Source organism: Phyllostomus hastatus, unplaced genomic scaffold (assembly GCF_019186645.2).
Source record: "Phyllostomus hastatus isolate PE091 unplaced genomic scaffold, TTU_PhHast_1.1 phas_scaffold_142, whole genome shotgun sequence".
NCBI lineage: Eukaryota > Metazoa > Chordata > Mammalia > Chiroptera > Phyllostomidae > Phyllostomus > Phyllostomus hastatus.
This window is the reverse complement of record NW_025334010.1, coordinates 1,094,749-1,166,837: the sequence shown is the minus strand read 5'-3', so window position 1 is coordinate 1,166,837 and position 72,089 is coordinate 1,094,749. Positions and strand designations below refer to the sequence as shown.

The window sequence follows — 72,089 nt, the reverse complement described above, 5'->3', positions numbered from 1 at the left end:
AGCCTACACCACACTCAATGGGCAAAATTTAAGGCTTTCTTACTAAGATCAAGAAGAAGACAAAGGTGTCCACTTTCACCACTTTCATTCAACATAGTATCAGAAGTTCAAGATTCAGTAATCAGACAAGAAAAAAAAAAGACATCCAAATTGGAAAGGAAGAATTAAAACTTTCATTGTTTGCAGATGACATGATAGTGTACATAGAATATCATATACTGTCCACCAAAAAACTATTGAACCCAGTAAGCAAAATAGCAGGATGCAAACTCAATATTCAGATTGAAAGCATTTTTGTACACCAACAATGAAATGTCAGAAACAGAAACTAGCAAAATAAATCCTCTTTACTATAGCAACAAGAAAAACAAAGTACCTAGGAATAAACTGAACCAAGGAGGTAAAGGACCTGTTCTCAGATAACTAGACAACACTGAAGAAAGAAACTAAGGAAGATACAAATAAATGGAAGCATATATGGTGTTCATGGATTGGAAGAATTACCATCAATAAAATGTCCACACTACCGAAAGCAAGCCATAGATCCAATGCAATCTCTATTAACATACCAATGACGTATTTCACAGATTTAGAACAAATATTTCAAAAATATATATGGAAACAAAAACAACCCAAAATAGTCTCAGCAATCTTGAGAAAGAAGAACGAAGTAGGAGGGATCAAAATACCTTATATCAAATTGTATTATAAGGCTACTGAAATCAGTCTGGCATTGGCATAAGAACAGATACATACATCAACGAAACAGAAGAAAGAGCCCACAAATAAACCCATGTTTCTTTGGTCAACAATATTTGACAAAGAGGGCAGGAGCATAAAATGGAGGCAAAATAGCATCTTCAACAAATAATGTTGGGAGAACTGAAACATTACATGCAAAAAAAAAATGAAATTAGACCACCTAGTAAACCATACATCAGAATTAACTCAAAATGGACCTAAGACTTAAACATAAGCTGTGACATCATAAAAGTCTTTGAGGAAAATGCAGGCAGTAAAATTTCAGATATCCATGTAGCAAAATTTTTGCTGATATATCCTTCTACCCAAGGGAAATAAAGGAAAGAATAAACAAAAGGGAATACATCAAATTAAAAAGCTCTGTGTGGCTAAACAAAACATCATCAAAATGAAAAGGAAATCAACCATATGGAAAAACATATTTGCCAGCCCTGGCTGGTGTAGCTCAGTGGATTGAGCACAGGCTGTGAACCAAAGTGTCGCAGGTTCGATTCCCAGTCAGGGTACATGCCTGTGTTGCAGGCCATGACCCCCAGCAACCACACATTGATGTTTCTCTCTCTCTCTCTATCTCCCTCCCTTCCCTCTCTAAAAATAAATAAACAAAATCTTTAAAAAAACATATTTGCCAATGATACTTCAGACAAGGCTTTGATCTCCAAAATATATAAAGAACTCACCACCAGGTAGGCAAACAATTCAATGAAAATATGGGCAAAGGACCTGAACAGATACTTGTCCAGGGAGAACAAACAGAGGGCCTATAGGCATATGAAAAGATGCTCAACATCAGTAGCCATCAGAAAGATTCACATTATAACCACAAGGAGATACCACCTCACACCATTCAGAATGGCCACCATTAACAAATCAACAAATAGAAAGTGCTGGTGAGGATGTGGTGAAAAGGGACCCTAGTGCACTGATGGTTAGAATGCAAACTTGTGCAGCTCCTGTGGAAAACAGTGTGGAATTTTGTCAAAAAATTAAAAATGGAACTGTATTTTGATCCAGTGATTCCGTTGCTGGGATTACACCCTAAGAACCAAGAAACACCAATTCAAAAGAACCCATGCACCCCAATGTTCACAGCAGTGTTATTTGCAATAGCTGAGTGCTAGAAACAGCCTATTGCCTATCAGTAATTGAGTGGATCAAAAAACTGTGCATCATTTACACAACAGAACACTATGCAACAGAAAGAAAGAACAAACTACTACATTTTATGACAACATGGATGGAACTGAAGAGTATCATGCTAAGTGAAATAAGCCAGGCAGTAAAGGGTAGATCCCATAGATGTCACCTACAAGGGGAACCTAATGAACAAAACAAACAAACAAACAAATAGAACCACAGGCATGGAAATGAGGAACAGACTGACAGTGACAAGAGGGAAAGTGGGAGGGTGATAAGTAGGGAAGGAGAAAGAAGGTTAAGGAACAGGTATAAATGACCCATGGATATGGACACCAGGGTGGGGATTGACTGTGGGAGCAACAAGAGAAAACTGGGACAAATGAAATAGAACACCAGTAAAAAAAAGACTTCAGATAACTGTAATTTATGTCAAAAAGGGAAACAAAGTCATAAAAAATGAAAAATAAAATATTTCAATGAAGTTTTACAATCTGCAAGAAAACAATTATTCATTCTTAAACAGCAATATGTAATGACTTCAATTAAGAAAACATCAAATACAACAGAGGGCTATCCCCAAGAAACAGCAGGACCAATGAACTCAAATGAAAATTAAGAGAAAATTATCATATACAGGCATAAAATAAAAAACTGAAGTTGAGTCAGAAAGATGTCTTAAAAGTTCTAAAAAGTGTTCTAACAGATACTCAAGAAGAAACATTAAATGGGGAAACAGATAATACTGAGGATGTTATTTGTGAGAATGTCCCAACTGTGATGAAGGATATGCTCCCATGAGCACAGAAATCTCAGCAAATCACAAGTAGATACATTTACATAAACACCACGATCCTGCAATACTATATTGACATTTCTGAAAACCAACGATAAAGTAAATATTCCTAAAACTCAGAAAAAATACTTATTTATTAACCATTATCAACAGGAATTGTTGCTTTAGGTGGAAAAAAGATGACACCCTTCAGTGTCATTTGCATGCAATCCTGCCGACCATAAAGACTTGGGTTGGTTGCTTGGGTTTGTTTGCTTGTTTTATTTTTGACTTGTGTTTCTGTTTGAAAACATGCTCATTTCATCTTAATGTTGGAAGCATATTTTCCTGTATATAAACTTTTGAATTGACAATTATTTTTTCACCACTTTGCGGATACTGTTCATTGACCTCTGACCTCAAAGATTCCCACTGAGCAGTCAGAAATTATTATTATTATTATTGCTGTATCCCTCATGGCAGTGGAGGGAAGACTCAATTCCATGAAGGCACCTGCACTCTAGTTCCCCGCCCTGCATAAGGGAAGGCCTGGTCTCATAGGCCATTGCCATCATTTCAACCTGGGGCCTTAGGGACTGAAAGGGACTTGAAGCCAGGTGCTGGCTGCAGATCTCCCCATTCAGTTGCTGATTCTGCCTCATTTTTGTCCTTTGAGAGTTTTCCTTACTCTCTTTCAAGCCCAGTTATACATTTAAGATTTATGATTTTTAAAATGTTCTGTCCAGTAGTTTTGGATGCTATCTCCTAACATGGTTTTCAGGATGGCCACTCTGCTGTATTGCCATGGTTTCTATTCCAGAAATCCCAGAGGTAACCTACCCGGGGAGGGAGTCAGATGCCTGCTGTTTCCCCTCACAAATGAGCACTTGATGCAAACACAGCTGCACTGCAAGGATGCCAGCTCCCGTCTCAGTCCCTGCCCACAGACACGTGTTATTGCTGTGACGCACGTCCCTTACCCTTGCCCCTCCCTCCCGCTCCACTTTCCGGCTTGTGTTCTGTCATGGGATGCTTATCACCCCCTGCCCTTTTCCAAATGTCTTGCCTTCTTCTTTAATGCATGCATTCATGCCTATTTTCTTGGATTCTCCCTTATTCCAGTCCATAGTCTTTTCTTGTCCATAAATGCTCAGATTTATAAACCTCTACTTGTTTCATAGATTTTCTGCTTTTAGAACTATAATTTTCAAAATTTTTATACAAGTTAAATAGACAATACATTATATATGTATATTTGTTATAGAGACAATTCATCATATTTGGATTTGAAAAGTGAAATATGCACATAGAAGAAAAACATTTTCTTTATTATTGCTGTGAGTTTTCTCTCAATTATTGCATATTATACATGTGGTATGAGTAATCTTTTTTCATTTAATATGAATTGTAAATTTATTGCAAGCCAATAAATATACAACAAAAACTGAATTTGAAGAAGATATTATTTAATATGCACATTGTGTATAAATATGTATTTTACCTGTCTCCTAGTATTGGAAAACTTGGATGTTTTCAATATTTAGCTACAACAAACTAACACTACAAAGAGGAATCCTTGCTCACCTAATTATTTCCTGGAATAAATTGTTTAAATAGGAATTACTGGATCAAAATAAACTTCTGGTGTTCATCTCTGCTCTTATGAACCAAATTGTCCTTGGCAAGATAAGCACTGTGTGGTATTACCTATTTTCTCAAAGCTTTAGTACAAAGTAGAAAGAAGACTCACAGATAGAGAACAGTCTGACAGGGGTCAGAGGAGAGGGGGTTAGGGGGCTGGGTGAAAAAGTTGAAGGGATTAAGCAAAAACAAATAAATAGATGAAAGCCACAGCCACCTACAACAGTACAGTGATTACCAGAGGGAGAGGGGAGAGGGGGGAGGGAGAAGAGGGTAACGGGGGAATAAATGGTGATGGAAGGAGACTGGGCTCACCGTGGTGAACACACATTACAATGTACAGATAACATACTACAGAGATGTACAGCAGAAACCTATATAATTTAATTTTTTTTAAAATGTATTTATTTATTTTTAGACAGAGGGGAAGGGAGGGAGAAAGAGAGGGAGAGAAATATCAATGTATGGTTCCCTCTCGTGTGCCCCCTATCTGGAACCTAACCTGCAACCCAAGCATGTTCCCTGACTAGGAATTGAACTTGTGACCCTTTGGTTCTCAGGCCAGCACTCAATCCATTTAGCCACATCAGCCAGGGCTGAAATCTATATAATTTTATTAACCAATTGTATCTTTTTAATTTTAATATTTACTATTATATTTGTCCTGATTATTTGGGAAATTATTTTTAAAGTGTCTGAGAATGTTTACAAAGATACTTAAATGTTGTGTTCTGCTCATGCTTGGTCCTTTTTTTTTTTCTTTAAACTCTTAAAACACTTTGGGGAAGAAACTATGTTGTTAAGATACTTCATTCACAGGAGAAATCCAGTTAGAAACTGGGAGGACTTAATAAGGATTACAGAAAGGTGACTGGGCCAGCAGTCTTCTGTCTCAGAAAGGTCTCTTTCCTGTTCACCACTGTGAGCACATCCCCAGGTGGTCTCACAGAGCTGCTCTGCTGCTGGCTCTGTAAGTATTTTACAAATTTTATAATTTATAGTCTTGTATCATTGGTCAAACACTCATCACAGCAATTACACAGTCTGCCCTTATTTGTGAGAATGTTCTAAGTTTTGGTCATTTCCCAAAGGAGACAAGTGACTGAACCAATGAGACAAAATGTAAATTCTGCCAAGGACTCTCAGCTACTTCCATTACACCTGCTTACACTAACATGGGCCAACATGCACAGTGCAGCAATAAGTGAATGACCTAACCTGCATGACAGCATCTACTGTGGCCCCCGAATCACCATACTCACAGCTTTGAGTGATCCCCTCCTCATGACTAGACAACTGTTTTTGCAGCTGATTTGGAAAATGAACATGAATTCCTCTAAACATTTCTTTTTAAAAAACACTTTTTTATTGTTCAAGTACAGTTTTCTGCCTTTTCCCCCAACTCCCTCCCACCACCCCAGCCCTCCCCACCTCTTTCCCATGTTTCCACCTACCCTTGTTGTTTTCCATGTGTCCTTTACAATTGTTCCTGTAAACCCTCCACCCTTTCCCCCCATTATCCCCTCCCCTCTTCCCTCTGGTCATTGTCAGCCTGCTCTCAATTTCAATGTCTTTGGTTGTATTTTGCTTGCTTGTTCATATGTTGATTTGGTTCCAGTTTAAGGTGAGATCATACAGTATTTGTCTTTTAGCACCTGGTTTATTTCATTTAGCATAAGGCTCTCTAGTTCCATCCATGCTGTCACAGGGGGTAGGAGCTCCTTCTTTCTTTCTGCTGCATCAAATTCCATTGTGTAAATGTACCATAGTTTTGTGATCTATTCATTTACACATGGGCACTTAGGTTGCTTCTAGCACTTGGCTTTGGTAAATTGTGCTGAAATCAATCAACAAAGTTCATATGGAGTCATTTCAATTTCACATCTAAATACTAAAGCACGTTCTATTAAAAAATACTGACCAGCTTGCAGCAGACTCCCTCAGTCACTCTGTGTCTGCTTCTCACGGCCAACATGGAGTTTCTGATCCACACCTACATACAAGTGGCAACACTCAGGCTTTGTCTAAAGAAAGATCTCTACATTCACCATGTTTCATGAATGCATCAAGACCTATTACTCTGAGGCTTAACCCTTAAGGCAGACACCTTAAATGAATTTATTTTATATATAGTAAATGTAAATCCCAATCAATTTAAGTATAATGCTTCAGTTTGGACATCTAGCAACTAGCAGAACTTGGTAAAAATCCCAGCTTTTCTTAAGTTCAAAATCATTGCTTTTAACCTCTTTATTTATTTTTAGGTAGTAATGTCTATCTACAAAGCAGACTTTCTTACAAAACAAATGCAGTGTAAGAAAGAAATCCTTATTTTTCCTCTTTAAAAACTCTTCACACACACACACACACAAACATTATTTTAAAACTAAATATTTTCCTTTGTCCCATATTAAATGTTCAGGTTGAATTTAATATATTATTTGAGGAAAGTTTTGAAAAAATCTCTTTATACATCATTTCCCACTACCTCTTAAACTGTGTTCTATCACTTCATAATTTTGTTGGATTTGATTTTTGACTAATATGGTTATTTTTGAAAAGATTTTATTTATTTATTTTTAGAGAGGGAAGAAAGGGAGAAAGAAAGAGAGAGAGAAACATCAATGTGCGGTTGCTGGGGGCCGTGGCCTGCAACCCAAGCATGTGCCTGGACTGGGAATCAAACCTGCCATGCTTTGGTTTGTAGCCTGCACTCAATCCACTGAGCTATGCCAGCCAGGGCATGATGTTTGACTAATATGGTTATTTAACTCATCTCATATCTCTTACTTGAAAAAACACAGTATTACTGATAATTTATAGTCTTGTATCATTGTTCAAACACTCATCACAGCAATTACACAGTCTGCCCTTATTTGTGAGAATGTTCTAAGTTTTGGTTATTTCCCAAAGGAGACAAGTGACTGAACCAATGAGACAAAATGTAAATTCTGCCAAGGACTCTCAGCTACTTCCATTCTGCCTTCTTCCTGTCATCTCCAGCATCCCAAATCTCCACCTACACTACAAAAGCATAGAAACACAACAGCAGAGAAATTTCCAATGGGTCTGTGTGTTTCAGTCTGACATCCTTGCGAGTTCTCTTTTCCTTGTTAGTTCCATCAGAGTTTTACTCTTAATCCTCTTTCCCTTGAAGTCCTGGCTCATGTTCTTCCTAATTTATGTTCTTGATGCCTCAGAAAGCATCACTGCCATAGACATATGCAGGAAAACAACCAAATATTTTAAATGTAGACCAATTTTTGAAGATGACAGTTGTTAAATTTAAAATATTTCAATTATTATGTAATCAGTCTCAAGTCCTACATTTTAAATAGTCTGCAAATACCTTGGTTTATTTAATAAAATTTTATCTACAAATCCTGATAGTGGAATATATAAATTTATTTCATCTTATTCAGAATATCCTGCATGACAATATTACAAGTGCATGCACCAAGCAGAGAGCTGGAAGAGGGGCTCATTTCCTTGTGCAGCATCCTCGGGGGCAGGAACCAGAATGGGCTTTCTCTGGAGGCAGTAATAGGAGAAGTTCAAGAACACGTAAAGGATGCCCTGGAACTAGAATATCTCTATGTATCCTGTGTAAGTCACAGCTGAGGTGACTTCTCAGGTCCCTGTCAGCTCAGTTACTTTCTATCTGTGAGGCTCTCATGAAGGTCTCCCCTTTCCCAGCCTCCTTCTCAGAGCAGCCTTGACTTCTCTGTTCCTCAGACTGTAGATCAGGGGATTCAGCATGGGATTGAAAAGGCTGTGAAACAGGAGGAGGTATTTCTTCTGCTCCTGGGGGTCCCCATGTTGGGGTCCAACATACATGATCATGGCTGTGCCATAAAAGAGTCCCACCACACCGAGGTGGGAGGAGCAGGTGGAGAAAGCTTTCCGGCGCCCCTCTGCTGACTGGATCTGCAGGACTGCATGTAGAATGTGACCATAGGAGACCACAATTGCTGACACTGATCCGACCAGCACCAACACTCCCGCACTCACAATCACAACCTGGTTAAAGTGCGTATCTGCACAGGCCAGTTTGAGAACAGCTACAATTTCACAGAAAAAGTGGTTCACTTTCTGGGGACCACAGAAAGGCAACAGTAGGAGTAACAACATATCTACTAGGGTCATGAGGAATCCTGAAGCCCAGGAGGCCACTGCCAGGGTGATGCAGACTCTCCAGCTCATGAGGGTAGAATACCGAAGGGGCAGGCAGACGGCCACATACCGATCATAGGACATAACCATCAGGAGAAGACATTCAGTGTAACCAAAAGTCAAGGAGAGAAAGGTCTGTGTCAGGCAGCCAGCAAAGGAGATGGGCTGGGCTGGGCTCAGGAGGTTGACCAGCATCTGGGGCACTGTGTTGCAGGCATAGGCTATGTCGACAGTGGCCAGGTAGGAGAGGAAGAAGTACATGGGGGTGTGCAGTTTGGAGTCCAGTGAGATGAGCCCCAGGATGACCCCGTTGCCCAGCAGGGTGCAGGCGAACAACAGGGAGAAGAGCCCAAACAGGAGCAGCTGCATCCTTGGGCTCAGTGGGAATCCCACCAGGAGGAACTCTGTGACAGAAGTCTGGTTGCCCCCTATTTTGCTGGGAAAGGATAAGGGAGAGAGCTGTTCAACCATGAGTGCCTGAGGAATGTGTTTAACATGGTAGACCTCTGTGTGTCATCATTTCTTCCCTCAGAAAACAACTTCAGTGACACTTCTATCCTATTCATCAGGTACTAAGTGAATACTGTGCATGGAAAATGACACAGAAGGAATTTTTTCACCCTGAAAAATCAAATGCCAGTGTTCTATTACAGTGTTCAGTAAATCTTAAGTTTGTTTCCAAACTTCCACCACAGTTCCTAACACATTAACATGTTTACTGGCTCCCTAACAGTGGACACTTCCTCAGTCAGCACAATTGCTTCTGAGACCTGCCTGGGAGAGTCCCAACCCGCAGTGCACACACAGCCACCGTGGGGAGGGGGCTGTGGGCCTGGGTGTGCACCCACACATGAGGGTGGGAATGAGGACCAGGAACCTGTGGGAGATCCTCCTATCAGGGGATCTCACAGATTCATGCCTTCATTAGATGCCTTATGTGTTAGCCTTGTAATTTTTACTGGCAGCAACGTCTTGAATTAAGTTAAGAGCATGGCAGACAGACTGCCACAACTTTAGCTTGATTTAAGGGAGAGAACTTGGCTTTTTGACTTTTGTACCCACAGACGTTCTACTCTGATCATGCTGTTTCATGATTGGATATTACCCCTCACACACTCATCCCTATATGAATATTCATATCTATGCTTGTGTGGATAAAGTATATGGTATGTATATAGTTACATACACACATCATGCACACATAGGCACTTGAACTATTATTATGTGCTTTTTTGTAAGGTAATTGCTACTTTCTGTATTATTTTCTACTCTACTTCACTAGTAAAATGCTGCTTGGATGATTTCTTGACAGGTCATGGCATTGGATTTAAAACTACTGATCAATATCCAAGGCTAGAGCTAAAGCTCTAACTAGATACTCATATTCTTAGAACCTTTAACGCATTTTATAGCTTAACTCTAATATAAAAACATTATTCATCACGAATCTTTACTTTCTTGGGGTTTTCAACCTTTACAAAAGGACTTGTCCAAGGTTGGGAATTCTGAGGTTTGGCTTATTACAATCAAACCCCTGCTTCTGTTTCCTTGTCTGTCTGGCTCCATATCCTTCTACCGTCCAGCATCCATCTGAATTTCACTAAAATAACAATCTCACAAAAACTCATAATTGTGGTCATATATCAATTCTCCATTCAAATTTCCTCATAAGTTAATATTTTCCAGGTATGATAAACAAAAGTGTGAAGGCTTCACCCTGCTTCAAAGGAAAATCAGAGTTCACAGCAGAAACACTGGGAGATGATATTGTCTTAGTCCAAGCAATAATGTCATAACAGTTGGAATCAACTTTGTGAAGAAAACTGGTTGTTTTAGTAGGACTGAACTTCATGTCAGTGAATGCTTTAGCTCAGAGAGTTGGATTCCCATGTTATGGGAGAAGCTAAACAAGAAAAATGCTCAGGTCTCTTCTAACTATAAGACTCATTGGCCCTAAATGTACAAAAAGGGTTAGCCATTTTCATTTCAGGTTTGTTGCCACACTTGGGGTGAGAGAAGAGAGGAGTGGTACTTCTAAAATGTCCTATGATGAAGGACACAATAAACTAAAGCAGAAGGACCAGTGACTGTCATCTCATCTCCCTCCTATCTGCTGCACATAGCTAAAACACAAAGCAAAAATCCACAGATTTTTACTAAACATATTCCATGTTCATCCACATGTCTTGGCTGAGACATAGAAGACAATTCCTATCTGCTGGTGTATAAAACCTGCTTAGAGTGACAAGACTGTTAAAAAGACTGAAAACATAATAATTATCATGTTCAATTAACTCACCAAGTGTAAATTAACTTTCAAAAATAAGACTTTCCGGACACTCCACTGTAACAAGCTACTTTTTTTGTCAATTTGGTCCAATATTTCATGAAAAAATGACTGATTTTCACAGGACAATGGAAATACTTTAAAGCATGTCTCTCACACAACTAATATATCTTATCATTTAAACAAGGAATTTTACACTAAATGTATGAAATTAAATGATCCACATGAGGTTTCTCTAAACGAGATGGGGACTTAAATGATCCTATTAGCGAAGTCTGTAAATAGCAGCACCTGGCACTGACACACAATAACAATTCCCTTCTGCCCTCTGATTTTTCATCACAGCCTGTCTGAAAGAGCATAGTGAACAAAGACTGGACCACACACAAAACTTACCACAGACTTAGAGCTAAAAATGAGAACCAGCTGAATGTGACTTTGGTTGAGCAAAAACACACTAATAAGGAGAATAGTATCTGTGACTTAGTGTTGCCTTCTCATAAGCATCTCTTAGGAGAAAAGGTGCCCACACAAGAAGAGATGATTTATTCTCTGCTCAGCGGCACCACCTCCCAATATACTTCTGAGCATTTGTTGTAGGGAGGGAGAAGGACCCACCAGGCACACTGCCATAGCTCCCTTCCAGGGGAAAGGGGCTCTCTAGGGATTCATCTCTGGTTTTCTCCACAGGGACATTTGTGGCAAGACAGTGGCATTGGGGATTCCTTCACTCACTGTGGGGTGTATGTTCATCCATTTAGAAGTTCTAGAATGGTTTCTGTCTTGACACATTACAATGACAACACCTTGCATTCACTGTGGTGCAAGAACTGAATTTCCCCACCTACTAAACTTCCAAATAGAGCAGGTGGTACACAGGGCAGATGGGCCCACAGGTTTTTCCCAATCTCTAGTCTTGGCTGAGTTTTGTCTCACACCCGACTGGAACATGTATCCTCTAATACTCTCTTTGAATCAGATGGGAACCCAACAGGGAGAAGAAACCTTGCTGGTGTTGTACGATAGTAGAGAGACTCTCATACGACACAATGGTTACAAGGATACTGGGGAACTACAACACTAAACACAGAGCTCTCAGATGAACAAGCAGAACTGGGTGAGGCTGACATCCCCAGGGTTCAAGGGCACAGAGCAGAGGTTGGGTGATTAGAATCCAGAAGAGCAGAAGAGTCAAGGTTTAGACTTGATCCTATGAGGAGAAGGGGTGCCCCAGCAGCACTGTGGCTCCAGTAGGGAATGAGGAGGCTGGTTCTGGGATGCTGAGTGACTAAGGCTGGGCAGGGGACCTCTGCTGCCACTGCCAGGAGCTGTTGGGACAAGGCTGACAAGAGCAGCGGGCAGACAGGAAGGAACAAGGTCCTTTTCCCTGCTCCAGGCTCCCAGTCTATTTAGAACTCCCTGCCTACACAACGTAAGCCATTGGAAACCACTAAAATCAATAATCCTCCCTGGCTGGTGTGGTTCACTAAGTTGCAGCAGCGTCCCATAAACAGGAAGTTCCCAGGTCTGGTTCCCAGTCAGAGCCCATATTGTATTTACATTGAGGGTTTGGTCCCCGTTGGCACACATACATGCTTTTCTGCTTCTCTCCCTCCCACCCTCTCTCTGAAGATTCAGAAAGCATGCCCTTCCGTGAAGATTAAAAATAACAATCAACAGTCCAGATGTCCGAATTTGGTTAAGAAAAATTGTAAGCTGGATACCAGATGCTGGGGTCTCAAGTTTATCAATAAAAAACAACCTCTACATGCTTCATACTGAGAGTTCATTCAGGGACAGACACAAGAATTACTTTAAAAACACTAACGGGAAGATGAGGTTTAGATGTGAAACCACAGAGAGGTTTGCTGATTCCTTACCATGAAGCAAACATGCCAGCTAGTCACAGGCAGCCCTGTGAGCCACAGGCCCTCCCTCTAAGGTCCAGTCTGCGTCACACTGACAGTGCACAGGGGCAGAGGAGAACCTGTGCTGCTCCATAAGGGTTGACGACCAGAGGGAAGGAGGGCTGGGCAGTGACAGCGACTCAGTAAAAGTCGGACATGTGCTACTTTCTGGTACGTGCACGCCTAACACAGACTGATAATGGGACGTTCTTCCTGGACGGGTTACGATGGCTGGAGGAGATGTTGTGTGTTAGGTGCTATCGATGTGTAGTGCACAGCACTGGGTGAGGCATCGACAAACACGTTAGCTGTTATGATAAGAGCCCATCTGCTCTTCATATTCAGTGAGCTCTGCTGAATACAGGAGGTAAGTAAGAGTTGGGTGGCTTCTGCATGTGATTCCTTATGCTACAGTATTTAAAATAAAGGCAGTGATAAAATTTAAGAGTTTTTTTACATGTTATGAACTTCAGTAGCTGAATTTGTTTCCATTTTTTAAATTTTCACATATGTTGATTCCAGCACAGTTGGTGTACAAGCTCTTACTGGTTAGATCATTGCAGGTGTAAACGTAGTGATCTGACATCTCCAGACCTTCCTACAGCATGAAACTTAATTTTTAAAAGTTGTAAACATTCATCATCCTACCACTCTACAACCAGTACTATACTACTGTATGTGTATATTTTTCTATTTACTATGTATAGGTACCATAGTTGCAGTTACATAACATTTGCAATTATTGGTTCACCATTTCCCTTTAAGTCTTATAATAACACTTTCCTATGTATCTGTAAAATCTCTCTATCATTTTAATGTCTGTTTAACAGTTCATTGAGTTAATGTGGAATCATTTGACCAATTTATCATTGTGTTAAAATATTGTTTACAACTTTCATATTAAAAATAGTTTCAGAGGGGGAAAAAGTGCTACTGAGTAATCACTACTCCCCAAGCGAAGGGCACACACTTACGCTTCTGATCAAGTCCCCTGTGCACTCTCAGTGTGAGATGGGGAAAGACTCTGGAAGCAAGACTCACCTCAAAGCGGGTTAGAAGGTACAGATTATGGTAACACCCTCAGAGGCCGCCTAAAGTCTGTGGGACGCATCCCCGACCACTGTGTTTGAAAAGGAAAAGGAATCAGTAAAACTCAATCTGCCAACAAGGGACGGGAGCCAGCCACACTCTACTAGTCACCTACAGCGTCTGGTAAAATGTCCTGTGTCAGGATAAGCCTTCTCATGAGGGAAATGACACAGACCTGGACTAACCAGGTGAAAGTGCTGCTGAAAGACACTGGAGAACATGGAAACAGTCTGCACATCTACATCATTCACAGCTCAACACTCAAAAGTTCCTGGGGACCACACACAGCCCAAACTGTTTCTCTGAGACCCAATGCCCAGCTCTGCCCTTTGTCAGCTACTGGCTCAGCAGCTTGCCCCCAAGGTTGTGAAGAGTGAGCACGGCTCCCACACTGTCTGCAGGTTTCTCCTTCTCCCCTTCCCCCTACACGCCCTGCATTAATTTTGTTCCTTCACTCAGCCTGCTCGTTCACTCCACAATAGGACTCTGTAATTTTCATATGAAATATCGCTGCATCATGCAACTAGAGCTCCCTGAGATGGTCTTTTAGTGGGGAGTGCAATCTGGGAGAATGGACAAGCGGCCCTTCAGGTTTGCAGGATGAGTTCCTTCCACTGCAGCTTTTTCTTCCTTCCCAAATCCTATGATACATGGGGTTATCGAGTTTACACAGGTAGGGTATAGATAGAAAAAGACTGTATTCAACCTTTGGGACCCAGAATAAGAATTAATATAATTTTTAAGTTTACATATATTCAATTCAGTGAGCAATAAAAGAAAAAATTATATCTGATTAAAAAATGAATGATTGTAACCTTTGGAAAGCTTCCTTCAGAGGATGAGGGAAGGCCTGATCTCACATCATGAGGAACCACGGCAGAAGAGGGCAGCAGTGACCTTCTCAGGTTTGAGGTGGTAGTTGAGGACTTAGAGTGGGGATTCAAATGTCACTGCAATTAGAAATGACTGTCCTCCCACAGTGCTCTATGCAGGACACCCTTGACATCTGTGTTCCTCAGGCTGTAGATCACTTGGGTTCAACATGGGCTTGAAAAGGCTGTAAAACAGGGAATTGATCTCCTGCTGCTTGTTGAACAAGCGATTTGGGGGTCATGCACATGACCATGGTGCTGTGAAAGCAGAGCCAGACCACACAGAGGTGGGAGGGGCAGGTGGAGAGTGACTTCCTGCAGCCCTCCCCAGACTGGATCCTCAGGATGGCAAAGGCAATGCACATGGAGGACACCAGCACCAAGCACAGGGGCCTCACTAAGTAAAAGCACAGGACACTGACCAGTTGGCCCAAGGGTGCTAGTCACCTGGATGTCTTCAGTCTAGAGGATGGCGCAGTGACCAGTAATCCAGAGCCCTGGTCAGGAGGACCTTTGATTAGCTCCAGTATCACCAGTAAAAAAAAAAAAAGTTCAATAACTGTAACTTATGTGAAAAAGGGAAACAAAGTTATAAACAATAAAAATAAAATATTTTAATGATTAGAATCACCATATTTACACCTTTGAGTGATCACAGGACTAGAGAACTGTTTCTGCAACTGATTTGGAAAATGAACATGAATTCCTCTAAACACTTTTTATTTTTTAACATTTTTTATTGTTGTTGAAGAAGAGTTTTCTGCCTTCCCCCTACCCCTTCACATCACCCCTGCCCTCCCTACTTCCTTCTCCTGTTTCCAAACCCTTGTTATTGTCCATGTGTCCTTTATAATTGTTCCCGTAAATCGTTTACCCTCTTCCTCCATTCTCCCCTTCCCTCTCCCCTCTGGTCATTGTCAGCCTGTTCTCAATTTCAATGTCTTTGGTTATATTTGGCTTGCTTCTCTTCATTTTGTTGATTACTTTCCAGTTAAAGGTGAGATCATATGGTATTTGTCTTTCACTGCCTGACTTATTTCACTTAGCATAATGCTCTCCAGTTACATCCATGCTGTCACAGAGGGTAGAAGCTCCTTCTTTCTGCTGTATAAACTTCCATTATGTAAATGTACCATAGTTTTTGATTCATTTATTTACATATGAGCCCTTAGTTTGCTTCCAACACTTGGTTATTGTAAATTGTGCTGAAATCAATCAACAAAGTTCATAGGGAGTCATTTCAATTTCATATGTAAATGCTAAAGCATGTTCTATTAAAAATACTGACCAGCTTGCAGCAGACTCCCTCAGTCACTCTGTGTCTGCTTCTCACGGTCAACATGGAGTTTCGGATCCACACCTACATACAAAAGATAACATTGAGGCTTTGTCTAAAGATCTCCATATTCATCACATTTCATGAATGCATCAAGACCTACTTCTCTGTGACTTAACCCTTAGGGCAGATGTCTCTCCCTCACCTTCTCAGGCCTCTCCGGCTCTGGGACCTCTCTGGGGCCCTCAGTTGATTATTCCATCTTAGCCTCCTCACTCACGTCACTTCACAGGCCTCTTGCTTCCTGACCCAAGGTTTCCTTTCACCCCTGGGGAAAGTATCACTGGATTACTTGGTGGCCACAGTGTACACACAATTGTCCTGTGGGATAATCAACACCCTGTAGAGTGAGACACACCATTTACTGATGAAAAGTAGCAGTAAGCTATTAAGTTCCTCACATTATTTTCTAGACAGGGGCAAGGTGGGAGAAAAAGAGGGAGAGAAACACTGATGTGAGAGAGAAACACTGATTAGTCACCTCTTGTACACAGCCCAACAGGGATGGAACCTACAACCCAGGCACCTGCCCAGACTGGAAATTGGACTGGTACCTTCTGCTTTGTGGGAAAAAGCACTGAGCCAACTGCACCACACCAGCCAGGGCTTAAGTTCTTCCCTTTACTCTCCCTGGTAGTAGCTGCCTTAGGTGCATGCTGCTTAAGGCCTCTCATAAGGGATTCCTATGAGCTAGAACAGTTCGCTGTTTCTAACATCACACAGTGAGCAGCCTAAGTCACCCTTGAACATGTTATCTCTACTCTTTTGTCACTCTGCTTTTTCCTCATTTATAATTAATTGTTGGTACATGAGCTTTTATTCGGCCTTTATTTTGGGAGAACCCAGGCAAATGAAGCCACTGACCTTGTCAAAAGCAACTGGTAGAGAGAACCTAGCCTGAGATGTAAGGGCAGTCTCTGCCAATATGGAAAGTTAAAAATTCTGTTTGTCTGGTCCCGATGAAATGTAAGGAAAAAACAAGACAGGTAAGAAAGGTAGGTGGACAGAGGCATGAACACACTGGCTTTCCCGCTGTGGTCTGAAAGGACAGAGATAGGTTTGTTAGGTCTCACAAGAATGAATCTGAAAAGCATATGAATATTTCTGCACATCTCCCATTAGTGCCTCTGGGTGGAGGCCAACGTGCAGGTCAAGTGCAAAACACATCACGGCCCAGGGAGCAAGGAGAGAAAAGTGTTGCAGAACTAAGTTGTCTAGACATACACGTCTGAGGCAGCTCTCCTGGTTCCTTGCTGCCTCCATGTTTTCTGGAAGGAATCCAGATGATTCTACACATCCCCAGTGGTGGTGGTGAGTGCAAATATTGGAGAAGTAGGGCGACTACTTGCACAGGGAATCGCCATGATGCCAGGGAAATAGCCTGCTACCTGAGGGTGTCAGGGTGGTCCAATAAGGCCTGAGATCAAAAGGAAAGGCCTGGGAAAATTTCCCAGAGGTTCACAGCACCAGGGAAGGCGTAATTAAGGTGGGGGTGACACACCAAGGACGTCTAACTGACACTGACTCAATATACTACAGAACTGACTTCCCACAGTCCCGTGCTCCAGGGTCAGAGACAACACAGGTCCTGGGACACTTGCCAAGGGGCCAGATCTCAGCAGGTCACAGCTGCCCTCATCAAGGAACTCAAGTCCACAGAGAGACAGACACATGGACCTGATGACATGCCGTGGGAAAGAGGCTCTTTAAACCAGGCAAGCAAGACTGAGAGAGCTTCAATAGAAATGTCTACAAATTCACGTAGTCCTGACACACATACAGAGCTTCCTTTTCCCCAATCCCAAACCTTCAGTGCTGCTAATTAAGATTATAAGGTCATGATATAGAATAAATAAGTTGCTTATTCATGACTCAACTATTCAGAACAAAAGAAAAATAGACTTGTGATCCTATAACATCCTTATGTATATGCTACATTAGCGTAATCCCAATCTCTCTTATTAGACTCTAAACCTACCTATATGTAGGCAGAAATTTCATACACAGATGACCACTATATAATGAAGGGGTTAGGAGAACCCACCTACATGCAAGGGGTAGGGGAATTGATCCCCCTTGAATTCAAAACTATGTGACTTCCTGAAAACTCAATTACTAATAACCTAATGTTGACCCAAAGGCTCACCCATAACTTAGTCAAATAATACCCACAAGGATAAAAAAGCAAACAAACAAGCAAACCTGAAATTATCTTCTAGAGGGCGGGCCCATTGTAGTACAGGCTTCCCCCACTAGGTGATTGTTTTAGGAACTCATCTGTATCAGTGTACCAGCTGACATTGTTGTGAGTGGCTGCATTTGGCAGACATGAAATTTTTTTGGAGACTATTTCAACACATTTGCCCATTGCATGATGGGTGATTTCTGAGTGCACCTGCCCACACCACACTGAGTGTTCAGCTGCTTTTGACCCACCCTCCACATTCACCCAATCTTGTCCCAAGTGAGTGTTTATTTCTTCCCTCAATGAAAAAGTCCTCAAAGGGAAACGTTTTGCCAATGTGGAAGAGATGAAACCAAAGAGGCAGAAGCACTAAAAGGGATCAAAATAGATGAATTCAAAATTTTGAGCATGGAAAAAAATATCTCCATTAGTGTACTGCATCAAATAGAGAGCACTTTAAAGGTGATGACATTTAAAATCATAAGAATAAATACACAATTTTCATAAATAATTTTGGAGGATTTGAGGGTCCCTTTCATATTTCTTATATGTACTATACACTGTTCTCTTACAATAAAGTATGCAATAGACAAATGTTAAGAAAATCATGGGGAAGACAAAATACATCAATAGTATTTATTGAAAAAAATCTGCATAAAAGTGAATCCACACAATTCCACCTCGTGTTGTTCAAGGGTCACCTGTATTTACTCATCACTGTCTCACCAATGTCCAGCTCAGTGTGAGGAATGGTGAAAATGATGAGTAAAAGGTAATAATCATGATACCGACAGCCTATCAGATGTTTAAGCCAAAGTAGATCCAAGCCCAGGACATTCATGACCCAGAATTCCCCTGAGGACGTCTTCAACAGCAATGACTGCATATGGCCCCCAAAGCAGGTGCGTAATAACATCCATGGACTAATTCTGTGTTACAGCCAGAATTGGAGACAACCAGATATGTACTAGTAGAAGTATCATACATAAATTGTGATAGATTTTTAGAATGTAATGCTATGAAACAATTATGTTAATGAAAAATAGGTACCTTTAGCAACCTAATGAATCTCACAAACAGTACTGAGTGAAAAAAGGAAAGTAACAAAGAATGCACATTTTGTGTATAGACACATACAGATATAAATTTTTGCAATTCTGAATTGTATTTATCCGTGTACTTTTAAATATTATTTCTTTAGAGAACAGAGATTGCTAGGAAAGACTCTATGACTCATGTACTTCATACATTAGTTGAAATCTTTGCATTTTGCACTACATAAGGGGCTACAATGTGTAACATTCCTGCTTTTCTCCAGTATAAGAGCAAATTTTATTTTACATTCTCTTATTTTTAAGTCATAGTCTTTGATATTTAAAAATGATCAATGTATCTAGGCTATGATATTAAATTACAGTTTATCTTTTGTTAGAATTTGTGGATTCTGCTAAACATTTTGTGCACAGTATTTCCTCTCTACAAACCTTTGAATTAGTTAATGAACTTATTTTACACATAATAAATGTAAATTCCAAATAATTTAAGCATAATGTATAAGTTTGCACATCTAGCAACCAGCAGAACTTGGTAAAATTCCCAAGTTTACCTACATTCAAAGTCATTGATTTTAATCTTTTTTTTGGTAGTAATGTCTTTCTATATAGCAGAACTTACAAAACAAATGCTTTGTAAGAAAGAAATCCATATATTCTCCTGTTTAAAAACTCTTCACACACACACACACAAACATTATTTTAGAAGTAAATATTTCCCTTTGATGCATTTTAAATATTCAGGTTTAATTTAGTATATAATTTGAGGACAGTTTTTTTTATATATGTTATAGATAATGCTATTACAGTTGTCCAATTACCCCTTTTCATTTCCCTACACCCTGCACACTCTCTCCCACCCACATTTCCCCCTTTAGTTTATGTCCATGTGTCATAAGTTCTTTAGCTTCTACATTTCCCATACTATTCTTGCCCTTCCCCTGTCCATTTTCTACCTACCATCTACACTACTTATTCTCCGTACCTTTTCCTCCTCTCTCCTCCTCCCACTCCCCTGTTGCTAGCCCTTGATGTGATCTCCAATTCTGTGGTTCTGTTCCTATTCTAGTTGTTTGCTTAGTTTGTTTTCTTTTTGTTTTAGGTGTGGTTGTTAATAATTGTGACTTTGCTCTCATGACAGTTTTGAAAAAATCTCTTTATACATGCTTTCTCACTACCTCTTCAATTGTGTTCTATCACTTCCTAATTGTGCTGGAGTTTCATGTTGCACCAAAGTGGTTGTTTAACTCACTTCATATATCTTACTTTAAAGAGCAAATTATTACTGATAATTTATACCTCTTGCATCATTGATAAAACAGTCATCACAGCAATTACACAGTCTGTTCTTATTTTTGAGAATGTTCTAAGTTTTGGTCATTTCCCACAGGAGACAAGTGACTGAAGCAATGAGACAAAATGTAAATTCTGGCAGGGACTCTCAGCTACATCCATTCTGCCTTCTTCCTGTCATCTCCAGCATCCCGGATCTCCAGCAGTACTGCAAAGGCAGAGAAACACAGCGGCAGAGAAAGCTCCAATGTGTCTGTGTGTTTCAGCCTGACATCCTTCAGGGTTCTCTTCTTGTTGTTAGTTCCATCAGAGTGACACCCTTCATCCTCTTTCCCTTGAAGCCCTGGTTCATGCTCTTCCTAACTTATGTTCTTGATGCCTCAGAAAACATCACTGTCATAGACATATGCAGGGAAACAACCAAATATTTTAAATATACACCCATTTTTTGAAGATGAGAGTTGCTAAATTTGAAATATTTTAATAATTGCTATGTAATTAGTCTCAACTACTATATTCTAAATATTCTCCAATACATTGGTTTCTATAATAAAATTTTGTCTACAAGTCCTGATTATGGAAACTGTACATTTATTTTATCTTATTCAGAATATCCCTCATGACCATATTGCAAATGCATGCACCACGCAGAGACCTGGAAGAGGGTTCATTTTTTTGTGGGGTATTCTCAGAGTAGAGAGCAGAATGGGCTTTCTCTGGAGGTAGTCACAGGAGAAGTTCAAGACATGCAAAGGATGCTCCAGGCTTAGAGCATGCCTTTGGATCCTGTGCACATATCAGGTGAGGTAACACTTCCTGTCTCTTTACAATCATTGCTTTTTAACTGTGAGGCTCTTATGAAGGTCTCTCCTTTTTCAGCCTCCTTCTCAGAGCAGCTTTGACTTCTCTGTTCCTCAGACTGTAGATCAAGGAATTCAGCATGGGATTGAAAAGGCTGTGAAACAGGAGGAGGTATTTATTCTGCTCCTGGGGGTCCCCATGTTGGGGTCCAACATACATGATAATGGCTGTGCCATAAAAGAGCCCCACCACACAGAGATGGGAGGAGCAGGTGGAGAAAGCTTTCTGGCGCCCCTCTGCTGACTGGATCTTCAGGGCCGCCCACACAATGTGACCATAGGAGACCACAATTGCCAACATTGGTCCCACAAGCACTAACACTCCTGCAACTACAAGCACAACCTCGTTAGGGAGGGTATCTGCACAGGCCAGTTTGAGAACAGCTAGAATTTCACAGAAAAAGTGGTTCACTTTCTGGGGACCACAGAAGGGCAATGGTAAGAGTAACACCAGATGTACTAGGGCGAGGAGGACTCCTGAAGTCCAGGAAGCCACCACCAGGGTGATGCAGACTCTCCAGCTCATGATGGTAGAATACCGAAGGGGGAAGCAGACGGCCACGTACCGATCATAGGACATCACCACGAGGAGAAAACATTCAGTGAGAGCAAAAGTCAAGAAGAGAAAGGTCTGTGTCAGGCAGCCAGCAAAGGAGATGGGCTGGGCTGGGCTCAGGAGGTTGACCAGCATCTGGGGCACTGTGTTGCAGGCATAGGCTATGTCGACAGTGGCCAGTTGGGAGAGGAAGAAGTACATGGGGGTGTGCAGTTGAGAGTCCAGTGAGATGAGCCCCAGGATGATCCCGTTGCCCAGCAGGGTGAAGGCATAGAACACAGAGAAGAGCCCAAACAGAAGCACCTTCATCCTTGGGCTGAGCGGGAATCCCAGTAGGAGGAACTCTGTGACAGAAGTCTGGTTGCCCCCCATTTTCCTGGGAAAGAGAAAAGGGAGCTCACCAGGTCTGAGTGCCAGAGGGACATGCTTAACTTGGTAGATGTGTGTGTGTCATCATTTCTTCCCTTAGAAAACATCTTCAGTGACACTTTTGTCCTGTTAGTAAGTTACTAAGTAACTTACTAGCAGTGAATACTATGCATGGCAAATGACAGAGAAGGATTTTTTTTTACCCTGATAAATTGAATGCCAGTGTTCTATTACACTGTTCAGTAACTCTGACCTTTATTTCCAAGCTTCCACCATAGTTCCTAAGATGTTAACACAACTACTGCCTCCCTAACAGTGGACACTTTCCGCAGTCAGCAGCACTGCTTCTGAGACCTGCCTGGGAGAGTCCCGACCCGCAGTGCACACACAGAACCACTGTGGGGAGGGGGCTGTGGGCCTGGGTCTGCACCCACACGTGAGGCTGGGAAGGAGGACAAGGAGCCTGTGGGAGATCCTCCTATCAGGGGCTCTCACAGATTTGTGCCTTCATTAGATGACTTATTGGTTAGTCTTATAATTTTTTCTGGCTGTACAATCTTGAAATAAGTTGAGAGCATGGCAGGCAGACTGCCACAACTTTAGTTGGATTTAAGGGAGAGAACTTTGTCTTTTGACTTTTGTACCCACAGACGTTCTACTCTGATCATGCTGTTTATTGACTGGATATTACCCATCACACACTTATCCCTATATAGATATTCGTACTCTATGCCTGTATGTGTGGATGAAGTATACGTTATGTATATAGTTACATACACACATATAAGCACACACATGCACTTGAATCCTTATTGCCATATATGTGTATAGCATGTGAGTATCATGCATATAGGTGCATATTATGTGAATATAATTCTTATCACATTCTTATCCCTATGTGAGCACTCATATTCTATGCCTGCGTAGATGTGGAGAGCATGCATGTTATGTATACAGTTACATATACACACATATATGCATACACATGCACTTGAATCCTTGTTATGTGGAAGACTAGTTGCTATTTTCTATATTATTTTCTGCTCTACTTCACTAGTAAAATGCTGGTGGAATGATTTTTTGATGGGTCATGGCCTGGGATTTGAAACTACTGATCAATATCCAAGGCTAGAGCTAAAGCTCTAACTATATACTCACATCCTTAGAACCTTTAATATATTTTACAGCTTAACTCTAAATGAAAATATTATTCATCACAAATCTTTACTTTCTGGGGTTTATCAATCTTTACAGAAGGACTTGTCCCAGGGAGTGAATTCTGAGGTTTGACTTGTAACAATTAAACCCCTGCTTCTGTTTCCTTGTCTCTCTGACTCCATGTCCTTCTTCAGTCCAGCATCCATCTGAATTTCACTAAAGTAAGAATCTCACAAGACTTCATAATTGCCATCCCATATCAATTCTCCATTCAAATTTCCCCATAAGTTAATATTTGCAAGGTTTGATAAGCAAAAGTGTGAAGGTTTCACCTGCTTCAAAGGAAGAATCAGGATTCACTGCAGAAACACTGGGAGATGAGTTTATCTCAGTCTAAGAAATAATGCCATATCAGTAGAATCAGCTTCGAAAAGAAAGCGGGTTGTTTTAGTAGGATCTAGCTTTATGTGAGAGAATGCTTTAAATCAGAGATTTGACTCCCATGTTCTGGGAGAAGTCAAGCAAGAAAAATGCTCAAGTCTCTTCCAATTATAGGACTCATTAGCCCTAAATGTAAAGAAAAGTGTTGGCCATTTTTGGTTCAGCTTTGTTGCCACACGGGGTGAATGAAGACAGCAGTGGTAATTCTAAAATGTCCTATGATGAAGGACACAATAAACTAAAGCAGAAGGACCAGTCACTGTCATCTATTCTTCCTCCTATCTGCTGCACGCAGCTAACACACAAGAAAAACCCACAGATATTTACTAAACATGTTCCATGTTCGTCCACATGTCTTGGCTGAGGACAGAAAGACAATCCCTATCTGCTGGTGCATGGAACCTGCTTGGAGCCACCAGTCTGTTAAAAAGACTCAAAAGATGATAATTTTCACATTCAAATAATTCACCAAGTAGAAGTTTATGTTCAAAAATAAAACATTCAGGACACTCTCTATAACAAACTCCTTTTGTGGTCAATTTGGTCCATTATTTCATGAAAATGACTGAATTTCATTGGACAATGGAAACACTTTGAAGCAAATCTCTCAAACAGCTAATGTATCTTATCATTTAAACAAGGAATTTTCCACTAAATGTATCAAAGTAAATGATCCACATTAGCTGTCTCTAAATGACCTGCTGACTTAAATGATCCTATTAGCTAAGTCTATAATTTGCAAACACCTGGCACTGACAGGCAATAACAATTCCCTTCTGCACTGTGATTTTTCATCACAGCCTGTCTGAAATTGAGTAGTGAACAAAGACTGGATAACATACGAAACTTACCACAGATTTACAGCTAAAAACGAGAACCAGCTGAATGTCACTTGGGTTGAGCAAAAACATTCTAATAAAGAGAAAAGTATCTGTGACTTAGTGTGGAAATTGCCATCTCATAATGATGTCTTAGGAGAACAGGTGCCCAAACAAGAAGAGATGATTTATTCTCTGCTCAGCTCCACCACCTCTCAATATACTGCTGAGCGTTTGGTGTAGGGAGGGAGAAGGACCCACCTGGCACACTGCCATCAGCTCCCGTCCAGGGGAAAGGGGCTCCACAGGGACTCATCTCTGCTGTTCTCCACAGGGACATTTGTGGCAAGACGGTGGTACTAATGATTCCTTTACTCATTTTGGGGTGCACATTAATGCATTCAGAAGCTCTAGAATGATTTCTGGTACTCTTTCACACATTATAATGACCACACCTTGCATTCACTATGGCTCAAGAACTGAATTTCCTCACCTACTAACCCTCCAAACAGAGTAGGTGGTATTCAGGGCAGCTGGGGCCCATAAGTTTTTCCCAACCTCAGTCTTGGCTGAGTTTTATCTCACACCTGACTGGAACAGGTATCCTCTGTATTTTTTCTCTCTGAATCAAAAGGGAATCCAACAGAAAAGAGAAACCATGCTGGTGTGGTATGATAGTAGAGAGACTTTCATACAATACAATGGTTACAAGGATACTGGGGAATTGCAACAGTAAAGACAGAGCTCTCAGATGAACAAGCAGAACTGTTTAAAGCTGCCATCCCTAGGGTTCAAGGGTACAGAACAAAGGTTGGGTAATTAGAATCCAGAAGGTCAGAGGAGTTGGTGTTCAGACTTAACACTATGAGCAAAATGGGTAATTCAGGGGCATTGTGGCACCAGTAGGAAATGAGGAGGCTGTTTCTGGCATGCTGAGTACCTAAGACTGGGCATGGGTCTCTGCTTCTACTGCCAAGGTCTGTTGGGCAAGGGTGACAAGAGAAATGGGCAGAAGGAAAGAAGCAAGGTCCTTTTCCCTGCTCCAGGCTCCCAGTCTGCTTTAGAGCTCCCTACCTACACAACACAAGCAATTAGAAGCTACTAAAATAAATAATTTTCCCTGGCTGGTTGGCTCAGTAGGTTGAAGGATTGTCCCATAAACAGAAAGTTCCCAGGTTTGATCTTGGTCAGGGCCCATATATACCTAGGCTAGGGGTTTGTTCCCAGTCAGTGCACAACCAGGAGGCACTCAATGGATGTTTCTTACATTTATGTTTCTCTGCCCCTCTCCCTCCCCTCCTCTCTCTCTAAAATTTCAGTAAGGATGTTGCTGGGTGAGGATTAAAAATAAAAATCAATAGTCCAAATGTCCCAATTTGGTGTAGAAAAGTTGTAAGCTGGATACCAGATGCTGGGGTCTCACTCAAGTTTATCAATCAAGAACAACCTTCTCATCACTCAGACTGAGAGTTCATTCAGGGACAGACACAAGAATTACTTAAAAACACTAACGGGAAGATGAGGTTCAGATGTGATGCACAGAGAGGTTTGCTGATTCCTTACCTTGAAGCGAACGTGCTACCTAGTCACAGGCAGCCCTGTGAGCCCCAGGCCCTCCCTCTAAGGTCCAGTCTGCGTCACACTGACAGTGCAGATGCAGAGGAGAAAGTCTGCTTCTCTATAAGGACCAGAGGGAAGGAGGGCTGGGCAGTGACAGCAACTCAGTAAAAGTCAGACATTTGCTACTTTCTGTTACGTGCACGCATAAAACAGACTGATAATGGGACGTTCTTCCTGGACTGGTTAAGATGGCTGGAGAAGATGTTGTGTGTTAGGTGCTATCGATGTGTATGTAGTGCACAGCACTGGGTGAGGGACTTACAAATACGTTAGTTGTTATGATAAGAGCCCAACTGATCTTTATATTCAGTGAGCTCTGCTGCCCACAGCAGGTAAGAGTTGGGTGGCTTTTGCACGTGATCTTTTATCCTAGTATGTAAAATAAAGACAGAGATGAAATAGGAGAGTTTTTCTTATATCTTAGAAACTTTAGTAGTTGAATTTACTTCTATTTTTTAAATTTTTCACATATATGTTAATTTCAGCATAATTGGTGTACAAGCTCTTACTGGTGAGATTATTTCAGGTGTAAAAATAGTGATCTAACATCTCCAAACCTTCCTACAGCATGAAACATAATTTTTAAAAGTTATAAACAGTCATCATCCTGTCACTCTACAACGAATACTATAATATTGTATGTCGTAGATGTCTCTATTTAGTGCATATATGTGCACCTAATTGTAATTACAGGGCATTTGCAATTATTGGTTCATGTTTTCCTTTCAATTTTATAATAACTCTTTCCTATCTATCTGTAAAATCTCTCCGAGTATCATTTTAATGACTGTGTATAAAGCTCATTGAATTAAAGTGGAATAATTGACCAATTTATCATTTTCTTAAGTATGACTGTTCAACTTTCATATTAAAGATAATTTTAGTGGAGAAAAGAGTTGCACTGAGTAATCATTGCTCCCCAATTGAAGGGCACACATTAACTTTTCCGATTAAGTATCCTGTTCACTCTCAGTGTGAGATTGAGAAGGACTCTGAAAGCAAGTTGCCAAGCTCGCCTCAAAATGGGTTAAAAGGTAAAGTTTATGGTAACACCCTGAAAGGCCACCTAAAATCTGTGGGCATATCCCCAACCACTGTGTTTGAGAAGTAGAAGGAATCAGTGAAAGTCAATTTGCCACCAAGGCAGAAGAGCCAGCCACACTATGCTAGTCACCTACAGCATCCGATAAAATGTCCTGTGTCAGGATAGGCATTCTCATGAGGGAAATGACACAGACCTGGACTAACCAGGTGACAATGCTGGTGAAAGACACTGGAGAACATGGAAACAGTCTGTATATCTACATCATTCACAACTCAACACTCAAAAGTTCCTGGGGAACATACACAGCTGAAATTGTTTCTCTGGGACCCAATGCCCAGCTCTGCCCTTGGCTAGCTACTGGCTCAGTAGCTTGCCCCCAAGGTTGTAAACAATGAAGTAGGCTCTCACACCAAGGAGGTAAAGTAAAAGAAGTCAACCTATTTAGCACCTGCATTTGTCCCCACCGACCTCAGAAGGGAAAGCACCTGAAGTGTGGGCAGGTTCCTGCCTTCTGGGAGCTCTTGTGGGAACTGCAGACCCTCTCCTTTGTTTCTGATTGAAAATGGGGCAGAATCCTCAGAAAAGGGGGTTTTAGTCTTTAATGGGCCTGACCTAGGTGGCAGCCCTTGGGTCTCACTGGAGGGCGGGCCCTGACATGCAGTGCATGCCCCCCACCACTAGGAAGGAGACAGAGCAACTCTCTTCTCCTGTTTCTGCTCTCAAGCCCACAGAACAGCACAGCCACAAACAGCCACAGAGCACTGCTCTGAGATGACAGCACTCATTACCCAACCTGGATACTCAGTGCTATTTGGATTTTGCTCATCCCAGTACTTTCCTGGTCCCCAAACCTGGTCCAGGTGAACCCCTAAGGAAGCAGAACCAGTGTGACAAGGAGTAAGCTCCTGGCATTAACCTTGGTGTTAAGCTGGGTCCCATGAGTTGCAGCAGAGGTGGCATGAAAGGACCCAGAAAGACCAGCAGAGTCCAAGTAACAACTCAAGGTGTGGAGATGCTGTAGACAGCTGGTTATGGAGGCAGCAGGGGTGGCCTGGGGACTCCAAAGTATGGCCATGGTTTCCCCATGGGGCTTATCAGAATTTACCTGAGGGAGGGTTTCCCAGGGCACAAAGTATTGGAGGTACCCTCTAACCTCTATCCTGAAGTGGGGAGATTGGGAGTCCAGCCCTTCCAGGGAGGGGAGAAAAGGACCCTCTCCAAGGTGGCTTCCCCTCAAAGCTTCATGCCTCTTCTGGGGCCTGGAGAGGATCTGCTACCTAAGACTTTGTCATATTCATTTGTACTCTGCTGCACTCTGCTGTACTCTGCTGTACTCTGCTGCACATACTGAATGTGATGGAGTCAAAACGCTATTTTGGAAATCTCATATCAATAAAGCATGCAGTTGACAAACTAGTTCATTCATTACAGTGTGATTCCTGACTTTCTGGGATCAGAACCTCAACTTGGGAAGACTGAGCAGTTAATCAAGTTTGGGAACAAGTCCACCTGTGCTGTGACTCTACATTTCCACGGTGACAAGAAACACCAAAAATGGCTTGCAATCATGTGAAAACCCTGGTGCCTACTGGGCAATCCATAAATATTGGCATATTTCTTCTTCCATTTTTGTTTGATGTTACAGGTGATCTTCAGAAAATCAGAAAATCTGAAAATTGACATATAGGTGACAAAATTAGTAGCCAACTGATTCTGTGAAAACAGTAGTTTAGGACATAGTTTTCCAAGTTTGTCATCATCTGACCATCAATTATAAGAATAAAAAATTAGAAGACAATAAATAATAAAATGTTAATGATTATGATACCAAACAAACTATAACTTTGGGAAATGCATCATCTCAAAATGACATGTTTTTATTGCATTATCAAGGCGACATTCCTCTAATGTCTAAATGTGATCACAGCAAAAAATACACATACACAAAACACAAATATCCACAAAGGACAAGGACACAGACAACACAGCCAGCTGTTAACCACAATAAACATGTTCTTAGGTATTTACTTTATCTGTCAGCATTGGGCACTTCCTGTGATCACAGCTCTCATTTCCACCTGCATTGATAGCTCCTGTGGGTCTAGCGAGGTCCTGTAGCATTTGATTATACTTTCTATTTGAAAGGAGAATGAGTAAAAATCAACATACTGATCATTTAAACCACTCCCAAACTAAATTACCTGAAAATCCGTTTTCAAGTTGTTGGTGTTTCACTGATGTGGGAAATACCCAACTCAAGAATGAATGGATATTCAGGAAGTCGCAATAGGTGTATAATTGATGGAAATAATTATAAATTGTTGGTAAGTGTATTTATAGAGTCCTTTACGTTGAAAAGTGAAAAGTTTGATGTTTTCCTTTGCATTTTGAAAAATGAGAGAATAAAGAATTGACTGCAGTGTATCAAGCACAGCCGGAGATACAGACACTTCAGTTGGTAGCTGCCTGGGTTCTGACTATGAGAGTTGTGACTGAGTGAGGGGAATGTATTTCTACAGTTTTGAGAAATACCCTTCAAAATCGTTCAATTCCATTTTCTCTCACACTGGCTTCCTTGAATCATATTTTTATTTTTATACATTTCTCAGATTTTTTATCCTCTCCTGAGGATATGTTTATTGATTTTAGAGGGAAGAGGGTGACAGAGAGAGGGAGAGAAACATCAATGGGAGAGAGAAACATAGATTGGTTGCCTCTCACATGCACCCCAACTTGTGACTGAACCTGCAATCTTTGTGTGTGCCTTGGGTGAGAACTGAATCCATGACCTTTTGGTTCCTGGGATGATGCGCCAGCCAACTGAGCCACCTGGACAGAGCTTCTCAGATTATCGAAAAGAGAACTGGGGCATTTAAATGGAAGACCTGAAACCATAAAAATCCTAGAAGAAAACAGGCAGTAAAATCTTGGATATTTATTCTAGAAATATTTTTGCTGGTACATCTCTTCAGGCAAGGGAAACAAAAGAAAGAGTAAACAAATGGAACTCCATCAACCTGAAAAGTGTTTGCACAGAAAGAGAAACCATCAAGAAAACAAAAAGACCACCCACTGAATGGGAGAAGATATTCATCAATGATATATCTGATAAGGTGTTAACAATGTCCAAAACCTATAAAGAACTCAGACAACTCAACACCAATAGACAAGCAATCCAGCTAAAAAATGGGCAAAGGACCTGAGTAGACACTTCTCTAAGAGGACTGACAGATGGCCAACAGACATAAGAAAAGATGCTCAATGTCACTAACCATTAGAGAGATGCAAATGAAAACCACAAGGTAGATCACCTCACACCTGTCAGAATGGCTGTCATCAATAAATCCACAAGCAACAAGTGCTGGCGAGGATGTGGAGAAAAGGAACCCTCCTGCACTGTTGGTGGGAATGCAGACTGGGAATGCAGCCACTGTGGAAAACAGTATGGAGTTTCCTCAAAAAATTAAAAGTGGAACTGCCTTATGACCTAGCCAACTCACTTCTGGGAATATATCCAAGGAAGCCTACAACAATAATTTGAGAGAATATAGGGTCGTGCACAAATAGTATTACAAAATTTTTATTACAAAAGCTCTTATTACAAAATCATAAGCATGTAATTCTGTAACATAACAATATCACACTCAAGCACACCACATGACAATTTAGGTGAAATGTTCACATTAAAACTATAGATTATTACACCCATATTACACCCTCGCAACCACACTCAAGCAGGTGTTACCTTTGCCGGACCCTGCACATGCACCCCTATGTTCATTACAGTGTTGTTTACAGTAGGCAAAAACTGGAAGCAGCCCAAGTGTCCATCAGTAGATGAGACGATAAAAAAGCTGTGGAACATTTACACCATGGAATACTACACTGCCACAGAAAAGGAAATCTTACCCTTTGGGACAGCATGAATGGACCTGGAGAGCATTATGCTAAGGGAAGTAAGCCAGTCAGAGAAAGACAAGTACCACTGGATCTCATCTACATGTGGAATCTAATGAACACAATCAGCTAACACACACAATAGAAACACACTCATAGATACAGAGAACAGATGACAGCTGTCAGAGGGAGGGGGTGGGGGCTGGGTGAAAAGGTGAAGGGATTAACTTCCCCAGCATCCTCTCCCACCACATCCCTTCCCCCTTGCCTACTCAGCTCTGTCCCAGTTGTCTTGTGCTGCTTGCTGCCACCTCAAGCCACCTTCAGCTGAGGGGTTCAGACACTGAGAAAATATGGTGGGAAAAATTTCAAGAACTTCAACAGGGGATTTAATCTTGCTGTGTTAGAAATTTTCACAACCCAGGAATAAATGTAAAGTTTGAGTAGTGCTCAAAACGTTTACCTCTAGAACCACTTAAACATTTACTGATACATTTCCTTCATTTGACTTTTAAGACATTTTAGAATTTTTTACATAGTTTCTTGTTGTACTACACATTTCCCTAACTTTTCCCCTTTGCTACTAAATTATTTCACTAAGGAATTTAGAGTTTCTTTAAACTTTCATTTCATTCACCACACAACTGGTGAGGCACATTCATATAACTCTGCAGTAAATTCTGTAGTAAAATTTCAGTCCACTTTGGAGGTTGTCTCATAGGGCATTACTTTTACTGTGCTGATTCCAGCTACCACAAGCTGATAAGAAGTTAAATATCTAAGCCGGAGAGGTGTGTTGATATAATTTTCTCACATTTAATTTCTTCTCCATATAATATTCCTGGCTTGAGAAAATGAGAATTCACTAATTTTTTAAAAGAAAGACTAAAAATTCTAATAATTTAGTTGTCCCATTTCAACTTTAAAAGCTATGCTGTTCCATGGAAGTTTACCCTATTTTCAGAGCTAGAATTTGAACAATTACTATTTGTATATGAAACTTCTAATTGGGAAAACTTTCTGAGTTTTCCCTTCACCTGGCCCTCACCTGCAGGGCCCTACACAAGGCGTCCTTCACCTGGGCGTTCCTCAGGCTGTAGATGAGGGGGTTCAGCATCGGGTTAAAGAGACTGTGAAACAAGGACAGTATTTTCTCCTTCTCCTCTCGTTGACTGGAGTCAGGGACCATATAAACCACCATGGCTATGCCAAAGAAGAGCCCGACCACACAGAGGTGGGAGGAGCAGGTGGAGAAGGCCTTCCTGCGGCCCTCCCCAGACTGGATCTTCAGGATGGCCCAGAGGATGTGTATGTAGGAGACCAGCATTAAGCAGAGGGGCCCGACTAAGACCAAGACAGCAGCAGCGAAGATGACCACTTTGTTGAGCCAGGTGTCAGCACAGGCCAGCTTGAGGACAGACAGGATCTCACAGAACAGGTGGTTTACTTCCCGGGGCCCGCAGAACGGCAGCCTTAGAAGGAGAATCGCATGTATCAGAGCCAGGACAAACCCGAATGACCAGGAAGTGGTGGCCAGGACCGTGCACACACTCCAGCTCATGATGACCGTGTACTGGAGGGGGTGGCAGATGGCCACGTACCGATCATAGGACATCGCCACCAAAATCAGGCACTCTGTAGCAGCAAGACCCAAATACAAAAATGTCTGCATGATGCATGGGACAAAGGAGATGGCTCTATTCTGGGTCACTAAGTTTGCCAGCATCTTGGGGACATTGTTGGAAGCATAGGACATGTCAATGACAGCCAGGTGGGAGAGGAAGAAGTACATGGGGGTGTGCAATCTCTGGTCCAGACAGATGAGTGCAAAGATCATGCCGTTTGCCAGCAGACTGCAGGTGTAGAGCAGGGAGAAGACCCAGAAGAGGAGCAGTTCCGTCTCTGCACTGAGCTGGAATCCCAGCAGCACGAACTCTGTGACCCATGACCGGTTTCCCCCCATCCCTTAAAGAGAGCTGGTCAAGAACTGAAGTGTGATAAAGGGCAGGGCTGGGCAAGCAATAAAAAGTGGAGTTAATCTCAACATGAGCTCAGAGAATGGTTGCATCCTTGTCACTGTTTGAAAGCTTCCCCTACTCCCCCAAACTGGTTACCTGTTTTTAACTTTAATATGAAATAAATTTAAACTTATAGAAAACAGTCAAGAATTATGCCAAGAACTCCAATATAACCCTATGCCCAGATTTAACAAATTTGAGTATTTATTTCATATTTGCCTTATAATTCATTTTCTCTATATTATTATGAGTATTCCTTTTTCTGAAGCACTTGAGATTAAAGTATAAATAAACATGATACCCATTTCCCCCTAAATTCCTCTTTTTTCCAACAAAGACAATCATATTCAGTAATCTAACCACAATTATCAAAATCAGGCAATTTAATATTGATGTGATTCTTTCACCTATAATTTTCTCTCTCTACTCCCCTCACCTGGGACCCAATCCAAAATGACATGTGATATTTAATGTCATTCATCTTTAGTCTCCTTTCATCTGAAATAGCTACCCCGTCTGCCTTTGCCATCATGACCACTGAACTTTGGAAGATTATAGAGAAGTTCTTCACTACCATGTTCTCCAAATGGGACTGCATGCAGCTCCTCATTTTTTGTTCAGATTATTCCCTTTCTGCAGGGAAATTAAGTATCCTCCATTGGCTTCACTGGGTAGGCGCATGAGGTTCACTGTTCTGTCACTGGTGACACTCACTCAGATCACCGGGTGAACATGGTGCCTCCATTATGAAATCATTACCTTTTTCCCTAGTGTAATTTCTGGAGCATCCATTAAAGTTACTATATAATATTCTGTTCCTCATAGAGCTTCTCAGCACTAATTTCAGAGCCTGTTGATTATCTTGCCTGATGAGTAGTGATTATTGCAAAACATGGTGTTCTTACTCCATCACTGCTGTTACCTTTATTGGTTGCCAATTTCTTCATAAGGAAAGGCTCTATCATCTACTTACCTATCTATCAATCATCTATATATCTTTATAGGTCTGCATCTATCATCTGTCAGTATGGACTCATGAATTTTGTAATCAAGGGAGTATAATTATTTCTTCTCTTTATTTATTCATTCTTAATTATTCTAGATATAAACCCACCAAGCTTTGCCCTTTTGTGTTTTGACACATCTCCATAATTTTTGAGCACTTCCTTACTTCTGATCGCTGTTTCACACTTTTCTTATACATTCCCCACTTCAGCCAGGGACACAGACTCTTCTCCAAAAGGGTCTGATTACTTGAGGGAAGAATCATATTCATAAACCAGAATCTTAATCTCAATAATTTACACTTTTATCATGACTTTTGTCACATTTCTGATGTCCTCTTTTAAAACAGCAAGCATAAAATGTGGCAAGGAATACAAATTGTTCCGGGGATAATACATTCTCATGTTTCTGAAAATTGAAAACAGCTTAATTGACTTCCTCTTATGGAGTCAAATTATTCACTAAATTAACATTAGCATTGAAGGAAATGGTCTTGATATTATTTAGTAGTTTATTTTTAGGCAAAATATATATTTGTAAGTAACACCTTGTTAATTACCAAGTTTATATTATTGTTTTATTCCTACTTAGAAAATCACAAAATCAAACATTTTAAAGATTAGAGTTTAAGAATTGGGCCATTGTGTGAATACAGTGGTTCTTACCTTGTATGAGCATCTGACATCAAGTCTCAAAACTCCCTTAGAAAAACATGATAAAACTCTATTTAAGACTAAAGAGGCAATACCCTGAAAAACAAATAAGCATCATTAATAATGTGTACATACAATTATACCATCTTACTGTACATTTTCATATGGATCATGAATTTATTTATATATATCAACCAATGTTGCTAGTTTACCTATGTCTTTCATTTATAAACATATCAGAAACTATTTCCCATGTCAAAATATTTCTATGGAACATGCTGTGAACAGCTGCATACTATTTCCTTGAGTATAAGTATTTTCTTTGTTATCTCATTAGGTTTGTGCAATATAATGCTTCAGTGAGTACATTTTTCACTCATGAGTCCTTCTAGGGAATTCTGAGACGTGACAGTGCTCAGTGAAATCAGTCACACAGTTTATGTATCTGTTCATGCATTGTTCTGTCTCTAGGCATCTAAAGATCAAACAACAAAATGCCAGTGGCAGGGAGACAGCTCTGTCAGAAACAGCCGAGGGGGAAGGCTGTCTAACTCCACAGTCCTGACGCCCTTCCTCCTGAATTCACCCGGTTCACTTCTGTTGAACAGTTACAGCAGTTATATCCTCACTATAAGAGTGTGGGGAAACTTCAGGACATGTCAAAGATAAAGAGATTCATATCAAATGTCACTTATTTAAGCTGAGATTCCCTTTCACCAAATAATTAACTTTTTATCCTTATATGTCTTACATATCTTTATGTCTCATAACAATTAGTATACTTCTAGATGAAATAGGCACTCAGGAAATGTTTGTTAAATAGATTATTCTTATTTTTAGTTTAAAAATGTGTATGTTAAACATCTTCTGTTTGCCAGGGTCTATTAAGTAAGACACAGTTTCTATTTTATTAGAAAAGTACACAGTTAGAATTGGATCCCTGGAAGACACAGACGAAATCCTAGCTTTTCACTCTCAAGAATATGAGTACATTTGGGAAAGTTCTATGTAAATGTAAGTTAACTGTGTGATATTAATTTTTCCTACAATTAAAGAATACTGCTATGTTATATAAAGTAAGAGAGCCACATCAGTATTGCCAAATTCTACTTAAACAGAGTTGGACACAATAAGTAATGTTTGAAACACATTTAATCTCTGAACATGAAGAATAATAATTTTGTTGAATGTAACTCAATCTATCAGTAGTCAGTAGGAACATCTGTTTAGTAACTTTTTAGTTTATTATTTTTGTATCTCTGTAAATAGATTATTTTATTTTAGATCTATTTATCATTTTATTTTTATTTTTATTACCACTGTTATCATTTGGCTATTAAAAAGTAAGCAACATGAAAGTAAAAGGGAAGACACATTAAATCCCTTAAGCAGACACATACTGGAGCAGAGAAGAAAATATCACGGTGAGAATGAAACACTAGGAGCACACAGACAGAGGTTCGCCCAAAGGGCGGCACCAGCAGCTCTTCCCCTGGGCGGTCCTGGGACTCGGAGTTTCTTCAGCTCTGGAGCTGTACCCACTTCCCCAGCTGGGGCCGGGAGTCTCGCACTCATTCTGTCCTGCTGGATGATGGGAGAGAGAATTCTCCATCACATACTGTGATTTCCAGTCTGACAGCCATCACCATGAGCTGATCACCTGGGAAGGTCAGGAAAAGAAGTAACTGTATGGTAAACTTACATCTTACCTGATTTCAGCAAAGAAATGATTTACTGTCACGCTTCCTGGGAGACTCTCTTCCACGGAGAGAACTTTCCTGGACATCAGTCTCACTGTCCAGGCTAGGTAACACGGACCGTCTGGAATCTGGCTCCTCAGTGCCTTGCTCAGAGCCACTGCCTGGCTATAAAGCCCTGGCTGAGACCGCATGCTGGCTGTGACCACCTCTGCACAAGCACATCGGGAGACAAGTGTGAGAGACACTGAGGGGGCCCAGGGCCCTGCCACAGCACAGGCGGCAGACAGTCCCCAAGGTGGGGAAGGAAGAAATCGAGGCGCTGGTTCCACCGACCTGCAGTGCCCCGTGGGAGTCAGGAGGACAGAGCAGCAGCAATGCCAGTCCCGTGCACACAGCCACGGGGGTGTCTGCTGCTCTCCTGTCTGGCCCCAACTCCCCACACTGAACTCGACCTCCCAGCACAAATCAGTCTCTTCTGCAAGGGATTTTCTTATGACCACCTACTCTGACCTGGGATAAACCCCACAAAGAGCAGAGATGCACCTGTGAGCAGGGGCAGCCCCTCTGCAGCTTCTGCAGGTGGAGACCCAGACACCAGAGGGGCCGCAGGCCTTCCAGTAGGTCCTTCAGAGAACCCCAGGGGTTTGTACTGAGAGTTCAGATTCCCATGAGGATCATAAGGTATTCTGCCTAGTTATCTTCTCCCCACAGGAAAAGAAAACACTCTCTGGATTCCCTCTCTGGGTGAGAGTGAAGACCGGGTCTGAAAGTCCCCGGAGGAAGGGCGCTGGGGACCAGGCAGGGTTGACATCATCACTGTGCTGCTTCTGCATGACCTTGCAGCCATCTCAGGGGCTTTAACCCTGAGATGGACACCACAAGTGACGGTAGCCACACTCTTGAAATGATGAACATTATGAACTTGTGCTCCTGTACATCATGTAGAGGGTGGGATTCTGTGGAAACCGTTAGGTCATCCCTGAGAGAGAACAGGCCCTCCAGGCCAGGAGGTGCTGCCCTCTGCACTCACGGTTCATAGGTCCAAATGAGGAAGGATTATAACATCCATGAGCAACAATTACTGAGTCCTTCTTATGTTTCAGAAAATGTGCCAAATACCCATATCGACCACACAGTTCAACGTGATCATAGTTTTCCCTTACAGATGTGGAGCCCAAGTCTGAGTGCACGGCCATGAGTCCTCTGAGTGTGGCCCGGGGCCCACAGGGCATCTCTGAGAACCTTTCCAAGGCTCTGCGGGGTCCTATCTGTTTCCACAGTGACACCCAGACACTCTGCCTCCTTCACCCTCACCCTCTCGGGGGTGCACAGTGGGGCCTTTCCGGGGCAACGTGACGTCCGATGCGGCAGCAGAGAGAGCTCAGGAGATGTCAACCTGTTACAGAACAACAATGGGGGCCTGGGACGATATACTATTATTGAAAAAAAGCCCCTAGGTTCGTTATGTCGGCCACCAGAGGAAAGACGTCTCTCAATGCCAGAGATGTGTGAAAAGGAAAGGAAATGCTTATTTAATGCTATACAAACTTAAAGGAGTGACCTAATGTCTTTATCAAAAAATCTTAAAGTCCCCTAAAACACCCACACACAGATGCAGTCCTTCCTTCCTTCCCCCTTTGCCCATTCCAGAGTACCGTATCTCCTAACGCTGCAGGGGTCCCCACTCTGGCAAAGGCACGTGGTCCTCTCTCCCTGGGCCACAGGAGTCCCCACTCTGCCAGCGCCACGTGGTTCTCTCTCTCAGGGCTGCGCATGGTTCTCCCTCCCAAGGCTGCGGGAGTTTCCACTCTGTCAAAGCTATGTGGTTCTCTGTCTAATGGCTGCTGCATCTCGGTTTAAATCCCCACGCCAATCTTCCTTAGCAGCCCCATTTCTGACTCCTCCCACACTCGGCTTCACATGCCAGAACTCATACCCTTCCAGCTTTACTGAGCTGCCATCATGAGTCTGGGCAGGTGTGGCCCCAAGTCCTGGAGCCAATCATCACCAAGCTCCCACGCAAGCGCTGTAGCTCTGGGGACCTGCCCCCAGTCATGTCTTGGTGGGGTAGTTACTTCCATTCCCTGGCTCTGAGCATGGCCACAGCTATTTAACATATCTAAGCGAAGAGCCAAAGGCTATAGAAATGTTCAATGACCACGCCAGAGGTTAGCTGCAAGGCTGTTGCTATGAGAAACAGCTTTCAAAGGCCCTGCTCCATTTGTCCCTTCCCCCAGCCCACACCTGGGGAATGGGGGTGAAGACATCTTAAAATCTCCTGGACACCTTGAGTTCTGGACCCCATTTCAAATGCCTATTTGGGGTCCCCCCTCTTGGCTGCACCCTGTAACAAACCCAGCTGTTCTCTGCTCACCCGGCACTTAGAGGGTTTCCGGAGCTGCACACCACAGCTACTCTTGTCAGTATTTTCATGTTCCACACAAGATAGTTTCCATCAACATACATTCTTTATGTTAACATGGAATGGAAATAGTGGTAAATGAATTAAAAGCACATATTTAATAAACTCTCAGTTTTCATTTCTATGTCACACACACACCAACACACATAAACACTCAAATAAAGTGTCTTCAGGTCCTTAGTGATATTTCAGAGTTCAAGGGCGTCCAGCATGGAGTGACAGACGACCAGTCTGGCAAGGGCCAGACTGGAAGGGAGTGAGTTCCATGGGACATCAACGGTGTTTCAGCTTCCTGTCACTGCAGCAGAGGAACACAAACGTGAGAACGGGCTTCCACCAGCACCGTGTGCGGTAGTGTCTCGTGGTTCCCGTGGGCTGCAGGCCTGGTGGGCTCTGCTGCATCCTCAGCGCAGGACTCACAGGTGGTGACCAGGCTCTGGCCGAGTGTCCGACCCCATCTGGGGCCCTGCCTGTGCTCCCTCCGCCTTCACTTCCCCCTCTGACTTCCTCTCTGCCAGGGGGCGGGGGGACCTCTGCTCTTACGGGGCTCCCCTGACTGGGTCCAGCCCACTGCCAAAGCCTCTTCAGTTTAGGATCAGTTGGTCAGCAAAATCCCTTTCCCAGCAGTCTCCAGGCCAGGGCTGGATTAGGTGACGAGGGGACAGGTGACTTGGGAGGCCTTCCTCAGAATCCCACCTGCCCAACGAGTCCTTTTCTTACCCGCTGTGCCGGGTCCCCACCCCTACATCCTGGGTTGGTCCTTAGGGAGACACCCCCCTCCCACCCTCTTTGTTATCAGCACACCCGCCTCCAGACCTCCCACCCCACACCATCCGGACAATCCTGAGTCCCACCTCCGAAGAACACAATTTCCATTCCTGAGCCTCACTCTCAGGGACAGCATTAGAGTGTTTCAAGAGTCTTTTCATTTTCAGTTCATGTAAACTTACCTGAGTGAACAGTTGGGTGCACAGTCTGCCCACCTGGCCCGTGGACCTTCTACAGCAAAATGCACAGACCCCCTGAGCATTACCCCTAGGGGGCCCTAGGTTTAGGGGGCACGTACACCACAGACACATTCACGGTTTATTTAGCATAAGAAACACGGCCCCAGCGCAGCTGTGCCCCACACCTGGAGGAGCCACTGTGGCCCAGGGGTAACTTGGAGTGACAGCTGCATCCTGTACAAAGCCATGACATACATTTTCATACTTTTGTGCTAATTTGATTGGTACCTGTTCATCATTGAGCTGTGTTATTCCTGCCTTGTAATAACCTGTGCAGAACTCTCAGGCACAGAAATGAGCAGACAGATAAATCACCACCTTCCTCGGGCTGCATTCACCACTGATGCTACATTCTGAGGGGGCTTTAACCTGATCTTCTGATACTTTTGACTGTCCAGATGGGTATTCCAGATGACTGACTTAGGTGAGGTCATTGAATCTTCCTAATCCGCTCATTCTAGGTAACAAGTCGTTTTCCACGGACTGTTCCTCCTCATCAAAGTAAACTCAGCTTCTCTAGTGATCCCACGAGAGCCACCTGTCTCTCCCAAAGCCCTTTCTTCCATTTTGGGGGACAATCCACCACACTCGTTATTTCCATTGAATACCAATGGCATGAGTGCAGTTGCAAGGTATGTTTTGTTACCCCACAAAAAGTGGGTCCCCCACATTAATGCGAGAGAAGTGTTTGTCCCCCCTCAATGTAACTTAGTCTGGGTAGAGGCCATAAGGCCTCCTAGAAACTTCCTCCTGACGTCTGGGGCCCCTTCCCAGGGAATTCATACCTACCAGGTGAAGTCTATGTTTTGTTCCCACAGTGACCCATCGTCTTATTCTGTTCTGTTCAATAGCTCTCCACCCACAACAATAAATACATACCTGTGCCCAGCACCGCAGCTGGTGCCTTTCAGCCATTTAACCAGGGACATTTCTTAGCCTGCGATCATCGAGGTGTACAGGTACACTGTGAACAGCCAGCTGAGAATTGAACAACACACAGTCTGATGGCCACATGGAGAGTGGTTCCTGGAAACCTCTTCCCAAAGGAGAGCCGGTGCAGTAGAAGCAACCTGAAAAATTACATTAAAAGGGGGAAGAGAGGCCAGATGGATTTCAAGTGAGGTTATTAAGTGTGAGATAACTCGGGCTCCGAGTATCAGAGCAGTCCTCAGCTGTGGAAGCCTCTGGCACCACCTGCCCACATGGTCCCCTTCTGTCCACAGTGCAGATTCATCTATTAGAAGCAGTCCAATCTGTTTGGATACACCCCCTTCACAGGTCCCCTGCTCCTGCCTCCTGCTGTCTGTGCCATGTGGCCCTGCATGCCTTCTGTGTCTAGGACCTGTGGACATGATAAACTCGGTTCTTTCCTCAGCCTCTCATGTGTCTCCTCTTGCGGCTGCACTTGACTGAGCATCACAATACTGCCACTCTTGAAATTCTCATTCCTGGTTACAAGTCTGTCTCATCCTTTTATCTCCCACTTGAGTTCAGACAGAATCCCTGTCCATCAGAGCGCTCAGCCGTCTCAGGCGGAGCTGGACTCCCTGCGCCAGCAGACTGAATGCCCTTGTTGTAACGCCCTTCACGGTTGTGCCAAAGTCACTTTTTTTAGTTTTAATATTCTTATATTGTTCACCTTTCCTATATTTTACAAGCAAAACAAGATTTTTATAGAAAAATAAATTTCACCCATCATTACTCACAGAGAGCTAAGGATAATGACTGCATGTATGGTCATTCAGATAGGCATAATGACCAGTTTTAATTCCTTTTTAAAAAAAATTTAGATCCTCACCTGAGGATATGTTCATTGATTTTTGAGAGAGAGGAAGGGGGAGAGAGAGAAACATCCATCGGTTGCCTCATGTACGCACACTGACTGCGGACTGAACCCACAGCCTTTTGGTGTAGGGGACGATGCTCCACCCAACTGAGCCACCCAGTCAGGGCACCGTGTTTATTTTTTTTCATGAGGACAACATGAGGGCACTGAACACAGCTCACAGTGGGTACCAAGAGGTGTCATGGTTCATCATCTTTTTTAAAATTTTTTGCTGCTAATCTTTGAAACACTAGACCAAAAATATTTACTCTCAAAAATGTTAGAATTCTTGTGTGTTATTAACATTTAAATTGATTAGTATTTTACATTTCAGTAAGAATAAACATTACAAAGCATAAACAGTGCAATCATTAGGGATGGACCTTTATCAAATGGAGGTCAATTTAGGAATAAAGATGTTTGCAAATCACAATTAGATGCAAACCCATAGCTATACCTAATATCCTTTTGATATTATTTCTGCTGAGACAGAAATTCCTCCTTCACAGACTTCAGTCCTGTCTTAGTTTTTTCAAGGCCACTTGGCCCAAAGCATTTCACTGGGCTGTCTGAGAAAAATAAAATAATATAAGCAATGATGAGAAGTCAGAAGTGTTCATGACTGTTCCACCCTAACTTCCCATGGTACACCTTTTTAGCTGTGCAATGCTATTGTAGGACGTACTCCACCAAAACAAGGGAGTAAACCAAAAAAGAGGGAGACATGACATGAACGAACTAAGGAGTTTGACACTGGATCTTCAGGATGCCAAAGAGGTTGTGTGTGTAGGAGACCGGCACCAAGCCCAGGGGCCCCACTAAGATCAAACACAGAAGCAACAAAGGTGACAAGCTGGTTGAACCCAGTGGCAGCACCGGCCAACATGAGGACAGACGGGATCTCACAGAAGAGGTGGTCGACTTCACGGGGCCCACGGAAGGGCAGCCTCAGGACAGCAAACACCAGGACAAGGGCCAGGAGGAAGCTGAATGCCCAGGACGTTTAGGAGCAAATCTCATTTTATTTGTCTCATTAAGTCATAGTCCTTGTTCTTTCAAAATGATAAGAGTATGTAGAGTACACTGTTAATAATTACAATGTTGAGCTCTTATTATAATTCGTGAATTCTGCTAAGCATTTTGCACATAGTATTTCCTCTCAACAAACCTTGAGAATTTAAGTAAGCTTTGTAAGAATTACTCAAAGAATTTAAGTATGCTTTGTAAGAAAGAAATCCATACATTTTCTTCTTTAAAAACTCCTCACACACACATAAAACATAATTTTAAAAGTAAATATTTCCCTTTGATGCAGTTTAAGTATTCAGGTTTCATTTAGGATATAATTTAAGGAAAGTTTTGAAAAAGTCTCTATACAATCTTTCCTGCTACGTCTTAACTGTGTTCCCTCACTTCATAATTGTGTTTGATTTCATGTTAGACTAAAATGGTTATTTAACTCACCTCATATCTCTTACTTTAAAGAGAAAATTATTACTGATAATTTATAGCCTTGTATCAGTGGTCAAAGAGTCATCACAGCAATTACACAGTCTGCTCTTATTTGCAAGAATGTTTTAAGTTTTGGTCATCTCCCATAGGAGACAAGTGACCAAAACAATGAGACAAAATGTGTAATTTTTCCAAAGACTCTGAGCTATGTCCATTGTGCCTTCTTCCTCTTGTTTCCACCATCCCAGATTTCTACCAACACTGCAACATCAGAGAAAGACAATGGCAGAGAAAGCTCCAATGTGTCTGTGTGACAGAGACATCCTTCAGGGTTCTCTTCTTATTGTTAGTTCCATCAGACTTACACCCTTAATCCTCTTTCCCTTGTAGTGTTGGCTCATGCTCTTCCGTATGTGAGTTGTTGATGACTCAGAACATATCACTGTCATAGACATATGCAGGAAAACATCCAAATATTTTAAATGTAGACTCATTTTTTGAAGATGACAGTTGTTAAATTTAAAATATTTCAATAATTGCTATGTAATCAGTCTCAACTCCTATATTTTAAATATTCTGCCAATACATTGGTTTCTTCAATAAAATTTTGTATGCAAGTCCTGATTATGGAATATATAAATTTGTTTCCTCTTATCCAGAATATCCCTCATGACCATATTACAAGTGCATGCATGATGCAGACAGCTGGAAGAGGGGCTCATTTCTTGTGGAGCATCCTTGTAGAGAGGGAGAAGAATGGGCTTTCTCAGGAGGTAGTCACAGAGGAAGTTCAAGACATGCAAAGGATGCCTTAGGCATAGAGCATGTCTCTGTAACTTGTGCGCATATTGGGTGAGGTAACTCATTGTGTCTCTTACACTCAGTTATTTGTTATCAGTGAGGCTCTCATGAAGGTCTCCCCTTTCCAGCCTCCTTCTCAGAGCAGCCTTAACTTCTCTGTTCCTCAGACTGTAGATCAGGGGATTCAGCATGGGATTGAAAAGGCTGTGAAACAGGAGGAGGTATTTCTTCTGCTCCTGGGGGTCCCCTTGTTGAGGTCCAACATACATGACAATGGCTGTGCCATAAAAGAGCCCCACCACACAGAGGTGGGAGGAGCAGGTGGAGAAAGCTTTCCAGCGCCCCTCTGCTGACTGGATCTTCAGGACTGCATGTAGAATGTGACCATAGGAGACCACAATTGCAGACACTGGTCCCACCAGCACCAACACTCCCGAAGCCACAATCACAACCTCATTGAGGTGTGTATCTGCACAGGCAAGTTTGAGAATGGCTGTAATTTCACAGAAAAAGTGGTTCACTTTCTGGGGACCACAGAAGGGCAATGGTAAGAGTAACACCATATCTACTAGGGCAAGGAGGACTCCTAAAGTCCAGGAAGCCACTGCCAGGGTGATGCAGACTCTCCAGCTCATGATGGCAGAATACCGAAGGGGCAGGCAGATGGCCACATGCCGATCATAGGACATAGCCACCAGGAGAAGACATTCGGTGAGAGAAAAAGTCAAGAAGAGAAAGGTCTGTGTCAGGCAGCCAGCAAAGGAGATGGGCTGGGCTGGGCTCAGGAGGTTGACCAGCATCTGGGGCACCGTGTTGCAGGCATAGGCTATGTCGACAGTGGCCAGCTGGGAGAGGAAGAAGTACATGGGGGTGTGCAGTTTGGGAGTCCAGTGAGATGAGCCCCAGGATGACCCCCGTTGCCCAGCAGGGTGAAGGCGAACAACAGGAAGAAGAGCCCAAACAGGAGCAGCTGCATCCTTGGGCTGAGCAGGAATCCTAGTAGGAGGAACTCTGTGACAGAAGTCTGGTTGCTCCCCATTTTCCTGGGATGAACAAAGGAGAGAGCTCATCAAGTCTGAATGCCCAAGGGACATGTTTAACATGGTAAACATGTATGTCATCATTTCTTTCCACACAAAACTTCTTCAATGACACTTCTGTCCTGTTCATCAGTTACTAAGACAATACTATACACTGCAAATGACACAGGAGGAATTTTTTCACCCCGATCAATTAAACACCAGTGTTCTATTACACTGTTCAGTAAATCTCACCTTATTTCCAAACTTCCACCACAGTTCCTAACACGTTAACATGCCTACTCCCTCCCTAACAGTGGACACTTTCCTCAGTCAGCACAACTGCTTTGGAGGCTTGCTGGGGTGGAGTCCCAAACCAAAGTGCACAATGGACACTGTGGGTGGGGGCTGTGGGCCTGAGTCTGCACCCACATGTGAGGGTGGGAAGGAGGACCGGGAGCCTGTGGGAGATCCTCCTATCAGGGGATCTCACAGATTTGTGCCTTCATTAGATGACTTATTGGTTAGCTTATAATTTTTACTGGCAGCATCATCTTGAATTAAGTTGAGGGAATGGCAGGCAGACTGCCAGAACTTTAGCTGGATTTAAGGGAGAGAACTTTGTCTTTAGACTTTTGTACCCACAGACATTCACTCTGATCATGCTGTTTCATGGATGGATATCCTCACACTCTTATCCCTACATGAGCATTTATATTCCATTCCTGTATGTGTGGATAAAGTCCATGTTATGTATATAGTTACATACAGACATATATATGCACACACATGCACTTCAATCCTTATGTGTATATATGTGTATATCATGTGAATATCATGTGCATGTAGGTGCATATTATGTGAATATAAACCTTATTATATTCTTATTCCTATATGAATATTTATATTCTATGCCTGTATGTGTGTGGAGAATGTATATGTTATGTATATAGTTCCATAAACACATATATGTACACACATGCACTTGAATCCTTATTATGTGGAAGACTAGTTGCTATTTTCTATATTATTTTCTACTCTACTTCACTAGTAAAATGCTGGTGGAATGATTTCTTGATGGGTCATGGCCTGGGATTTAAAACTAATGATCAATATCCAAAGGTAGAGCTAAAGCTTTAACTATATACTCATCTCCATAAAACCTTTAACATATTTTACAGCTAAACTCTAAGAGGAAACATTATTCATCACGAATCTTTACTTTCTGGGGTTTATCAGTCTTTAGAAAAGGACTTGTCCCAGGGAGGGAACTCCGAGGTTTGACTTGTAACTATTAAACCCCTGCTTCTGTTTCCTTGTCTCTCTGACTCCATGTCCTTCTTCAGTCCAGCATCCATCTGAATTTCACTAAAATAAGAATCTCACAAAAACTCATAATTGCAGTCCTATATCAATTCTCCATTAAATTTCCTCATAAGTTAATATTTGCAAGGTTTGATAAGCAAAAGTGTGAAGGTTTCACCCTGCTTCAAAGGGAGAATCAAGATTCATAGCAGAAACACTGGGAGATGATTTTGTCTTAGTCTAAGAAATAACGTCATAACAATTAGAATCACCTTTGGGAAAGAAACTGGTTGTTTTAGTAGGACTGAGCTTTATATCAGTGAATGTTTCAACTCAGAGATTTGGATGCCCATGTTATGGGAGAAGTGGAGCAAGAAAAATGCTCAGGTCTCTTCTAACTATAGGATTAACTGGACCTAAATGTATGGAAAAGTTTTAGCTGTTTTTGTTTCAGCTTTGTTGCCACTTTGGAGTGAACAAAGACAGCAGTGCTATCTCTAAAATGTCCTATGATGAAGGACACAAAAAAAAGTAAAGCAGAAGGACCAGTGACTGTCACCTCATATTCCTCCTATCTGCTGCATGTAGCTAACACACAAAACAAAAATCCAGAGATATTTACTACACATATTCAGTGTTCATCCACATGTCCTTGCTGAGGACACACAACACAATTCCGATCTGCTGGTTTACAGAACCTACCTGGAGTGACAAGTTTCTTAAAAAGACTCAAAAGATGATAATTCTCACATTCAAATAACTCACCAAGTAGAAATTCACTTTCAAAAATAAAATCTTCAGGACACTCCACTGTAACAAACTCCTATTATGGTCAGTTTGGTCCATTATTTCATGAAAACATGACTGAATTTCATGGGACAATGGAAACACTTTCAAGCAAATCTCTCAAACACCTAATGTATCTTATCATTTAAACAAGGAATTTTACACTAAATGATCAACCTTAGGTGTATCTTAATGAGATGGGGACTTAAATGATCCTATTAGCTAAGTCTATAATTAGCAAACACCTGTCACTGACATGCAATAACAATTCCATTCTGCACTGTGATTTTTCATCACAGCCTGTCTGAAATTGAGTAGTGAACAAAGACTGGACAATATAAGAAACTTACCACAGACTTACAGCTAAAAACGAGAAGACCAGCTGAATGTGACTTGGGTTGAGCAAAAACACACTAATAAAGAGAAAAGTATCTGTGAGTTAGTGTGGAAATTGCCGTCTCATAAGGATCTCTTAGGAGAAAAGGTACACAAACAAGGAGATGATTTATTCTCTGCTCAGCTCCACCACCTCTCAATATACTGCTCAGTGTTAGGTGTAGGGAGGGAGAAGGACCCGCCAGGCACACTGCCATCAGCTCCCGTCCAGGGGAAAGGGGCCCCACAGGGACTCATCTCTGCTGTTCTCCTCAGGGACACTTGTGGCAAGACAGTGGTGCTGATGATTTCTTCACTCACTGTGGGATGTGTGTTCATCTATTTACAAGGTCTAGAATGATTTCTGGGACTCCTTCACAATGACCACACCTTGCATTCACTGTGGCTCAAGAACTCAATTTCCCCACCTACTAACCCTCCAAATAGAGTAGGTGGGACACAGGGCAGCTGGGGCCCATAAGTTTTTCCCAACCTCAGTCTTGGCTGAGTTTTATCTCACACCTGACTGGAAAAGGTATCCAGTGTATTTTTTCTCTTTGAATCAGATGGAATCCAACAGAGAACAGAAACCATGCTGGTGTGGTACGATAGTAGAGAGATTTTCATACAATACAATGGTTACAAGGATACTGGGGAATTGCAACAGTAAACACAGAGCTCTCAGATGAACAAGCAGAATGGTGTGAACCTGCTATTCCTAGGGTTCAAGGGTACAGAGGAGAGGCTGGGTGATTAGAATCCAGAAGGTCAGAGGAGTTGGGGTTCAGACTTAACACTATGAGGAGAAGGGGCACTCCAGGGGCACTGTGGCCCCAGCAGGGAATGACAAGGCTGGCTCTGGAACCCTGAGTAACTAAGGTTGGGCAGGGGGCCTCTGCTGCCACTGCCAAGAGCTGTTGGGTAAGGTGGACAAGAGCAAGGGGCAGACGGGAAGGTGCAAGGTCCTTTTCCTGCTCCACCCTCTGAGAGTTCATTAAGGGACAGACACAAGAATTACTTAAAAACACTAACTGGAAGATGAGGTTTAGCTGTGATGCACAGAGAGGTTTGCTGATTCCTTACCTGGAAGTGAACGTGCTAGCTAGTCACAGGCAGCCCTGTGAGCCACAGGCCTTCCCTCTAGGGTCCAGTCTGCGTCACACTGACAGTGCCCAGGGGCAGAGGAGACATGTGCTGCTTGCTAACAGTTGACGACCAGAGGGAAGGAGGGCTGAGTAGCGACAGCAACTCAGTAAAAGGCAGACTTTTGCTACTTTCTGGTACGTGCATGCATAAAACAGACTGATAATGGGACATTCTTCTTGGACTAGTTAAGATGGCTGGAGGAGATGTTGTGTGTTAGGTGCTATTGATGTGCAGGGCACAGCACTGGGTGAGGGACTGACAAACACATTAGCTGTTATGATAAGAGCCCATCTGATCTTCATATTCAGTGAGCTCTGCTGCCCACAGCAGGTAAGTATGAGTTGGGTGGCTTTTTAAAATGATCTTTTATGCTATAGTATTTAAAATAAAAGCAGAGATAAAACTGAAGAGTTTTTTTCTACATGTTATGAACTTCAGTAGCCAAATTTATTTCCATTTTTTAAATATCACATACATCTAAATTTAAGCATAGTTGGTGTAAAACTAGTACTGGTTAGATTATTTCAGGTGTAAATATAGTGATCTGACATCTCCAAACCTTACCAGAGCACGGAACATAATTTTTAGAAGTTGTAAACAGTCATCATCCTACCACTCTACAACCAATACTGTATTATTGTATGTCATAGATTTCACTATTTACTGCATATATGTGTACCTTTTTTGCAGTTACATAACAGTTGCAATTATTGGTTCACATTTTCCCTTTAAATATTATAATCATTCTTTCCTATGTATCTGTAAAATCTCTCTACCATTTTAATGATTGTATAAACAGCTCATTGAGTTAATGTGGAATACTTTGACCAATTTATCTTTGTGTTAAAATTTTGTTTACAACTCTCATATTAAGGATAATTTCAGAGGGGAACAATGAAGGGTACTGAGTAATCAATACTCCCTAGGAGAAGGGCACACACTTACTCTTCTGAACAAGTCTCCTGTTCACTCTCAGTGTGAGATGGAGAAAGACTCTGGAAGCAAGTGGCCACCCTCACCTCAAAGCAGGTTAGAAGGTACAGTTTATGGTAACACCCTCAGAGGCCACCTAAAGTCTGTGGGACCCGTCCCCGACCACTGTGTTTGAGAAGTGGATGGAATCAGTAAAAGTCAATCTGCCACCAAGGCAGGAGAGCCACCTACACTCTACTAGTCACCTCCAGTGTCTGGTAAAATGTCAGGATAAGCCTTCTCATGAGGGAAATGGCACAGACCTGGACTAACCAGGTGAAAGTGCTGCTGAAAGACACTGGAGAACATGGAAACAGTCTGCACATCTACATAATCACAGCTCAACACTCAAAAGTTCCTGGGGACCACACACAGCCCAAATTGTTTCTCTGAGACCCAATGCCCAGCTGTGCCCTTTGCTAGCTACTGGCTCAGCAGTTTGCCCTAAGGTTGAGCTCGGCTCCCACAACATCTGCAGGTTTCTCCTTCTCCCTTTCCCCTACACACCCTGTATTAATTCTGTTCCTTCACTCAGCCTGTTCACTTCCCAATAGGAATATGTAATTTTCATACGAAATGTCTCTGCATCATGCAACACAAGAAACGTGAGCTCCCTGAGGTGGTCTTTAAGTGGCAAGCACAATCTGGGAAAATGGATAACTGGCCCTTGGGTTTGCAGGACCACGTCCTTCCACTGCAGCTTTTTCTTTCTTTCCAAATCCTATGACATATGCAGTTACTGAGTTTACACAGTTAGGGCACAGATGGGGATAGACTGTATTCAATCTTTGGGATACAGAATAGGAATTAATATAATGTATAAGTTTATGGATATTCAATTCAATGAACAATAAAGAGAAAATTATATCTGATTAAAAAAATCCATGACTGTAACCTATGGAGAGCTTCCTTCAGAGGAAGAGGGAAGGCCTGACCTCACACCATGAGGAACCACAGCAGAACGGAGCACTTAGCTTCTCTGCATTCAGGTGGTAGCTGAGCAATTAGGCTGGGGATTCAAATGTCACTGCAATTAGAAATGACTCTCCTCCCACAGTGCTCTCCGCAGGGCACTTTTGACCTCAGTGTTCCTCAGGCTGTAGATCACTGGGTTCACTTTGGGGTTGGAAAGGCTGTAACCAAGAAAAGGATCTCCTGCTGCTCCTCAGGATCACGCAATTTGGGGGCCATGTACATGTTGATGGCACTACGAAAGCAGAGGCAGACCATGCAGAGTGGGAGGAGCAGGTGGAGAAGGCCTTCCTTCGGCCCTCCCCAGACTGGATCCTCAGGATGGCCCAGATTATCCGTGTGGAGGGCACGAGCATCACACACAGGGGCCCCACTAAGTATAAGCTCAGGGGAAGCTGACAGGTTGCCCCAAGGATGCTAGTCACCTGGATGTGTTCAATCTAGATGGATGGCCACAGTGACCAGTAATCCAGAGCCCTGGTCAGGAGGACCTCGGATTAGCTCCTGTGACTCTGACTCCAGGTTCACCACTCACCCATTAGGTGATAAACTTTCTTCCAGGGTAGATCTTTCTACAGCAAAGATCAGCAACTTCTTTGCTCATTATGCAGTTGCATTTCCAATTTTAAATCAATAAAAATTTAGGTATCCTGGCTTATGCATCATTCCATGGTGTTTTGGAGAACAAGATGCAGTCCCTGAAGAAAATTTCCAAAATAGATCTAAACAGTGAAAACCAGACCCACAACCAAATTAGCCTCATTTGAGCAACACTCGGGAATAGAACGAATCCCTTCCCAACAGCAAGAGATGATATGACTTTTTTTTTTATAAATAAGTACTATTGATAAACTGTCAAATCACCTGGACAAAAAAGAAATCTAAAGCATGAATCAGAAATTCCTCATACAGGACCTGAAGCACACAAGCAGGTTGAAGGTGATGAGCTCCAAGAAGATCTTACTATGAAAATGTGTTTTGGGAGAAAGGGCAGGATAAAAATAAAGATGCACATTCAACACAAAATCCTATAAAGAGAAAGTTAAACTATTATTGACTATCTCAGCCTTCCTCCACCTCACTCTGCCAGTACCTAACATCTTGGTTTCTTGTCTGTACTCTCTCCATCCCCACCATAAAAACATTGCCTCTGAACCACAGGAATCCAACGTATTTGGTGAGCACATGCTAGCCACCTGACCCTGTCCTTAATGCTATGCTCAGTGAGGCACACAGGTTGACATAGAGTTAGGACTCATTTAGCCTCACATTCTGTTCAGTAAATATGTTGTCACACTCACTCGGAACAGTGAGGACACTGATAATAAGTCAATGCATATTTTACACGATAGCCAATATGTTAATTGTCCTCAAATGGAACCTCTCTCCATAATATACTCCACTACAATTTCCTTTGGCTAGGGAGATATTCCATGTAATTCATAACAAAAAATTTCTTTTTTTCCTGGTGTCATCTTTTCCAAGTAAATCTCCATCACATGGATAATTCTTCACCAATAAAAATTAACCAAATCTTGAGTACCTCTAAACAATTAGTCTATAAAATATACAGCTAGGTAGAATCTCTAGTAAAAAGATGAAAACAAGGCCAATGGCGTACAACTTTATGTCATTTTTTACTTACAGGAGAAATTTTAGCATTTCATCATTAAGTACCATGTTAGCTGTGTGGGTTTGCTTTTCTTTTTCTCTGTAGGTCCTGTTTAGAAATGCTTACTGTTTGTTAACACTAGCATGTAAAGAATTTTATCATGAATTAATGTTAATTTTTGTCAAGAACTGTATTAGATTTACTGATATGTACCTTTAATTTGTTAATGTGGCAGATTGTGTTCATTGTTTTAATATTAAACAATTCTAGCATTCAGGCATAAAAACTTTCTCAAAACATAAAGTTATTTCATGAATTTGTTCTTCTAATATATTCTTTAAGTCATTTGCATCTCTTTCATGAATGCGTTTAGACTGATTTTCAGCTTCACACTTTATCTTACATTTGGTATCAATGACATACACAGCAAGAGTAGTTATTTTTTCATTTTACAACAGGTTCAAAGACAGAGTCCTGGGTTGGTTAAAATGAAAGATTCAAAAAGGCATTCAAGGTCCCAGCGTGATGAGGACCAGCTCACACACTCAAAATACTCCCAACCATCCCTCCCAGTAACCTCCTTCTCCCCAGAAACCTCCACAGGGCACCCTTGACCTCAGTTCCTCAGACTGTAGATCAGCAGGTTCAGCATGGGGATAAAAAGGCTGTAAAACAATGACAGGATCTTCATTTATTCCTGAAAGTGGCGGGATTTGGAGGCCAAGTACATAACGATGGCATAGCCAAAGAATATCCCGACCAAGCAGGGGTGGGAGGAGCAGGTGGAGAAGGCCTTCCTGCGGCCCTCCCCAGTCTGGATCCTCAGGATGGCACAGACGATACGTGTGTAGGAGACCAGCACCAAGCACAGGGGCCCCATAGAACAAACACGGAGCTCACAAAGACCACAAGTTCATGGAGCCTAGTATCACCACAGGCCAATTTGAACACTGAGAGGATTTCACAGAAGTCATTGATTTTCTGAGGCCCACAAAAGGGCAACCTCAGGAAGAGGGTAATGTAGACAAGAGACAGGAAGAAGCTAAACACCCAGGATGTGGTGGACAGGACCGTGCACACTCTCTAGCTCATGATGACAGTGTACTGGAGTGGGTGGCAGATGGCCACATACCGATCATAGGACATCACCACCAAACATGTGCACTCTGTGACAGGAAATATCAAATATAGGAAAGACTTAAGGATGCATGCACCAAAGGCGATGGTTTTCTTGTGCGTCACCAGATTTGCCAGCATCTTAGGAACAGTGGTTGAGACATATGGCATGTCAACAATGGCCAGGTTTGAGAGGAAGAAGTACATGGGGGTGTGCGGGCGGGAGTCCAGGCAGATGAGCCCCAGGATGACCTCGTTGCCCAGCAGAGTGACACTGTAGAATAGCAGGCAGAACCAAAAGAGGAAAACTTCAAATTCTGGGTCAGCCTGGAAGCCCAGCAGGATAACTCCTGTGATCCATGTCTGATTGTTTCCCATTTCCTTTTGACTGTTGAATAGAAGGCTTCTCTTAGCACAGAAACTTCACAGCTGAAAAGCAGAAAAGGAAGAAAAGAAATGGTATGCTCACATAGAGTGAGAATTTGCACCAAAAGCCACAAATCAGTAAGTGATGGATTCAATCCCACCCACAGTCCAGTGATTCTGATCTGCAAATTTGGCTTTAAAGATATTTAGAAAGTTTAGATGTTAGCCAATATTAAAAATTGAGAGATTTCACAGAAAAATTAGGGTCTCTGGCTTCCATTAAATAAATAGAAGATTTGATACTCCTTGGAATACACTATGAGCAATAACCAGCTGCAGCTAATGAAGAGAGACAGACAGATGCCTTTTCATTTCTCACAACTTCTAGGAATCTCTGTTTTCTCCCAGAAATTGAAGGGGAGTGACACTTAATTTTATCACGGCACTTACACGCTTGGCTGTGTTCCACAGTTTTAAGAAAAGATTGATGCTCAAAGTGAATTGTTTAGCTCTCCTCTACCTGAAACCCATGAACACGACAGATCACAATATAAAATGCAAACCCCCAACTACACAGTCAGACTTTCAAATGGGACAATTCTTTCATATACCAGGAATGAGTCAGAAACACGACATGCTCCATCATGAGAGCAGAGTGTCATAGCTGGAACTCAGCTTGTGTGGAGTCCAGGAAAGTTCTGGGAGATGGGACACCAACACGGTTCCTCGAATCCAAGCACCTGGGCTGGGGCTCACACAGACACAAGGATACACTTTTGAAAGTGCTGTTTAGAGACCCAAATACTAGATTGAGAGACTAAACTTACATATTATAAAGTTCCTAAAACAAAAAATAAAGAGAATGGTAAAGAAACATTATTTGAAGAGACTTAACCAAAAGCATTACAAAACTGAAAACAGACTAAAGTTCTTAATTTGCAAAAAAATTTTCTATTTAGTGAGTGCAATAAAGGAAGATAGATGTACACTCAAAACTTTTTATAAGTAAAGATGACATAAATCTTTAAGTAAAAAATGCACTATGGGGATGGAAGAGCACAAATAAAAAATATATTCTCAATGAATGGAATTTCTTAACAATGCTCTCTTTGACTATTGTCTTTCTTCCATTCCCTACATGGCACTGAGTCTACACCTGCTGGGATGCCTATTCAAACAGTGATGCAGTCAATGAACCTCTCTCATTCTCTTAATTAATTACCCTTTCAGATTGTTTTCTCTTTTGCTGTCTTCACGCTGTTCTAGACATGTCACAACTATATTCTAATTGCACACCTATTCTATGACTGACACCTGCTAGACATTTGTCTCATTTGCCTAGTTTACAAATCATTTTTAAGCAACTTTATTTTTGCTTTCTAAGAGTTTTAAGCGGATTCTTTCTACGTCTATTGTTTTGTTTGATCCGTTAGAATCCCTTTACTGTTTCATCAGTGTTACGGTATTTCATAGAAGCTGCAATTTAATTTGCCTCTTAAGCACTCTTTGTTTGACTGTTTTACACAATCTATATTTTGCAGTATTAAGAGGAAAGTTAAAAGTTACCAAAGGTAAAATACAATTACATTCACAGGGACAACCACCCAGCTGACGGTGACTTCTCATCAATAGGAAAGGGTCTGAAGGCAATCAGCTACTATCTTCAGGGTCCAAGAAGGGGTAAGCTGCTGTTCTACATTTTCATATAGGCAAGAATACTCCTGTGTGCATGAGAGCAATGTGAGGCATTATTAAATATGTGAATATGGAGATACGAGGCCCTACAGATCCTTCATGTACAAATAAAGTATACTCCTCAACACAAATCCCAGTGAAACCACAGGTAAAGCAATACATGAAAACAATATAGAAACACAATTTGAAAACTATCTTGGCAAACTTCATACCTATTGACTTAAAATAATTACTCTAGTATTTTAAAAGAATACAATTAAACCTTTTGGAATTAATAAGTAAATGAGGAACAGATGTTTGATCAGTAAAGACTGCTAAGACTCTTGATGAGAACTGGAACCCTAAGGGACTTTAAATTTGTTAGCATAATTCCTCAACTGGGACGTTACCACTTAATATACCTCATCAAAAACAGACATAGAAACTATGGTTTTCAAAATTACATGACAAGTGAAAGAAACTAAAAGCATGATTAAGTCAAAAGCAGGCAGAAAGCAACAAAGGAGAAATAAAGAGGTAACTAAATTTTCCAACAGACAACACGAAACAGCTGGTCTTAATAAACCTATGTGTACTGATTACCACAATAATGTAAGACACTAAAGCACAGAGATAATCAGAATAGGAGAAAAAAATCAAGGTACAAAATCTTTACAAAAAAGACACCTGAAATACCTAAATTCCCCCTCTTTCATCCTCTCTCCCTCTCTCTCCCTCTCTCTCTCTCTGTCTCACACACACACACACGCACACACACCCAAAAGTTAAAGATGAAATTACAAAAAAAAGTCTAGTCATAATAAAACTGGTAGTAGCATTATTGATATCACTTCAAAGCATTTATAGTCATATGAGAGCTTCTATACAATAATAATAAAAGGAATATTCCATAAAATAATTCAGGATCTAGTTGCTACAAATTTTAATTACAAAGTGAAAATGATTCTTTTAATCACTTTGTCCCCGAAATCTTCAGAAACATTTTATTTAATGGTGAGATAGTAAAAGCTTTTTCTCTGATTTAGAAAATGTACTCCACTAACAGAATTTCTACTGATAGTTGACTCAATAATTAGTCACCAAAAGGACAAAAAGAAGTAAAGGCCATAAGAATTGAAATGGAGAATATAAAATGTCATTATTCACAAAACACAATTGCCTACAAAAAAAGCTTCTACAGGTGAACTACTGAAATTCATAAGCAAATTTATAAAAACACTGAATTCAAGGTCAGTGTGCAAAATAAAAAATGTATATATGACAAAGGATTGGGAAATATGTAAAAATTCAAAATCTCTCCAAATTGGCTTATACACTCAATGAAAATCAAGTCAGACTCCTAGCAGGTGTTTTTATTGTGTGGAAATTAATAATCTTTTCCTAAATGTCACAGATGAAAATGCAAAAGGTCAAGGATAGCCGACAGACCTTCAGAAAAGAGAATGAAGGAAAAGGACTTAAACTACTGACTATTAACATTTATCATAAACACAACATAATTAAATCACTGGGGGACTGGTGCAAAGATAGACCAATAAAGCAAAGCAGCAGCTTGGGTGACTCGGAAGTTCAGACACACAAAGGCGGTGCCAGTGTTTTCAGTGAAGTCCACAAGACCTGTCAGCTTTCCATGGAGAAAACTCAAACCTGGCCACCACACATGAGGCCCGAGATAAATTTCAGGTGCACTTTCATTCTAAATATGAAAGATAAACACACCTTCCAGGATACACACCAGGGGGTCCCAGAGTAGCAGCATTTCTCAAAGAGACCCAGACAAAGAACAGACTGTCTCGTGACAACCTTGACAAACTCTTTAATGCACGCCTCCATTCCTATTTGATTCTCCCTCATTCCAGTCCATAGTCTTTTCTTGTCTGTATGTGCTCAGAGTTATAAACCTCTATTTGTTTCATAGATTTTCTGCTTTTAAAACTATAATTTTCAAAATGTTTACACTTGTTAAATAGACAATACATTATATATGTATATTTGTTATAGAGACAATTTGTCATGGTTGGATTTGAAAAATGAAATATGAACATAAAAGAAAAAATAATTTTTTGTTATTGCTGTGAGTTTTCTCTCAATAATTGCATATTATACATATGGCATTAGCAATCTTTTTTTCATTTAATATAAATTGGAAATCTATTGCAACCCAATAAATACACAACAAAAACTGACTTTTAAGAACATATTATTTAATATGCACATACCATATCAATATGGATTTTACCTGTCTCCTAGTATGGGAAATCTTGGATGTTTTCAATATTCAGCTACTACAAACTAACACTACAAAGAGGGATCTTTGCTCACATAATAATTTCCTTGGATAAATTCTTTAAATGGGAATTACTGGATCGAAATAAACTTCTGGTGTTCATCTCTGCTCTTATGTACCAAATTGTCCTGGGCAACATAAGCACTGTGTGGTATTACCTATATTCTCAAAGCTTTACCATAAAATAGAAAGAAGACTCATAGATAGAGAACAGACTGAGAGGTGTCAGAGGAGAGAGCATTGGGGGGCTGTGTAAAAAGGTTGAAAGGATTAAGAAAAAATAAATAAATCAAGCAAAGCTTAGCCACAGACAACGGTATGGTGATTACCAGAGGGCGAGAGGAGTGGCGGGAGGGAGGAGGGGGTAACAGAGGGATAAATGGTGATGGAAGGAGACTTGAGTCAGAGTGGTGATCGCACATTACAATATACAGATGATGTATTACAGAATTGTACAGCTGAAACCTATATAATTTTATTTTAAAAATTTTATTTATTTATTTTTAGACACAGAGTAAAGGAGGGAGAAAGAGAGGGAGAGAAACATCAATGTGTGGTTCCCTCTCATGTGCTCCCTATTCAGGACCTAACCTGCAACCCAGGCATGTGCCCTGACTGAGAATTGAACTGGTGACCCTTTGGTTCTCAGGCCAGCACTCAATCCACTTAGCCACATCAGCCAGGGCTGAAACCTATATAATTTTATTAACCAATTGTATCTTTTTTATTCTAATATTTACTATTATATTTGTCCTGATAATTTAAGGAATTATTTTTAAAGTGTCTGGGAAGGTTTATAAAGATAGTTAAATGTTGTGTTCTGATCCTCCTCGGTCTTTTTTTTTTCTTTAAACTTTTAAAATACTTTGGGAAAGAAAGTTGTTAAAATACTTCATTCAGAGGAGACATCCAGTTAGAAAGTGGAGACTTAATAAGGATTACTGAAAGGTGACTGGGCCAGCAGTCTTCTGTCTCAGAAAGGTCTCTTTCCTGTTCTCCACTGTGAGCACATCCCCAGGTGGTCTCACAGAGCTGCTCTGCTGCTGGAGCTGGCGCTGACTTCTCTGTGTTTTTAAGGCACACCTGCTTACACTAACATGGGCCAACATGCACAGTGCAGCAATAAGTGAATGACCTAACGTGCATAACTACGTCTACTGTAGCCCCCAAATCACCATATTCACAGCTTTGAGTGATCCCCTCCTCATGACTAGACAACTGTTTTTGCAGCTGATTTGGAAAAAAAAAAAACACATGAATTCCTCTAAACATTTATTTTTTAAAAAAACACTTTTTTTATTGTTAGTCAAGTACCGTTCTCTGCCTTTTCCTTCAGCTTCACCCCCCCCACCACCCCAGCCCTACCCACCTCCTTCCCTTGTTTCCACCTCCCCTTGTTATTGTCCATGTGTCCTTTTTCATTGTTCCTGTAAACCCTTCACCCTTTTACCTCATTATCCCCTCCCCTCTTCCCTCTGATCATTGTCAGCCTGCTCTCAGTTTCAGTGTCTTTGGTTGCTTGTTCATTTTATTGATTAGGTTCCAGTTAAAGGTGAGATCATACAGTATTTGTCTTTTAGCATCTGGTTTATTTCACTTAGCATAATGCTCTCCAGTTCTATCCATGCTGTCACAGGGGGTAGGAGCTCCTTTCTTTCTTTCTGCTGCATCAAATTCCATTGTGTAAATGTACCATACTTTTTGGATCCACTCATTTACACATGGGCACTGAGGTTGCTTCCAGCACTTGGCTTTGGTAAATTGTGCTGAAATCAATCAACAAAGTTCATAGGGAGTCATTTCAATTTCATATCTAAATACTAAAGCACGTTCTATTAAAAACACTGACCAGTTTGCAGCAGACTCCCTCAGTCACTCTATGTCTGCTTCTCACAGCCAACATGGAGTTTCTGATCCACACCTACATACAAGTGGCAACACTCAGGCTTTGTCTAAAGAAAGATCTCTACATTCACCATGTTTCCTGAATGCATCAAGACCTATTACTCTGGGGCTTTACCCTTAAGGCACACACCTTAAATGAATTTATTTTATATATAGTAAATGCAAATTCCAAACAATTTAAGTATAAAGCATCAGTCTGCACATCTAGCACCTAGAAGAACTTGGTAAAAATCCCAACTTTTCCTAAGTTCAAAATCATTGCTTTTGGGCGGGTGGGGGGGAATCATTGCTTTTAATCTCTTTATTTATTTTTTTAGGTAGTATGTCTATCTACATAGCAGATTTCCTTACAAGACAGATGTCATGTAAGAAAGAAATCCTATTTTTTCTTCTTTAAAAACTCCTCACACAAACACATTATTTTAAAACTAAATATTTTCCTTTATCCCATATTAAGTGTTCCAGTTGAATTTCATATATCATTTGAGGAAAGTTTTGAAAAAGTCACTTTATACATCATTTCCCACTACCTCTTAAACCGTGTTCTATCATTTCATAATTGTGTTGGATTTCATGTTTGACCAATATGGTTATTTAACTCACCTAATATCTCTTACTTTAAAAGGAAATTATTACTGATATTTTATAGTTTTGTGTCATTGGTCAAACAGTCATCACAGGAATTACACACTCTGCCCTTATTTGAGAGAATGTTCTCTGTTTTGGTCATTTCCCAAAGGAGACAAGAGACTGAACCAGTGAGACAAAATGTTAATTCTGCCAGGGACTCTCAGCTACATCCATTCTGCCTTCTTCCTGTCATCTCCACCATCCTGAATCTCCACATACGCTCCAAAGGCAGAGAAATACACAGGCAGAGAAAGTTCCAATGTTCTCCATTGGAAGGTTCTCCAGAGAGAAGGCTGACATCCTTCAGGGTTCTCTCCTTGTTGTTAGTTCCATCAGAGTTACGCCCTTAACCCTCTTTCCCTTGAAGTCCTGGCTCATGCTCTTCCTAATTTAAGTTCTTGATGCCTCAGAAAACATCAGTGTCATAGACATATGCAGGAAAACAACCAAATATTTTAAATGTACACCAATTTTTTGAAGATGACAGTTGTTAAATTTAAAATATTGCAATTATTATGTAATCAGTCTCAACTCCTACACTTTAAATAGTTTGCCAATACCTTGATTTATTCTATAAAATTTTATCTATAAATTCTGGTCATGGAATATATAAATTTATTTCATCTTACTCAGAATATCTGGCATGACAATATTACAAGTGCACATACCAAGCAGATAGCTGGAAGAGGGGCTCATTTCCTTGTGCAGCATCCTCAGGGGGAGGAACCAGAATGGACTTTCTCTGGAGGCAGTAACAGGAGCAGTTTAAGAACATGCAAAGGATGCCCTGAAACTAGAACATCTCTGTATGTATCCTGTGTAAGTTGCCAGCAAGGTGACTTCTAGGGTCCCTGTAAGCTCAGTTACCTTTTATCTGTGAGGCTCTCATGAAGGTCTCCCCTTTCCCAGCCTCCTTCTCAGAGCAGCTTTGACTTCTCTGTTCCTCAGACTGTAGATCAGGGGATTCAGCATGGGATTGAAAAGACTGTGAAACAGGGGGAGGTATTTTTTCTGCTCCTGGGGGTCCCCATGTTGGGGTCCAACACACATGATCATGGCTATGCCATAAAAGAACCCCACCACGCAGAGGTGGGAGGAGCAGGTGGAGAAAGCTTTCCAACAACCCTCTGCTGACTGGATCCTCAGGGCTGCCCACACAATGCGACCATAGGAGACAACAATTGCAGACAGTGGTCCCACCAGTGCCAATGATGCCACAGACAAAACCACAACTTTGTTAAAGTGCGTATCTGCACAGGCAACATTGAGAACAGCTAGAATTTCACAGAAAAAGTGATTCACTTTCTGGGGACTACAGAAGGGCAACAGTAAGAGTAACACCACATCTACTAGGGTCATGAGGAATCCTACAGTCCAGGAGGCCACTGCCAGGGTGATGCAGACTCTCCAGCTCATGATGGCAGAATACCGAAGGGGGAGACAGACGGCCATATAGCGATCATAGGACATCACCATGAGGAGAAAACATTCAGTGTGACCAAAAATCAAGTAGAGAAAAGTCTGCATTAGGCAGCCAGCAAAGGAGATGGGCTGGGCTGGGCTCAGGAGGTTGACCAGCATCTGGGGCACTGTGTTGCAGGCATAGGCTATGTCGACAGTGGCCAGCTGGGAGAGGAAGAAGTACATGGGGGTGTGCAGTCGGGAGTCCAGTGAGATGAGCCCCAGGATGACTCCGTTGCCCAGCAGGGTGAAGGCGAACAACAGGGAGAAGAGCCCAAACAGGATGACCTTCATCCTTGGGCTGAGCGGGAATCCCAGTAGGAGGAACTCTGTGACAGAAGTCTGGTTGCCCCCCATTTTCCTGGGAAAGAACAAGGGAGAGAGCTCATCAAGTCTGAGTGCCTGAAAGACATGTTTAACATGGAGATGTGTGTGTGCCATCATTTGTTTCCACACAAAACAAATTCAGTGACACTTCTGTCCTGTTAGTTTCTAAGTGAATACTAGGCATGGCAAATGATACAGAAAGTGTATCACCTTGATAAATTAAATGCTAGTGTTGTATTGCACTGGTCAGTCAATCTTACCTTTATCTCTAAACTTCCACCACAGTTCAAAATACCTTGACACGCCTACTCCCTCCCTAACAGTGGGCACTTTCCTCAGTCAGCAGCACTGCTTCAGAGGCTGGCATGGGAGGAGTCCCGACCCGCAGTGCACACACAGCCACGTGGGGAGGGGGCTGTGGGTCTGAGTCTGCACCCGCACGTGAGGGTGGGAAGGAGGACCAGGAGCCTGTGGGAGATCCTCCTATCAGGGGATCTCACAGATTTGTGCCTTTATTAGATGACTTATGTGTTAGCCTTGTAATTTTTACTGGCAGCATGATCTTGAATTAACTTGAGAGCATGGCAGACAGATTGCCACAACTTTAGCTGGATTGAAGGGAGAGAACTTTGTCTTTTCACTTTTGTACCCACAGATGTTCTACTCTGATCATGCTGTTTCATGATCGGATATTACCTGTCACACACTTATCCCTGTATGAATATTCATACTCTATGCCTGTATGTGTGGATAAATTATGTGGTATGTATACAGTTCCATACATAAATCATGCACACATATGAACTTGAACTACTATTATGTACACTTTTGCATGGTACTTGCTATTTTCTATGTTATTTTCTACTCTCCTCCACTAATAAAATGCTGGTTGGATGATTTCTCGATGGGTCATGGCCTGGGGTTAAAAACTACTGATCAATATTCAAGGCTAGAGCTAAAGCTCGAATCCTAGATACTCACATGCTTAGAACCTTTAATATATCTTATGGCTAAACTCTAACAGGAAAATATTATTCACCACAAATCTTTACTTTCTGTGGTTTATCAATCTTTACAGAAGGACTTGACCCAGGGAGGGAATTCTGAGGTTTGACTTGTATCAATTAAACTACTGCATGTGTTTCCTTGTGTCTCTGACTCCATATCCTTCTTCAGTCCAGCATCCATCTGAATTTCACGAAAATAAAATCTCACAAAAACTTATAATTGTAGTCATATATCAATTCTGCATTCAAATTTCCTCATAAGTTAATATTTGCAAGGTTTGGTAAGCAAAAGTGTGAAGGTTTCACCCTGCTTCAAAGGAAGAATCAGAGTTCACAGCAGAAACACTGGGAGATGATTTTATCCTAGTGCAAGATACAACATCATAAAAGTTGGAATCACCTTTGGAAAGAAAACTGGTACTTTTAGTAGGACTGAACTTTGTGTCAGAGAATGCTTTAACTCAGAGATTTGGATGCCCATGTTATGGGAGAAGTCGAGCAAAAAAATGTGCTCAAGTCTCTTCCAACTATAGGACTCACTGGCCCTAAATATATATAAAAGTTTTAGCCACTTTCATTTCAGCTTTGTTGCCACCTTTGGTGTGAAAGAAGACAGCAGTGGTATTTCTAAAATGTCCTATGATGAAGGACACAATAAACAAAAGCAGAAGGACCACTGACTGTCATCTCATCTTCCTCCTATCTGCTGCACATAGCTAACACACAAAACAAAAATCCACGGATATTTACTAAACATATTCCATGTTTATCCACATGCCTTGGCTGAGGATATATAAGACAATTCCTATCTGCTGGTGTATAGAACATGCTTGGAGTGACAAAGCCTCAAAAGATGAAAATTCTCACATTCAAATAACTCACCAAGTAGAAGATCGTTTTCAAAAATAAAATCTCAGGACACTCTACTGTAACAAACTCCTTTTGTGGTCAGTTTGGTCCATTATTTCATGAAAATATGACTGAATTTTACAGGACAATGGAAACACTTTAAAGCATGTCTATCAAACAGCTAATGCATCTTATCGTTTAAACAAGGAATTTTCCACTAAATGTATCAAAGTAAATGATCCATATTAGGTGTCTCTAAACGAGATGGGGACTTAAATGATCCTATTAGCTACAGTCTATACATAGCAGCACCCAGCACTAACTGACAAAAACAGTTCTGCACTGTGATTCTTCATCACGGCCTGTCTGAAAGAGCATAGTGAACAAAGACTGGACAACATAAGAAACTTACCACAGACTTACAGCTAAAAAAAAGACCCAGCTGAATGTGACTTGGGTTAACCAAAAACACACTAATAAGGAGAATAGTATCTGGGAGTTAGTGTTCAAATTGCCATCTCATAAGGATCTCTTAGGAGAAAATGTGCCCACACAAGATGAGATGATTTATCTCTGCTCAGCTCCACCACCTCTCAATATACTCCTGAGTGTTTGGTGTAGGGAGGGAGAAGGACCCGCCAGGCACACTGCCATCAGCTCCCGTCCAGGGGAAAGGGGCCCCACAGGGACTCATCTCTGCTGTTCTCCACAGGGACTCTTGTGGCAAGATGTTGGCATTGATCATTCTTTCACTCACTGTGGGGCCCATGTTCATCTATTTACAAGCTCTAGAATGATTTCTGGGACTCTTTCACACATTACAATGACCACACTAACACACATTTGCTATGGCTCAAGAACTTAGTTTCACCACATATTAACCCTCCAAACAGAGTAGGTGGTACACAGGGCAGCTAGGTGGCCCATAGGTTTTTCCCAACCTCTAGTCTTGGCTGAGTTTTATCTCACACCTGACCTCAACATGTATCCTCTAATATTTCTCTTTGAATCAGATGGGAATCCAATAGGGAACAGAAACTGTGCTGGTGTGGTTCGATAGTACACAGACTTTCATACCACACAGTGGTTACAAGGACACTGGGGAACTACAACACTAAACACAGAGCTCTCAGATGAACAAGCAGAACTGAGTGAGGCTGCCATCCCCAGGGTTCAAGGGCACAGAGCAGAGGTTGGGTGACTAGAATCCAGAAGAGCAGAAGAGTCAGGGTTTAGACTTGAGCCTATGAGGAGAAGGGGTGGCCCAGCAGCACTGTGGCTCCAGTAGGGAATGAGGAGGCTGGTTCTGGGATGCTGAGTACCTAAGGCTGGGCAGGGGACCTCTGCTGTCACGGCCAAGAGCTGTTGAGGCAAGGCTGATAAGAGCAGCAGGGCAGAGAGGAAGAAGTAAGGTCCTTTTCCCTGCTCCAGGTGTCAGTCTGCTTTATAGCTCCCTACCTACACAACACAAGCAATTGGAAGCCACTAAAATAAAAAAATCTGCCCTGACTGGTGTTGTTCACTAAGTTGCAGCATCATTCCATAAACAGAAAGTTCCGGGGTTTGGTTCCCGCTTAGGGCCCATATAGTATTTAGATTGAGGGTTTGGTCCTAGTTGGTACACATATATGCTTTTCTGCTTCTCTCCCTCCCATTTTCTCTCTCTAAAAATTCAATAGCATGTCCTTTCATGAGGACTGAAAATGAAAATCAACAGTCCAAATGTGCCAATTTAGTGTAGAAAAATTGTAAACTAGATACCAGATTCTGGGAGCTCAAGTTTATCAATAAAAAACAACCTCCACATCCCTCATACTGAGAGTTCTTTAAGGAACAGACACAAGAATTGCTTAAAAACACTAACGGGAAAATGAGGTTTAGCTGTGATGCACAAAGAGGTTTGCTGATTCCTTACCTTGAAGGGAACGTGCTAGCTAGTCACAGGCAGCCCTGTGAGCCCCAGGCCCTCCCTCTAAGGTCCAGTCTGCGTCACACTGACAGTGCACAGGGGCAGAGGAGACCTGTGCTGCTCCATAAGGGTTGACGACCAGAGGGAAGGAGGGCTGGGCAGTGACAGCGACTCAGTAAAAGTCAGACATTTGCTACTTTCTGGTACATGCACGCATAAAACAGACTGATAATGGGACGTTCTTCCTGGATGGGTTAAGATGGCTGGGTGAGAGGTTGTGTGTTAGGTGCTATCGATGTGTAGTGCACAGCACTGGGTGAGGGACTGACAAACACGTTAGCTGTTATGATAAGAGCCCATCTGCTCTTCATATTCAGTGAGCTCTGCTGCCCACAGCAGGTAAGTAAGTGTTGGGTGGCTTCTTCACGTGATCTTTTATGCTACATTATGTAAAATAAAGGCAGTAATAAAATTTAAGAGATTTTTTACATGTTATGAACTTTGGTAGCTGAAATTGTTTCCATTTTTTAAATTTTCACATATGTTAATTCCAGCACAGTTGGTGTACAAGCTCTTGCTGGTTAGATCTTTTCAGGTGTAAACATAGTGATCTGACATCTCCAAACCTTCCTACAGTATGAAACTTAATTTTTAAAAGTTATAAACATTCATCATCCTACCACTCTACAATCAGTACTATACTATTGTATGTGTATATTTTTCTATTTACTGTGCATATATACCATAATTGCAGTTACATAACATTTGCAATTATTGGTTCACATTTTCCCTTTAAATCTTATAATAACTCTTTCTTATGTATCTGTAAAATCTATCTTGAGTATCAACTTCCAGCCAAGATGGAGCCAAGATGGAGCCAAGATGGAGGCACCATACCTCCATGCACAACCAACATTGGAATAACAACAATTTAGAAACAGAATAACATCCAGAACTGACAGAAAAGTGATCTGAATGGAAGTCGGACAACCAAAAAGTTGAAATAGACCCATTCATCCAGACCGGTAGGAGGGGTGGAGACGAGCAGCCAGCTTGGGTCATGACACGGAGAGCAGAGAGAGTTGGGGGTGCAAGGTATCTGGGGCGTGCAAGACCACAGCAGGTGGACCCTGAGTGTGCAAGCAGCAGCTGGCAGACCCCAGCCGAGGGGTGGCAACCGGCAAACCCAGTGAGGCAGTGATTGTAAAGCAAGGCAGCACGAGCAACCCAGGATCCCAGTGCTGGGAAATAGAGCCTCAGTACACTGATTGAGGACACCTGTGGGGGTTGAGGCACAGGGAGAGATACCCAGCCTCATAGGAGAGGTCCCTGGAAGGTCCCATGGCATGCACAAGCCCACCCACATGGGAATTGTCACCAGAGGGGCCCAGTTTGCTTGGGGGAAGCAGCGGAAGGGACTGAGGTCCCACGGAGAATGGAGCAACCACCATTGTTCCCTCTCGGCCCCGCCCCCACATACAACGTCACAATTCAGTGACTGGGATGCCCCGCCTTGGTGAACACCTAAACACCTAAGGCTTCACCCCTCACCTTAACAGATGCAACCACACCAAAAAAAAAAAAAAAGAGAGAGAGAGATGTCTTAAACAGAAGAACAAATCAAAGCCCCAGAACCCATCCTTTTAAGCAACCAAGAAATAGCCAACCTATCAGGTGCACAGTTCAAGACACTGGTGATCAGGAAGCTCACAGAATTGGTTGATTTGGGTCGCAAATTAGATGAACAAATGCAGGCTACGATAAGAGAAATGAAGAAAAATGCACAGTGAACCAATAGTGATGGGAAGGAAAATGGGACTCAAAACAATAGAGTGGACCAGAAGGAAGAAAGAAACAACTGAACAGGAAAGAATGGAGAAATAATTTTTAAAAAATGAGGAGAAGCTTAGGAACCTCCAGGACATCTTTAAACATTCCAACATCCGAATTATAGGGGTACCAGAAGAAGAAGAGGAAGAGCAACAGATTGAAAATTTATTTGAACAAATAATAAAGGAGAACTTCGCCATTCTGGCAAAGGAAATACACTTCCAGGAAGTCCAGGAAGATCAAAGAGTCCCAAAGAAGTTGGACCCAAGAAGGATCACACCAGGGCACATCGTAATTACATTAGCAAAGGTAAAAATGAAGGAGAGAATCCTAGAAGCAGCAAGAGATAAGGGGACAGTAACCTATAAAGGAGTTCCCATCAGACTGTCAGCTGATTTCCCAAAAGAGACCTTGCAGGCAAGAAGGGGCTAGAAAGAAGTATTCCAAGTCATGAAAGGCAAGAACCTACACCCAAGATTGCTCTATCCAGCAAAGCTTTCATTTAGAATGGAAGGGCAGATAAAGTGTTTCTCAGATAAGGTCAAGTTAAAGGAGTTCATCATCACCAAGCCCTTATTTTATCAAATGTTAAAGGGACTTATCTAAGAAAAGAAGATAAAAAAAAACATGTGTAGTAAAATCACAGAAAATTCACAATTATTAACAACCACACCTAAAGCAAAACCAAAAGAAACTAAGCAAACAACTAGAACAGGAACAGAACCATAGAAATGGAGATCACATGGAGGGTTAGCAACAAGGGAGTGGGAGGAGGAGAGAGGGGGAAAAGGTACAGAGAATAAGTAGCATAGATTGTAGGTTGAAAATAGATAGGGGGAGGGCAAGAATAGTATGGGAAATGTAGAAGCTAAAGAACTTATAAGTATGACACATGGGCATGAACTAAAGGGGGGCAATGTGGGTAGGAGAGGGTGTACAGGGTAGAGGGGAGTGAAGGGGGGAAATGGAACAACTGTAATAGCATAATCAATAAAATATATTTTTAAAAATCTCTCTGAGTATCATTTTAATGACTGTATAATAGCTCATTTATTTAATGTGGAATAATTTGACCAATTTATCCTTGTGTTTAAATTTTGTTTACAACTTTCATACTAAAGACAATTTCAGAGGGGAAAAAAGAGGGCTACTGAGTAATCATTATCCCCCAAGAAAAAGGCACACTTACACCTCCGATCAAGTCTCCTGTTCACTCTCAGTGTGAGGTTGAGAAAGACTCTGGAGCAAGTGGTCAACTTCACCTCAAAGCAGGTTAGAAGGTACAGTTTATGGTAACACCCTCAGAGGCCATCTAGGTGTGTGGGATGCATCCCCGACCACTGTGTTTGAGAAGTAGAAGGAATCAGTAAAAGTCAATCTGCCACCAAGGCAGGAGAGCCACCTACACTCTACTAGTCACTTACAGCATCTGCTAAAATGTCCTGTGTCAGAATAAGCCTTCTCATGAGGGAAATGACACAGACCTGGACTAACCAGGTGAAAGTGCTGGTGAAAGACACTGGAGAACATGTAAACAGTCTGTACATCTACATCATTCACAGCTCAACACTCAAAAGTTCCTGGGGACCACACACAGCCCAAACTGTTTCTCTGAGACCCAATGCCCAGCTCTGCCCTTTGCCAGCTACTGGCTCAGCAGTTTGGCCCCAAGGTTGTGAACAGTGAGCACGGCTCCCACACTGTCTGCAGGTTTCTCCTTCTCCCCTCCCCCCTACACACCCTGTATTAATTTTTTTTCCTTTACTCAGCCTACTTGCAAACTCCCCAATAGAAGTCTGTAATTTTCATATGAAATATCTTTGCATCATGCAACTAGAGCTCCCTGGGATGGTCCTTAAGTGGCGAGTACAATCTGGGAGAACAGACAAGTGGCCCTTCAGGTTTGCAGGATGAGTTCCTTCCACTGCAGCTTTTTCTTCCTTCCCAAATACTGTGACACATGGGGTTTCCGAGTTTACACAGGGTACAGATGGAAAAAGACTTTATTTAACTGTTTGGACCCAGAATAGGAATTAATATAATTTTTAATTTCACAGATATTCATATCAATGAGCAATAAAGGAAAAATTATATCTGGTTAAAAAAAATCGATGAGTATAACCTATGGAGAGCTTCCTTCAGAGGAAGAGGGAAGGCCTGATCTCACATCATGAAGAACCACGGCAGAAGGGAGCAGCAGTGAGCTTCTCTGGATTCAGGTGGTAGCTGAGCACTTGGGCTGGGGATTCAAATGTCACTCCAATTAGAAATTACTCTTCTCCCACAGTGCTCTCCAAAGGGCACCCTTGACATCTGTGTTCCTCAGGCTGTAGATTACTGGGTTCAGAATGGGTTTGAAAAGACTATAAAACAGGGGATTGATCTCCTGTTACTCGTTGGACAAGCAATTTGGGGGCCATACACATGATGATGACCCTGCAAAAGTGCAGTCAGACCAGGCACAGGTGGGAGGAGCAGGTGGAGAGTGACTTCCTGCAGCCCTCCCCAGACTGGATCCTCAGGAGGGCAAAGGGGATGCCTGTGGACAGCGGTACCATGCACAGGGCCCCACGAAGTAAAAGCACAGGAAACTGACCAGTTGGCCCAAGCATTCAAGTCACCTGGTTGTCTTCAGTCTAGATAGATGGCCACAGTGACCAGTAATCCAGAGCCCTGGTCAGGAAGACCTTAATTAGTTCCAGTATCATCAGTAAAAAAAAAAAGAGTTCAAATAACTATAATTTATGTCAAAAAAGGAAACAAAGTTATAAACAATAAAAATAAAATATTTTAATGATTAGAATCACCATATTTACACCTTTGAGTGATCGCATGACTAGAGAACTATTTCTGCAACTGATTTGTAAAATGAACATGAATTCCTCTAAACACTTTTTTGTTTTTTAACATTTTTTATTGTTGTTGAAGAACAGTTTTCTGCCTTTCCCCCCACCCCTCCACATCACCCCTGCCCTCCCTACTTCCTTCCCCTGTTTCCAAACCCTTGTTATTGTCCATGTGTCCTTTATAATTGTTCCCGTAAATCCTTTACCCTCTTCCTCCATTCTCCCCTTCCCTCTCCCCTCTGGTCACTGTCACCTTGTTCTCTATTTCAGTATCTTTGGTTATATTTGGCTTGCTTCTCTTCATTTTGTTGATTAGGTTCCAGTTAAAGGTGAGATCCTATGGTATTTGTCTTTCACTGCCTGACTTATTTCACTTAGCATAATGCTTTCCAGTTCTATCCAATCTGTCACAGGGGGTAGGAGCTCCTTCTTTCTTTCTGCTGCATCAAATTCCATTGTGTAAATGTACCATAGTTTTGTGATCTATTCATTTACACATGGGCACTTAGGTTGCTTCTAGCACTTGGCTTTGGTAAATTGTGCTGAAATCAATCAACAAAGTTCCCATGGAGTCATTTCAATTTCATATCTAAATACTAAGGCACATTCTATTAAAAATACTGACCAGCTTGCAGCAGACTCCCTCAATCACTCTATGTCTGCTTCTCACAGCTAACATGGAGTTTCTGATCCACACCTACATACAAGACATAACATTGAGGCTTTGTCTAAAGAAAGATCTCTACATTCTTCACATTTCATGAATGCATCAAGACCTGTTTCTCTGTGACTTAACCCTTAGGGCAGACGTCTCTCCCTCACCCTCTCAGGCCCCTTGAGCTATGGGACCTCTCTGGGGCCCTCAGGTGATTATTCCATCTTAGCCACCTCACTCACGTCACTTCACAGGCCTCTTGCTTCCTGACCCAAGGTTTCCTTTCACCCCTGGGGAAAGTATCACTGGATTACATGGTGGCCACAGTGTACACACAATTGTCCTGTGGGATAATCAACACCCTGTGGAGTGAGACACTCCATTCACTGATGAAAGGTAACAGTAAGCTATGAAGTTTGTCACATTATTATTTTTTTAGATGAGGCAAGGTGCGAGAAAAAGAGGGAGAGAAACACTGATGTGAGAGAGAAACACTGATTAGTCATGTCTTGTTCACAGCCCAACCACGGAAAGAACCTACAACCCAGGCACCTGCCCAGACTGGAAATTGAACTGGTATCTTTTGCCTTGTGGGACAAAGCACTGAGTCAACTACACCACACCAGCCAGGGCTTAAGCTCTTCCCTTTACTCTTCCTGGTAGTAGCTGCCTACTTAAGGCCTCTCATAGGGAAATCCAATGAGGTAGAACTGTTTGCTGTTTCTAACATCACACAGTGAGCAGCCTCAGTTATTCACCCTTGAACTTGCTTTCCCTACTCTTTTGTCACTCTGCTTTTTCCTCATTTATAATTAATTGTTGGTACATGAGGTTTTATTCGGCCTTTACTTTTGGGAGAACCA

At 41.8% G+C, this 72,089-nt stretch overlaps 4 protein-coding genes and 2 pseudogenes across 4 annotated transcripts; all 6 read right to left on the bottom strand.

The window, feature by feature from the left end:
* Window positions 1-7,987: 7,987 nt before the first annotated feature.
* Window positions 7,988-8,959, bottom strand: LOC123830959 (olfactory receptor 13-like). The gene has a single exon (XM_045857579.1). The coding sequence runs from the start codon at window positions 8,957-8,959 to the stop codon at window positions 7,988-7,990; it is 972 nt and encodes a 323-aa protein (XP_045713535.1).
* Window positions 8,960-21,364: 12,405 nt separating this feature from the next.
* On the bottom strand, window positions 21,365-22,297 carry LOC123830973 (olfactory receptor 13-like). Its single transcript, XM_045857593.1, has one exon. It carries the CDS (start codon window positions 22,295-22,297, stop codon window positions 21,365-21,367), a length of 933 nt encoding a protein of 310 aa, XP_045713549.1.
* Window positions 22,298-32,306: 10,009 nt separating this feature from the next.
* On the bottom strand, window positions 32,307-33,236 carry LOC123830958 (olfactory receptor 2A2-like). The gene has a single exon (XM_045857578.1). The coding sequence runs from the start codon at window positions 33,234-33,236 to the stop codon at window positions 32,307-32,309; it is 930 nt and encodes a 309-aa protein (XP_045713534.1).
* An 11,003-nt stretch (window positions 33,237-44,239) lies between these two features.
* On the bottom strand, window positions 44,240-45,195 carry LOC123830957 (annotated as a pseudogene).
* Window positions 45,196-50,792: 5,597 nt separating this feature from the next.
* LOC123830955 lies at window positions 50,793-53,837 on the bottom strand (annotated as a pseudogene).
* A 7,390-nt stretch (window positions 53,838-61,227) lies between these two features.
* Window positions 61,228-62,160, bottom strand: LOC123830988 (olfactory receptor 13-like). The gene has a single exon (XM_045857612.1). The coding sequence runs from the start codon at window positions 62,158-62,160 to the stop codon at window positions 61,228-61,230; it is 933 nt and encodes a 310-aa protein (XP_045713568.1).
* Between the last annotated feature and the right edge of the window lie 9,929 nt (window positions 62,161-72,089).

Excerpts from the sequence above, each read along its gene's own strand:
- LOC123830958 (XM_045857578.1), bottom strand. The coding sequence starts at position 33,236 with ATGGGGGGAAACCGGTCATGGGTCACAGAGTTCGTGCTGCTGGGATTC.
- LOC123830988 (XM_045857612.1), bottom strand. The coding sequence starts at position 62,160 with ATGGGGGGCAACCAGACTTCTGTCACAGAGTTCCTCCTACTGGGATTC.
- LOC123830959 (XM_045857579.1), bottom strand. The coding sequence starts at position 8,959 with ATGGTTGAACAGCTCTCTCCCTTATCCTTTCCCAGCAAAATAGGGGGC.
- LOC123830973 (XM_045857593.1), bottom strand. The coding sequence starts at position 22,297 with ATGGGGGGCAACCAGACTTCTGTCACAGAGTTCCTCCTACTGGGATTC.